The sequence below is a fragment of the Aegilops tauschii genome, chromosome 2 (genome assembly GCF_002575655.3).
Source record: "Aegilops tauschii subsp. strangulata cultivar AL8/78 chromosome 2, Aet v6.0, whole genome shotgun sequence".
Taxonomy (NCBI): domain Eukaryota; kingdom Viridiplantae; phylum Streptophyta; class Magnoliopsida; order Poales; family Poaceae; genus Aegilops; species Aegilops tauschii.
Window position 1 is genome coordinate 370,266,525 of NC_053036.3, and position 72,089 is coordinate 370,338,613.

At 46.0% G+C, this 72,089-nt stretch overlaps 1 protein-coding gene and 1 long non-coding RNA gene across 3 annotated transcripts; one reads left to right on the top strand and one right to left on the bottom strand.

Annotated features, from left to right (window-relative positions):
• Window positions 1-22,731: 22,731 nt before the first annotated feature.
• LOC120973444 (uncharacterized) lies at window positions 22,732-29,718 on the bottom strand. Of its 2 annotated transcripts, none has more exons than XM_073508590.1 (4): window positions 29,530-29,718; window positions 29,250-29,454; window positions 28,869-28,964; window positions 22,732-27,091 (listed from the first exon to the last, which is right to left on the bottom strand). In XM_073508590.1, the coding sequence occupies exon 4, from the start codon at window positions 24,517-24,519 to the stop codon at window positions 23,413-23,415; it is 1,107 nt and encodes a 368-aa protein (XP_073364691.1). In that variant the 5' UTR covers window positions 24,520-27,091; window positions 28,869-28,964; window positions 29,250-29,454; window positions 29,530-29,718; the 3' UTR covers window positions 22,732-23,412. The 2 variants fall into 2 exon arrangements, 1 of the variants encoding a protein (XP_073364691.1); XR_006670158.2 differs by lacking the exon at window positions 22,732-27,091 and adding an exon at window positions 27,145-27,617 and having other exon boundaries at window positions 29,530-29,702.
• A 16,512-nt stretch (window positions 29,719-46,230) lies between these two features.
• LOC141041687 (uncharacterized) lies at window positions 46,231-49,941 on the top strand. Its single transcript, XR_012202751.1, has 2 exons — window positions 46,231-46,630; window positions 49,655-49,941. It is a non-coding gene; the product is annotated as an uncharacterized lncRNA (long non-coding RNA).
• The last annotated feature ends 22,148 nt before the right edge of the window (window positions 49,942-72,089 follow it).

Sequence of the window (72,089 nt, forward strand, 5' to 3'; positions counted from 1 at the left end):
GCTAATCCTATCTTAGCCAGGTCAATAAACCTAGGTTAACCAAACCACCAGACCTTAACCTAATCCCGGCCAAGCTTCTCGCGTAAGATAGCCCCATAGTGACCCGGCGCCTTTCAGCAGACGGTGCCCAATCTATCAGCCTAGCCCATCGATCGCGCGCCAGAGACCGGCACCTAACACGTCTCAATCGCAAGCATGCGAAGGAAGACTCCGTCCCCTTTTCCTATAAAAAGGGCACGCTAGCCTCAACCCAGCACAGCACAGCCCCTTTCCCAAACCAAGCCACGATGCCTGGCCCCATTGTTCACAATGAGACCACAGCGACCAACCTTGGAGGTTTTGTGACCGTGCTCGCAAACCTCACCCGCCGTGCCTATCCTTTAGAAGAGCCTCCTGAATATGTTGTGTACCAAGGACCCATGTACGGTGAGAACCGTCAGTACTGGGCCACTGTGCACATCTATGGTAGGGGTCTGTCGCCAGAACGCCCCTACAGGTTCACTGGAAGGACAACTTCCTTTGAGCCACAAGCCATCCAACTGGCAGCCCGAGAAGCTATAGTCCAACTCCGGCACTTGTCACCCAGAGTTAACTGTCGCTCGTTCTACTACTACCCCAGTCGTGACGGGTATGGTAGGCCGCCCCAGGTTGCCAACGGAGATCACGAGACAGATCCTGCACTATTGCATCTGGTACGCTATGTAAGCACACTAGAGCAACTGTTCGATCAGGTCACCCTTGATCTGATCGCGGCTCGTGGAGAACTGGTTCGCCGAGCCCCGACGAGAGGAGAAACGGAGCCCGACGCCGACAACCCAGTCGTGCTGTTCGGACACCCGATCGATCCCTTGAGGTCTCCCCCAGCCATCAACCAGAGTGCTTTGGTGTCCCCAGAAGCGCTTCGTCGCCTTTTGGGAACCCGTTCCAACGGGATTGTGGCCAGCCACCCCCGCGATGGTCATCACCACTTCCCCGACCCTGTAGCCCCTCAACCTCAACCAGCAAATCCCGAAGGTGAAACCCGTGGAGAAACCTCGGCGCCCACCAGGCCAGCCCACTTGGACATTAACGAAGTAGACTAAGTCGCTCGAGTAGTATCAAGCCTTAGTTTTCCTACGCTTTGTAATGGTGTGATCGTGTATCCTCATTATTAAATGTTTCTGCTTGAGCGCCCCTATTTTTGGAGTAGTAGCTATGCATATGTACGTTGGCGTACAGTTGCAATTTTTAGAATTTCGGGCGCAGCTACCAAGACCAACCCCGACGGCACCCACAGTAATGCGTCACATTTATGTGATATGTATATCTGTGGCTTTGACCCAAGAACAGGATCGACAACCAGTTACCCTTCGCCTCGGTAGATAACCCAGCCCCAATGCTATATAAAGGCCACCTCGTGACCTTGCCAAGTACCCCTCACCTTGTGCACTACTCTCACAGCCATTTCTTTGCCATGCCGACCCCCAGTATTTACCTGAGAACCCCAGACGCAACCCCGGGTAGTTTTGTTAAATTATTGTGGGACTTTACCTGCAGTACCATGAGTGCCACCCATCCACCCCAGTACGAGTTGCTCAAATCGAGGATCACTCCATCCACCTCGAAGTATTGGGCAGTGGTGCACATCCCTCCTGCATACCCAAACCAAGACCCAATGGAAGTTTCCTTCGTGGGAAAATCCATGCCAACTCCGCATATGGCCATAGAAGCTGCTGCGTACGAGGCGCTCGCTCGTCTTCGATTCGCGGTACCCTATGCCAGCGAATGAGGATATTATTATTTTCCGAGTCGTGCAGCACCCGGAGAAGTTGCATCTTTTCCCGGTGGACGAATTGAGAGAGATCCAGTACTGGCCAACCTTGCCCAGTACGTTATCGCTCAGGAGCGTTTGACTCAGCGGGTGATGGGTTATCTCCAGAGCCTCGCTGATTTAAATCCTCGGATCGCTATTGGCAGACCACTAAGGCCTGACCAGGAGAGGCGCATCCATTGACTGGTCAACCCGCTTCCCCCGATAGAAGAGGAGTGTGCCCCCGTACCAGAGATGTTTTCTCAGGACCCCGTCCTTTTGCCGTTTTCGTTGTAAACGTCACCGCTGTGTTTATTATCCCAGTATTTATTTATGTGTTGAAATTTGTGCGACGGATCAGATTTTTGGTTTCATTTATGTGAGCAGTTTTACTGCTGTTAATTTTGATTTAACTAATTTATTTCCTCGCGGTAAATTTCATAATGAGTTTTCTTTCCCCGAGTTGCTGCAGCGTATATATCTTCTCGACATGGATTTTTATTCGCGCAGCACCGTAACAGCAGACTCACAACCTCAACCACTCGACCTCGTACGCTAATTCCAGATTCTCGTACACATTTTTTGCACCTAACTGATCACACCCGAGGACACCACAGTCTCAGTAAGAGAGATTTATGAGTAATCATTCGGGCGCGAGTTGCCCCAGCACACCGACAGCGGTCAGCACTCGACGCCGCACCTAATCCTCGTGATCGTCGCCACCGCGAAGAGCTAGAACTCGCGCGGCAGCATCACGACGATCATCCAGGATCATCGCGCACAAGAGCACGGATAACCCCAGCAGCACCGCCAAACCTCCACACACCAGGACCACGTACCAGTCCGGCATCGCCTCCGCCATTAGAGCCTCGTCTCGAGCTCCTGCTAACAGCAATGGAAGAGAAGGAAGGAGAAGTAGAAGCGAGGCCAGGTGTGAGGAAGAAGAGAGGAGCACCGCGATCGTTTTATAGCTCGAGATCGGTGTACGGTGGGTGAGGTCCACCAGCGCCACTCGTCGCCCGATCGCCGGTGTTCGGAGGCGAGTCCGTGAGCAGTGCCGACAATGCACTGGCCCGCGAGGTGAGTGCACGCTGCACCGGCAGCTAGCACGCCACGCACTACCGCAGTACGGCCTAGATGCCCTACGCGCTAGGCGTCGCCGGTGGAGGGAGCGCGGGAGAGCACGCGAGAGAGAGGAGAGAACCATAGGTAGAAGAAGAGGCCGACAGTGGACCCCGGGTCCACCTGTCAGCCAGAGAGAGCACTGTGCTCTCGGGTACGACCAACGTGTTTTAGTAATTTAGAATTTATTCTAAATTACTGTATCCGCGTAGAAATATCTCGTTTTCCCCGACCTTAGATTTTTCCACGCAACGCCAGTTTACCACACTGTGGTTTTGCACCACTTATTACCCTCTCACCGTAGCCACATTTTTTGTTGCACAGCAGAATGTTTTCTTTTGGTAAGAGCAATGTTTGTTCAAAACAGCTTTTAACAAATCTCGAGGACGAGATTTTTCTTAAGGGGGGTAGTGTTGTGACACCCCAAAATTTCGACCTTGTTTTATTGATTAAAATTTTGACAGGAAATTAAACTTTTCCATTTGTCTAGATTTTCCCCTTTTATTTTAAGGGTTTTTACCTCAAGCGAAACTTTCCAAAAATATTGTTGGACTTGCATGCTCTCTCTATAAAACAATTCTTATTCAGTGGATTTAATTGCAAGATTTGCCTTTCCCTGAGCTTTATTCTTTTAAAATGATTTTTCATGAAATTGGAGCCTGTTTTGCACTGCAACCATTTGACAACTACTTTTAAAAATTTCACCAAAATTTGGGGATGTCATGTGTGGTTTCCACATCACTTTTATGCAAAGATATCTTTTGGTTATTGGAGATTTTGAGCTCTACATCAACTTTTCAAATCTGGTCCAGTAGGCATTTTTGCACTACAACCTATTTAAAAATTCTTTTAAAAATTCTTCCAAGTGTTTGGAGATGTCAGTAGATGCATACAATTCATCTTCATGCAAAAACCCAGTGGTGTTCTTTGAAACATTTGAGTGTATCAACCTCTTTTTCATTCTGGTCCAATTTGATGATTTGTACTGCAACCCTATTTTATTTTGCTCTAGTGCCCATGAACTTTTTCCTGCTTGTAGCCCTCCCTACAAAACCCTTAAGTCCAGGAGAATGGACCCATTGGAGGATTTTAAGTGCATGCAATGAGACCTCTTTCTTTCTGTCCAAAACTGTAGTTTTGCAAAACTTGCACTAGCAAGTTTCTGGTCTTTCTCAAATGAGCTTGCCATCATCATCTACATCTAAAGAGACCTTGGTCTGAAGATTTTGGCCACTCCAAGAGTTGCCTAAATGCACTTGGCATTCGGTCGAACACTTGGTGTGCACAGTCAGTTTGGACATGAGTTTTTGTTTGCACTGTGATCTTGATCCACTGACCCAGCAACCATGTCCACTAAGCTCCTAGCCATCCCTAGCCTAGTCCTGTTAATTGCCAGCCTCACTCTCGCACTCTAAGCTGCCCTAGCATTTCGTCGAGCATGTCCCGTGCGTGCTCTGGGCGCGCCCAGAGCGCACGTTTTGCACGCGCGCGCACTGAGCCGCCGCGTCGCACTGCCGCCCTCGTCGCGTCCCGTCCCTGGCCCCTGCTCGCCTGCTGAACCACGCACTACACTCGCCCACTCTCCACGCCACCCCTGGCGCACTACTGCGCCGCTGGCAGAGCTTTTGGCGGCACGCCGGCGTCGGCAGCGAGCCCCTGCCATGGTCGGCGCCGCCCAAGCCACCCACGCGCGCCAGCTGCCCCTGTGGCCAGCTCAAGCTTATCCTGAAGCCCGTCGGCACGCGCTCGTCGCCGCCACGTCGCCCTGCAGCTATAGCACCGCGGTCGCCGGCGTTCTTATCCACAGCCGCCGCGGTCCAGCCTCGAGCACCTATTTAAGGGATCCCCGAACTCGTTCAAGACCTCAGGCGACCTCAGGCTTTCCCCCTAGTGCTCCCCTAGCCGGGGATTGGCCGGGAGAGGCCATCTTCCCCAACTCCGGCCGGTTCGGCCGCCGCTGCCTTCCGGTGCCATCCGTCGCAACCAGTCACTCCCTCGCCCATCCAGCGCCACCAATCGCTCCCCCTTGTTCTTGCGGAGCTGCCCAGCGTCTCAGCCTCGATCGGAGACCACCGGAGCCCAAAACTCACTTCACTCCCGTAGCCCTCTCCGCCGCGGAGCTCGCCGCCGGCGACTCCTCCCACCACCGTCGACCCAACGACCACCAAGAGGACCGCCCCGGTCTGGCCGGTCCATCCCTGCCCTCTGGTGCCCTCGAGGAGCCGCCGTTCGTCGACGACGATCGCCAGAGCCCCGCCCCGTTCGGGCAGAGAAGAGGAGGGAGAGGGAGGAATGGTCAAACCTGACCAGTGGGCCCCCTGGACCCACTGTCAGCGACCCAACCCCGCCGACGCGTGTTTTAAGTGGAAACGTGTTTCGCAAAATACGTTTTCGCTGAACAGAAAGCGTAAGCGCCCCGAAACATTTCCTTTTTCTGTTTTATTTAAAAACAGAACTTTGACCAAACTTTGACTGGCTATATCTTTTAAAATAAAACTCCAAATGAGTTGATTCTTTTTCCTACCTCCCTCAAATTTCATCTAGTTTATTTTAAGATTTATTTCAAAAATATTTGGGGCAACTTTTTGTACTGGTTTTGAGATATTTGTTATTTGAATATTTTTTTCAAAATAGGAAATGGAGAGAAGAGAAAGCTTTCAAAAAGTGCATCCTTTGCATACTCTTGAAGGCAAGCATTCTGAACTCTGGCATAATATTTTTGTGTGTGCTGTTTTGATACAGTTGCGACACCACTTCGGCCTGGAGCATGCGTTATTTCTATGTATCGATTCAGTCACACGCATAAGTGCGTTTTGGAGATGCTTTACTGTTGGTAATGGATATGCTGGTGATAGTAATCATCCTCGCGAGCTTTTCATGCATACCGGCAGGAAGACGGGAGAGTCGTGGTCTTGGGTAGACACGAGCTTGTCCCTAATTCCTCGTCGAGACGAGTGTGTCCGGTATGACATGATGAGGTTTGATGAGCAGTGATTCTGTCTGTTGAGTGGAAACATTTTTGGATATGCTAATCATTCGGAGAATACTTGGACCACCTGAGTCGGTCGTAGGTCGAGCCCTGATCAGTAACTCCCCTGATTGTTTTGTACTACCACTTGTCCCTGTCGCAGACAGGGTACGGTTCAGTAAGTTGTCAACCCCTTACCAAAGCACACACCGTACAGAGAGGCCATGGTGGAAGATACCGGAGGCCTCCGGTAGGCATGCCACCTGGTCCGGGGGCATGGGTGTTTCCGGTTGGGACCGAGAGGGGGGCACCCCTTAGAGCGCGCGTATATAAATTTGATCCCATGCTACGTCGAGGTTGTAGCCTCCCCACTTAGAGTTTGGCTTGACAGGTGTTGTGGGTGATTCCAGACACCGGTAAGTTAAGCTGGTGTGTGCAGGTCAGGCGTGTTTTCAATTAAAAGGCCATAGGCGGAATTAGTCCCGATGGACTAAATAAATCCGTTACTCATGGGAAAAGAGTACACCCTCTGCAGAGGTCATATCTTTTTGGATAGCCATGTTCATGGGTAAGGATTTCAGTCCGAGATGGATCTAGTGACGGTTTTCGGATGGAGACACGGTTAACTATATCTTAGTAACGGTATTCGGATGGAAAACGGCTAAACTGGATCATAGCAGCGGTCTTCGGATGGAGAAACGGCTAGACTAGATTTTGTTTATGACATGTGACATATGAGGATTATGTTTATTATTATTGTGGACTAACCAGTTACTATGTTTGAATTATTGAGTATCCCTGGGACGGTTCTACCTCCTGGATATTCACTGTGATTATTCTTTTATAAACCCTTTATGTGGTGTCGCTCAGACGCCCGACTGCGGCATGTTTGTTATTTATTTATCCTTTATAAGCCCTTTATGTGGTGTCGCTCAGACGCCCGACTGCGGCATGTTTGTTATTTATTTATCTTTTATAAGCCCTTTATGTGGTGTCGCTCAGACGCCCGATTGCGGCATGTTTGTTATTTATTTATCCTTTATAAGCCCTTTATGTGGTGTCGCTCAGACGCCCGACTGCGGCATTGTTATTTTATATGCAACTCTTCGAGGAGTCATTTCAGACACTCGGTCCGTGCATTCTATTTTTACTCCCGTATTGCATGTTCATATGTTTCCTGCATGCGTGCATCACAGAGTTTTGTTTAATTCGTGACAGACGTTATCATCATGAAATTTTTTCGTAGCATGATTATCTCTTATTACATTATACCCGTTTTCTTAATGTATGCGAGTACATTCAAACGTACTCATTGGCTTGTCCCTGGCTATTGTCTTGGCCAGGTTTCCTTGCTTGGAGATAAGCATTGCGATGACAGCCCCGGAACCTACGCTATGACGATAGCAGCCGCGCGAAGATAGGAGTTATCCTGGTCAGCTGTTCTTGTGGGAAATGGAGTCCCATAGACGTAGATGTACCACAAACCGCTTCCGCCATCAACCACTAGAAACCAAGTGTTGTACTCCTAGGCCACAATGATCTTGTACTACATATTTTGTACTTTGCTTGGAATTCTTGTATCAAGTTGGTGCCTCATGAGCTAACAGTAATCCTGGGGCTGGTGAGCACAAAGGCCGTTTTTCTGGGAAATTATTATCCCGAAAACCCGGTCGTGACAGGTTTAGTCAACGGATCTGCTACATTCAGGTTCGTATGTACTTTACAAATATCTATGTCTCCATTTTGAACACTTTCACGATTGAAGTTGAAGCGACGCTTGATATGCCTGGTCTTCCTATGAAACCTGGGCTCCTTGGCAAGGGCAATAGCTCCAGTGTTGTCACAGAAGAGAGTCATCGGACCCGACGCATTGGGAATCACCCCTAGGTCGGTAATGAACTCCTTCATCCAGATTGCTTCTTGCGCTGCCTCTGAGGCTGCCATGTACTCCGCTTCACATGTAGATCCTGCCACGACGCTTTGCTTGCAACTGCACCAGCTTACTGCTCCTCCATTCAAAATATACACGTATCCGGTTTGTGACTTCGAGTCATCCAGATCTGTGTCGAAGCTAGCGTCGACGTAACCCTTTACGACGAGCTCTTCGTCACCTCCATAAACGAGAAACATATCCTTAGTCCTCTTCAGGTACTTCAGTATATTCTTGACCGCTGTCCAGTGTTCCATGCTGGGATTACTTTGGTACCTTCCTACCAAACTTACGGCAAGGTTTACATCAGGTCTGGTACACAGCATGGCATACATAATAGACCCTATGGCCGAGGCATAGGGGATGACACTCATCTTTTCTCTATCTTCTGCCGTGGTCGGGCATTGAGCCGTGCTCAATTGCACACCTTGCAATACAGACAAGAACCCCTTCTTGGACTGATCCATATTGAACTTCTTCAATATCTTGTCAAGGTACGTACTCTGTGAAAGACCAATGAGGCGTCTTGATCTATCTCTATAGTCTTGATGCCTAATATATAAGCAGCTTCTCCAAGGTCCTTCATTGAAAAACACTTATTCAAATAGGCCTTTATACTTTCCAAGAATTCTATATCATCTCCCATCAATAGTATGTCATCCACATATAATAAGAGAAATGCTACAGAGCTCCCACTCACTTTCTTGTAAACACAGGCTTCTCCATAAGTCTGTGTAAACCCAAACGCTTTGATCATCTCATCAAAACGAATGTTCCAACTCCGAGATGCTTGCACCAGCCCATAGATGGAGCGCTGGAGCTTGCATACCTTGTTAGCATTCTTAGGATTGACAAAACCTTCTGGCTGCATCATATACAATTCTTCCTTAAGAAAGCCGTTAAGGAATGCCGTTTTGACGTCCATTTGCCATATCTCATAATCATAGAATGCGGCAATTGCTAACATGATTCGGACGGACTTCAGCTTCGCTACGGGTGAGAAAGTCTCATCGTAGTCAACCCCTTGAACTTGTCGATAACCCTTAGCGACAAGTCGAGCCTTATAGATGGTCACATTACCATCTGCGTCTGTCTTCTTCTTAAAGATCCATTTATTTTCTATGGCTCGCCGATCATCGGGCAAGTCAGTCAAAGTCCATACTTCGTTTTCATACATGGATCCTATCTCGGATTTCATGGCTTCTAGCCATTTGTCGGAATCCGGGCCCGCCATCGCTTCTTCATAGTTCGAAGGTTCACCGTTGTCTAACAACACGATTTCCAGGACAGGGTTGCCGTACCACTCTGGTGCGGAACGTGTCCTTGTGGACCTACGAAGTTCAGCAGTAACTTGATCTGAAGCTTCATGATCATCATCATTAACTTCCTCCCCAGTTGGTGTAGGCACCACAGGAACATCTTCCCGCGCTGCGCTACTTTCCGGTTCGGAAGGGGTGACTATCACCTCATCAAGTTCCACTTTCCTCCCACTTAATTCTTTCGAGAGAAACTCTTTCTCCAGAAAGGACCCGTTCTTGGCAACAAAGATCTTGCCTTCGGATCTGAGGTAGAAGGTATACCCAATGGTTTCCTTAGGGTATCCTATGAAGACGCATTTTTCCGACTTGGGTTCGAGCTTTTCAGGTTGAAGTTTCTTGACATAAGCATCGCATCCCCAAACTTTTAGAAACGACAGCTTAGGTTTCTTCCCAAACCATAATTCATACGGTGTCGTCTCAACGGATTTCGACGGAGCCCTATTTAAAGTGAATGCAGCAGTCTCTAAAGCATAGCCCAAAAATGAGAGCGGTAGATCGGTAAGAGACATCATAGATCGCACCATATCCAATAGAGTGCGATTACGACGTTCGGACACACCGTTTCGCTGAGGTGTTCCAGGCGGCGTGAGTTGTGAAACGATTCCACATTTCCTTAAGTGCGTACCAAATTCGTGACTTAAATATTCTCCACCATGATCTGATCGTAAGAACTTTATTTTCCTGTCACGTTGATTCTCAACCTCACTCTGAAATTCCTTAAACTTTTCAAAGGTTTCAGACTTGTGTTTCATTAGGTAGACATACCCATATCTACTTAAGTCATCAGTGAGAGTGAGAAGATAACGATATCCTCCGCGAGCCTCAACACTCATTGGACCGCACACATCGGTATGTATGATTTCCAATAAATTGGTTGCTCGCTCCATTGTTCCGGAGAACGGAGTCTCCAAAAGTCCATCTGCATGGAGCTTCTTCATGCGCTTGATACCAATGTGACCAAGGCGGCAGTGCCACAAGTATGTGGGACTATCGTTATCAACTTTACATCTTTTGGTATTCACACTATGAATATGTGTAACATCACGTTCGAGATTCATCAAGAAAAAACCATTGACCAGCGGGGCATGACCATAAAACATATCTCTCATATAAATAGAACAACCATTATTCTCGGATTTAAATAAGTAGCCATCTCGAATTAAACGAGATCCAGATACAATGTTCATGCTCAAAGCTGGCACTAAATAACAATTATTGAGGTTTAAAACTAATCCCGTAGGTAAATGTAGAGGCAGCGTGCCGACGGCGATCACATCGACCTTGGAACCATTCCCGACGCGCATCGTCACCTCGTCCTTTGCCAGTCTCCGCTTATTCCGCAGTTCCTGTTTTGAGTTACAAATATGAGCAACCGCACCGGTATCAAATACCCAGGAGCTACTACGAGTACTGGTAAGGTACACATCAATTACATGTATATCACATATACCTTTGGTGTTGCCGGCCTTCTTGTCCGCTAAGTATTTGGGGCAGTTCCGCTTCCAGTGACCACTTCCCTTGCAATAAAAGCACTCAGTCTCAGGCTTGGGTCCATTCTTCGACTTCTTCCCGGCAACTGGCTTACCGGGCGCGGCAACTCCCTTGCCGTCCTTCTTGAAGTTCTTCTTGCCCTTGCCTTTCTTGAACTTAGTGGTTTTATTCACCATCAACACTTGATGTTCCTTTCTGATCTCCACCTCCGCTGATTTCAGCATTGAATATACCTTAGGAATGGTCTTTTCCATTCCCTGCATATTGAAGTTCATCACAAAGCTCTTGTAGCTTGGTGGAAGCGACTGAAGGATTCTGTCAATGACCGCGTCATCCGGGAGATTAACTCCCAGCTGAGACAAGCGGTTGTGTAACCCAGACATTCTAAGTATGTGCTCACTAACAGAACTATTTTCCTCCATTTTACAGCTGAAGAACTTGTTGGAGACTTCATATCTCTCGACCCGGGCATGAGCTTGGAAAACCATTTTCAGCTATTCGAACATCTCATATGCTCCATGTTTCTCAAAAAGCTTTTGGAGACCCGGTTCTAAGCTGTAAAGCATGCCGCACTGAACGAGGGAGTAATCATCAGCACGTGATTGCCAAGCGTTCATAACGTATTGGTTCTCTGGGATTGGTGCTTCACCTAGCGGTGCTTCTAGGACATAATCTTTCTTGGCAGCTATGAGGATGATCCTCAGGTTCCGGACCCAGTCCGTATAGTTACTGCCATCATCTTTCAGCTTGGTTTTCTCTAGGAATGCGTTGAAGTTGAGGACAACGTGGGCCATTTGATCTACAAGACATATTGTAAAGATTTTAGACTAAGTTCATGATAATTAAGTTCATCTAATCAAATTACTCAATGAACTCCCACTCAGATAGACATCCCTCCAGTCATCTAAGTGAAAAACATGATCCGAGTTAACTAGGCCGTGTCCGATCATCACGTGAGACGGACTAGTCAAGATCGGTGAACATCTCCATGTTGATCGTATCTTCTATACAACTCATGCTCGACCTTTCGGTCCTCCGTGTTCCGAGGCCATGTCTGTACATGCTAGGCCCGTCAAGTCAACCTAAGTGTATTGCGTGTGTTCCGAGGCCATGTCTGTACAGGCTAGGCTCGTCAACACCCGTTGTATGCGAACGTTAGAATCTATCACACCCGATCATCATGTGGTGCTTCGAAACAACGAACCTTCGCAACGGTGCACAGTTAGGGGGAACACTTTCTTGAAATTATTATATGGGATCATCTTACTTACTACCGTCGTTCTAAGCAAATAAGATGCAAAACATGATAAACATCACATGCAATCAAATAGTGACATGATATGGCCAATATCATTCTGCTCCTTTGATCTCCATCTTCGGGGCGTCATGATCATCTTCGTCACCGGCATGACACCATGATCTCCATCATTGTGTCTTCATGAAGTTGTCACGCCAACGATTACTTCTACTTCTATGGCAACGCGTTTAGCAATAAAGTAAAGTAATTTACATGGCGTTATTCAATGACACGCAGGTCATACAAAAAATAAAGACAACTCCTATGGCTCCTGCCGGTTGTCATACTCATCGACATGCAAGTCGTGATTCCTATTACAAGAATATGATCAATATCATACATCACATATATCATTCATCACATCTTCTGGCCATATCACATCACAAGGCACATGCTGCAAAAACAAGTTAGACGTCCTCTAATTGTTGTTGCAAGTTTTTACGTGGCTTGTATAGGTTTCTAGCAAGAACGTTTCTTACCTACGTAAAACCACAACGTGATATGCCAATTTCTATTTACCCTTCATAAGGACCCTTTTCATCGAATCCGTTCCGACTAAAGTGGGAGAGACAGACACCCGCTAGCCACCTTATGCAACTAGTGCATGTCAGTCGGTGAAACCTGTCTCACGTAAGCGTACGTGTAAGGTCGGTCCGGGCCGCTTCATCCCACAATACCGCCGAAACAAGATAAGACTAGTAGCGGCAAGAAGAATTGGCAACATCTACGCCCACAACTGCTTTGTGTTCTACTCGTGCATAGTAACTACGCATAGGCCTGACTCATGATGCCACTGTTGGGGATCGTAGCAGAATTTTAAAATTTCCTACGCATCACCAAGATCCATCTATGGAGTATACTAGCAACGAGGGGAAAGGAGTGCATCTACATACCCTTGTAGATCGCGAGCGGAAGCATTCCAATGAACGGGGTTGATGGAGTCGTACTCGCCGTGATCCAAATCACCGATGACCGAGTGCCGAACGGACGGCACCTCCGCGTTCAACACACGTACGGAGCAGCGACGTCTCCTCCTTCTTGATCCAGCAAGGGGGAAGGAGAGGTTGATGGAGATCCAGCAGCACGACGGCGTGGTGGTGGAAGTAGCGGGATCTCGGCAGGGCTTCGCCAAGCTTCTGCGAGAGGGAGAGGTGTTGCAGGGGGAGAGGGAGGCGCCAAGGGCTGTGGTGCTGCTGCCCTCCCTCCCCCCCACTATATATAGGCCCCCTGGAGGGGGGGCGCCGGCCCTGGAACCCATCTACAAGGGGGGGCGGCGGCCAGGGGGGGGAACTTCCCCCCCAAGTCAAGTGGGGCGCCCCCACCCCTAGGGTTTCCAACCCTAGGCGCAGGGGGAGGCCCATGGGGGGCGCCCCAGCCCACTAAGGGCTGGTTCCCTTCCCACTTCAGCCCATGGGGCCCTCCGGGATAGGTGGCCCCACCCGGTGGACCCCCGGGACCCTTCCGGTGGTCCCGGTACAATACCGATAACCCCCGAAACTTTCCCGGTGGCCGAAACTGGACTTCCTATATATAATTCTTCACCTCCGGACCATTCCGGAACTCCTCGTGACGTCCGGGATATCATCCGGGACTCTGAACAACTTTCGGGTTTCCGCATACTAATATCTCTACAACCCTAGCGTCACCGAACCTTAAGTGTGTAGACCCTACGGGTTCGGGAGACATGCAGACATGACCGAGACGCCTCTCCGGTCAATAACCAACAGCGGGATCTGGATACCCATGTTAGCTCCCACATGTTCCACGATGATCTCATCGGATGAACCACGATGTCGAGGATTCAATCAATCCCGTATACAATTCCCTTTGTCAATCGGTACGTTACTTGCCCGAGATTCGATCGTCGGTATCCCAATACCTTGTTCAATCTCGTTACCGGCAAGTCACTTTACTCGTACCGTAATGCATGATCCCGTGGCTAACTCCTTAGTCACATTGAGCTCATTATGATGATGCATTACCGAGTGGGCCCAGAGATACCTCTCCGTCATACGGAGTGACAAATTCCAGTCTCGATCCGTGTCAACCCAACAGACACTTTCAGAGATACCCGTAGTGTACCTTTATAGTCACCCAGTTACGTTGTGACGTTGGGTACACCCAAAGCACTCCTACGGCATCCGGGAGTTACATGATCTCATGGTCTAAGGAAAATATACTTGACATTGGAAAAGCTCTAGCAAACGAACTACACGATCTTTTATGCTATGCTTAGGATTGGGTCTTGTCCATCACATCATTCTCCTAATGATGTGATCCCGTTATCAATGACATCCAATGTCCATAGTCAGGAAACCATGACTATCTGTTGATCAACGAGCTAGTCAACTAGAGGCTTACTAGGGACACGTTGTGGTCTATATATTCACACATGTATTACGATTTCCGGATAACACAATTGTAGCATGAACAATAGACAATTATCACGAACAAAGAAATATAATAATAACCATTTATTATTGCCTCTAGGGCATATTTCCAACACCATCAACCCCGTTCTCTTGAACGCTTCCGCGCGCGATCTACAAGGGTATGTAGATGCACTCCCCTCTCTCTCGTTGCTAGATGACTCCATAGATTGATCTTGGTGATACGTAGAAAATTTTAAATTTCTGCTACGTTCCCCAACAGTGGCATCATGAGCCAGGTTTATGCGTAGATTCTATGCACGAGTAGAACACAAAGTAGTTGTGGGCGACGATTTGTTCAATTTGCTTACCGTTACTAGTCTTATCTTGATTCGGCAGCATTGTGGGATGAAGCGGTCCGGACCGACCTTACACGTACTCTTACGTGAGACAGGTTCCACCGACTGACATGCACTTGATGCATAAGGTGGCTAGCGGGTGTCTGTCTCTCCCAGTTTAGTCGGATCGGATTCGATGAAAAGGGTCCTTATGAAGGGTAAATAGCAATTGGCATATCACCGTTGTGGCTTTTGCGTAGGTAAGAAACGTTCTTGCTAGAAACCCATAGCAGCCACGTAAAACATGCAAAAACAATTAGAGGACGTCTAACTTGTTTTTGCAGGGTATGATATGTGATGTGATATGGACAAAAGGATGTGATGAATTATATATGTGATGTATGATATTGATCATGTTCTTGTAATAGGAATCACGACTTGCATGTCGATGAGTATGCCAACCGGCAGGAGCCATAGGAGTTGTCTTAATTTATTGTATGACCTGCGTGTCAATGAAAAATGCCATGTAATTACTTTACTTTATGGCTAACCGTTAGCCATAGTAGTAGAAGTAATAGTTGGCGAGACAACTTCATGAAGACACGATGATGGAGATCATGATGATGGAGATCATGGTGTCATGCCGGTGATGAAGGTGATCATGCCGCGCCTCCAAGATGGAGATCAAAAGGCGCAAGATGATATTGGCCATATCATGTCACTTTATGATTTGCATGTGATGTTTGTCATGTTTACATCTTATTTTCTTAGAACGACGGTAGCATAAATAAGATGATCCCTCACTAAAATTTCAAGAGAGGTGTTCCCCCTAACTGTGCACCGTTGCGAAGGTTCGTTGTTTCGAAGCACCACGTGATGATCGGGTGTGATAGATTCTAACGTTCGCATACAACGGGTGTTGACGAGCCTAGCATGTACAGACATGGCCTCGGAACACAAGCAAAACACTTAGGTTGACTTGACGAGCCTAGCATGTACAGACATGGCCTCGGAACACAAGACACCGAAAGGTCGAACATGAGTCGTATAGTAGATACGATCAACATGGAGATGTTCACCGATGATGACTAGTCCGTCTCACGTGATGATCGGACACGGCCTAGTCGATTCGGATCATGTATCACTTAGATGACTAGAGGGATGTCTATCTAAGTGGGAGTTCATTAAATAATCAGATGAACTTAATTATCATGAACATAGTCAAAAGGTCTTTGCAAATAATGTCGTAGCTTACGCTTTAGTTCTACTAAGATATGTTCCTAGAGAAAATTTAGTTGAAAGTTGATAGTAGCAATTATGCGGACTGGGTCCGTAAACTGAGGATTGTCCTCATTGCTGCACAGAAGGCTTATGCCCTTAATGCACCGCTCGGTGTGCTGAACCTCGAGCGTCATCTGTAGATGTTACGAAACATCTGACATACACGTTTTGATGACTACATGATAGTTCAGTGTGTGATGCTAACGGTTTAAAATTGTGGCACCAAAGACGGTTTTGAAACGTCGCAGAACATATGAGATGTTCCAAAGACTGAAATTGGGATTTCAGACTAATGCCCATGTCAAGAGGTATGAGACCTCTGACAAGTTTCTTAAGCCTGCAAACTAAGGGAGAAAAGCTCAATCGTTGAGCATGTGCTCAGATTGTCTGAGTACTACAATCACTTGAATCGAGTGGGAGTTAATCTTCCAGATGAGATAGTGATGGTTCTCCATAGTCACTGCCACCAAGCTATTAGAGCTTCATGATGAACTATAACATATCAGGGATAGACATGATGATCCTTGAGCAACTCGCGATGTTTGACACCGCGAAAGTAGAAATCAAGAAGGAGCATCAATTGTTGATGGTTAGTAAAACCACTAGTTTCTAGAAGGGCAAGGGCAAGAAGGGATTCTTCATGAAACGGCAAATCAGTTGCTGCTCTAGTGAAGAAACCCAAGGTTGAACCCAAACCCGAGACTAAGTGCTTCTGAAATGAGGGGAACGGTCACTGAAGCAGAACTACCCTAGATACTTCGTAGATGAGAAGGCTGGCAAGGTCGACAGAAGTATATTGGATATACATTATATTAATGTGTACTTTACTAGTACTCCTAGTAGCACCAGGGTATTAGATACCGGTTCGGTTGCTAAGTGTTAGTAACTCGAAATAAAAGCTGCGGAATAAATGAAGACTAGCTAAAGGTGAGATGACGATATGTGTTGGAAGTGTTTCCAAGGTTGATGTGATCAAGCATCGCATGCTCCCTCTACCATCGAGATTGGGGTTAAACCTGAATAATAATTATTTGGTGTTTGCGTTGAGCATAGAAATGATTGGATTATGTTTATCGCAATACGGTTATTCATTAAAGGAGAATAATGGTTACTCTGTCTATTTGAATAATACCTTCAATGGTCTTGCACCTAAAATGAATGGTTTATTGAATCTCGGTCGTAGTGATACACATGTTCATGCCAAAAGATATAAGATAGTAATGATAGTACCACATACTTGTGGCACTGCCACTTGAGTCATATTGGTATAAACGCAGGAAGAAGCTCCATGTTGATGGATCTTTGGAATCACTCGTTTTTGAGAAGATTGAGACATGCGAACCATGTCTATTAGTATATATGCATGAAGAAGTCCCTACAGATGGATCATTTGGACTCACTTGATTTTGAATCACTTGAGACATGCAAATCATACCACATGGGCAAGATGACTGAAAGGCCTCGTTTTCAGTAAGATGGAACAAGAGAGCAACTTGTTGGAAGTAATACATTTGATGTGTGCAGTCCAATGAGTGCTGAGGCACGCAGTGGATATCGTTATGTTCTTACTTCACAGATGATTTGAGTAGATGCTGAGAATATTTACTTGATGAAACACAAGTCTGAATTATTGAAAGGTTCAAGTAATTTCAGAGTGAAGTTGAAGATCGTCGTGACAAGAGGATAAAATGTCTGTGATATGATCATAGAGATGAATATCTGAGTTACGAGTTTGGCACACAATTAAGAAATTGTGGAAATTGTTTCACGACTAATACCGCCTGGAACACCATAGTGTGATGGTGTGTCCGAACATCATAACTGCACCCTATTGGATATGGTGCATACCATGATGTCTCTTATCGAATTACAACTATCGTTTATGGGTTAGGCATTAGAGACAACCCCATTCACTTTAAATAGGGCACCACGCAATTCCGTTGAGACGACACCGTATGAACTATGGTTTAGAGAAACCTAAGCTGTCGTTTCTTAAAAGTTTGGGGCTGCGACGCTTATGTGAAAAAGTTTCAGGCTGATAAGCTCGAACCCAAAGCGGATAAATGCATCTTCATAGAATACCCAAAACAGTTGGGTATACCTCCTATTTCAGATCTGGAAGCAAAAGTGATTGTTTTTAGAAACGGGTCCTTTCTTGAGGAAAAGTTTCTCTCGAAAGAATTGAGTGGGAGGATGGTGGAGACTTGATGAGGTCATTGAACCGTCACTTCAACTAATGTGTAGCAGGGCACAGGAAGTTGTTCCTATGGCACCTACACCAATTGAAGTGGAAGCTTATGATAGTGATCATGAAACTTCAGATCAAGTCACCACCAAACCTTATAGGACGACGAGGATGCGTACTACTTCAGAGTGGTACGTAATCCTGTCTTGGAAGTCATGTTGCTAGACAACAATGAACCTACGAGCTATGGAGAAGCGATGGTGGGCCCGGATTCCGACGACTGGCTCGAGGCCATAAAATCCGAGAGGATCCATGTATGAAAACAAAGTATAGACTTTGAAAGAACTACTTGATGGTCGTAAGGCTGTTGGGTACAGATGAATTTTAAAGGGAAGACAGACAATGATGGTAAGTGTCACCATTAAGAAAGCTCGACTTGTCGTTAAGATGTTTTCCGGCAAGTTCAAGGAGTTGACTGCGATGAGACTTTCTCACTCGTAGCGATGCTAAGAGTCTGTTAGAATTATATTAGCAGTTACTGCATTATTTATGAAATCTTGCAGATAGGATGTCAAAACATTGTTTCCTCGACGATTTTCTTGAGGAAAGGTTGTATGTGATACAACCAGAAGGTTTTGTCAATCCTGAAAGATGCTAACAAGTATGCAAAGCTCCAGCAATCCTTCTAAGGATTGGAGTAAGCATCTCGGAGTTGGAATGAGCGCTTTGATGAGATGATCAAAGAATTTGGGTTTATACAAAGTTCATGAGAACCTTGTATTTCCAAACAAGTGAGTGGGAGCACTATAGAATTTTTGATGAGTATATGTTGTTAACATATTGTTGATCAGAAATGATGTAGAATTTCTGGAAAGCATTCAGGGTTATTTGAAAAGTGTTTTTAATGGAAAACCTGGATTAAGCTACTTGAACATTGAGCATCAAGATCTATAAGGATAGATCAAAAACGCTTAATAGTACTTTGAAATGAATACATATCGTGACAAGATTTTGAAGGAGTTCAAAATAGATCAGCAAAGAAGGAGTTCTTGGCTGTGTTACAAGGTGTGAGTATTGAGTAAGACTCAAGACCTGACCACGGCAGAAGAAAGAGAAAGGACGAAGGTCGTCCCCTATGCTTTAGACGTAGGCTCTACAATATGCTATGTTGTGTACCGCACCTGAAGTGTGCCTTGCCATGAGTTAGTCAAGGGGTACAATAGTGATCCAGGAAGGGATCACATGACAGCGGTCGAACTTATCCTTAGTATCTAGTGGACTAAGGAATTTTCTCGATTATGGAGGTGGAAAGGGGGTTCGTCGTAAAGGGTTACGTCGATGCAAACTTTGACACTAATCCGGATGACTCTGAGTAGTGAACCGGATTCGTATAGTAGAGCAGTTATTTGGAATAGCTCCAAGTAGCGCGTGGTAGCTGCATCTACAAGATGACATAGAGATTTGTAAAGCACACACGGATCTGAATGTTGCAGACCCGTTGACTAAAACCTCTCTCGTAAGCATAACATGATCAAACCCTAGAACTCATTGAGTGTTAATCACATGGTGATGTGAACTAGATTATTGACTCTAGTAAACTCTTGGGTATTAGTCACATGGCGATGTGAACTTTGAGTGTTAATCACATGATGATGTGAACTAGATTATTGACTCTACTGCAAGTGGGAGACTGTTGGAAATATGCCCTAGAGGCAATAATAAAATGGTTATTATTGTATTTCCTTGTTCATGCTATAATTGTATTAACTGGAAACCGTAATACATGTGTGAATACATAGACCACAACATGTCCCTAGTAAGCCTCTAGTTGACTAGCTCGTTGATCAATAAATGGTTATGGTTTCCTGACCATGGAGATTGGATGTCATTGATAACGGGATCACATCATTAGGAGAATGATGTGATGGACAAGACCCAATCCTAAGCATAGCACAAGATCGTGTAGTTCGTTTGCTAGAGCTTTTCTAATGTCAAGTATCATTTCCTTAGACCATGAGATTGTGCAACTCCCGGATACCGTAGGAATGCTTTGGGTGTACCAAACGTCACAACGTAACTGGGTGGCTATAAAGGTGCACTACAGGTATCTCCGAAAGTGTCTGTTGGGTTGGCACGAATCGAGACTGGGATTTGTCACTCCGTATGACGGAGAGGTATCTCTGGGCCCACTCGGTAATGCATCATCATAATGAGCTCAATGTGACTAAGGAGTTAGCCACGGGATCATGCGTTACGGTACGAGTAAAGTGACTTGCCGGTAACGAGATTGAACAAGGTATTGGGATACCGACGATCGAATCTCGGGCAAGTAACGTACCGATTGATAAAGGGAATTGTATACGGGATTGATTGAATCCTCGACATCGTGGTTCATCCGATGAGATCATCGTGGAACATGTGGGAGCCAACATGGGTATCCAGATCCCGCTGTTGGTTATTGACCGGAGAGTCGTCTTGGTCATGTCTGCATGTCTCCCGAACCCGTAGGGTCTACACACTTAAGGTTCGGTGACGCTAGAGTTGTAGAGATATTAGTATGCGGTTAACCGAAAGTTGTTCGGAGTCCCGGATGAGATCCCGGATGTTACGAGGAGTTCTGGAATGGTCCGGAGGTAAAGATTTATATATGAGAAGTCCTATTTTGGCCACCGGAAAATGTTCGGGATTTTTCGGTATTGTACCGGGAAGGTTCTAGAAGGTTCCGAAGTGGGGCCCACCTGCATGGGGGGCCCACATGAACGTGGGTAGTGGGGGCAAGGCCCCACACCCCTGGTCAAGGCGCACCAAGATCCCACCTTAGAAGGAATAAGATCATATCCCGAAGGGATAAGATCAAGATCCCTAAAAAGGGGATAATAATCGGTGGGGAAGGGAAATGATGGGATTTCTTTCCCCCACCTTTGCCAACGCCCCAATGGACTTGGAGGGCAAGAAACCAGCCCCCTCCACCCTTATATATAGGGAGCAGCACCCCAAGCCCTGGCGCCTCCCTCCCTCCCGTGACACCTCTTCCTTCCCGCTTGCGCTTGGCGAAGCCCTGCCGGGATCCCGCTACTTCCACCACCACGCCGTCATGCTGCTGGATCTCCATCAACTTCTCCTCCCCTTTGCTGGATCAAGAAGGAGGAGACGTCCCCACTCCGTACGTGTGTTGAACGCGGAGGTGCCGTCCGTTCGGCGCTAGGATCATCGGTGATTTGGATCACGACGAGTACGACTCCATCAACCCCGTTCTCTTGAACGCTTCCGCGCGCGATTTACAAGGGTATGTAGATGCACTCCCCTCTCTCTCGTTGCTAGATGACTCCATAGATTGATCTTGGTGATACGTAGAAAATTTTAAATTTCTGCTACGTTCCCCAACATTATCAGCGGGCTATAGATTATGACATGGGAGGAAATGGGGGAATTGATGCTGCAGCTAGGGATTTGGTTGGGCAGCTAGGGACCACGTAACATAAATATGGAAGACCATGGGGGGTTTTCTACAAAAATACCAGCAAACGGGTGCGTGCCACATTCGACGTGGCATGCCAAGTGTCGCATCTCGAGCAATTTGTATGAAACTAAATCTTCAATTTGTATGAAACTAAATCTTCATTATAGTCAATGGGCCAATTTAGTGGGGTTTTAAGTTCTTGTATGACTCCATTTCCACGAGGACTATTTGTGTACTAACTATGGTATTAACTCTTTCGTTTTTAGAACATTCCTAAATATTCTTTCTTGCGTCACAGAGCCGAAGTTGTCAGAAGACGTAATTGTATTAGATATAAAGTATGTAAGATGACACATAAACAATCAAAATAACAAAGATCGCTTATTGATACATCCATTTTGCATGATGTTTTTCCACTATTATTTATAGTGTTTTTAGTTAAAATTTCACTTTATGTTGCAATTCTAATGCATTTCCTCTCTTAATATGCAAGATCTACATGAAGAGGGAAACTGCCGACAGTTGGAATTCTGGACCCAAAAGAGGCACAACAGAGATAACTATTCTCTCGAGCTCCAAATGACCTGGAATTTCACGGAGAATTATTTTGAAATATATAAAAATACTGGAAGCAGGAAGTACTAGAGGGGAGTAGCCATGGCCCACAAGGCAACAGGGCATGCCCTGATGTCTTGTGGGGCCCATAGAGGCCCTCCGGTGCTCTTCTTCTGCTATATGAGGCCATTTGCCCTAGAAAAAAAGAACACTTTCGGGATGAAGCACCGTCGTCTCGAGGTGGAACCTGGGTAGGAGCACTTTTGCTCTCTGGTGGAGCGATTTCGCCGGGGATACTTCCCTCCGGGAGGGGAAATTGAAGCCATCGTTATCATCAACAATCCTCTCATCGTGGGAGGACTCATCTCCATCAACATCTTCACCAGCACCATCTCATCTCAAACCCTAGATCATCTCTTGTATACAATATTTGTCCCAAAACCTCAGATTGATACATGTGGGTTGCTAGTAGTGTTGACTACATCTCGTAGTTGATGCTAGTTGGTTTAATTGGTGGAAGATCATATATTCAGATCCTTCATCATATATTATACTCCTCTGATTTTGAACATGAATATGATTTGTGAGTAGCTTCGTTTGTTCTTGAGGACATTAGAGAAGTCTTGTTATAAGTAATTATATAAAGTTGGTATTCATTAAATATTTGATGATATGTATGTTGTTCTTCCTTTAGTGGTGTCGTGTGAACATCGACTACATGACATTTTACCATGTTTGGGCATAGGGGAAGGAATTGGGGAGTATGATGAAATACCGACTAGCGAGATGCTAAATCGTGCGAGTCGTGGCCCGATCTTTCACAATACTATTGTCGTAAACGATCAAGGTAGAAAGAGATTCGGCCCTTGCTATTATTTAACAAGAACAGAAACTAATCTGTAGCAAGATTGACAAAGATCAAACTCAACACATTAGCATACGATCCATCACAAAGGGTCGCAGAAAACGCAGCAACTTGATGTCCCGGACCTAGAACCTTTTTCTCTGTCTATTAACACTTGATAAAAAAATTAATCTCAAAACAACCACCTCTGTACACGGCTGTAGCCGGCCTTTTATATAGGCGATGCGTACATAGCAAACCGACTTGCGTACCAGACCTATCTAATTTGGACTCTCTCTCTTTCCTATCCCAACAAATCAAGGAATTAAACAATAAATTATCTGGCACGCCGATCACCTATAGTAACTAACTTTGAACTCCTAAGAAAACTAGTACGTAACTAGTATTAGATCAAACGACTTGACCCTCTCGTATCAATTGACTGACACAGGCCCTGCAATAATTTATGTAGCACATGGAGTTCTGAAGGTGGGCTTAACTTCATCCTTCTTCGGTTCAATTGGTGGAACTTCAAAGTTAAAAGAACCAACTTGTAAAACATTCCAAAGATTATCTCTTGCACTAGCGGCCACATCATCCCCTCCTCCTTGAAACGAAGCCGTCCGCGGTTTCATGGTATCTTTGGAGACCCTCTTTTGAACTGAAAAAATATCATCTTTAATAGCATTGGCAAACATTGGCCGCAATATACATCGCCTTCCAGCATCCCAAAAAGAATAAGTATTGGACCTCCCATCATGTGTGGCATGATGATCATATTGCCATGACCTCCCCAATAACAAGTGGCATGCATTCATTGGTAAGACATCACAAATTACTGTGTCTTTGTAGTCACCAATTGAAAAATTCACACGCACCTTGTGAGTAACTTTGAGTTTGCCAGACTGATATAACCACTCGATGCAATGTGGTTGCGGGTGTTTCCACATAGGTAACACTAAAGCATGCACCAATTCCTTGCTGATAGCATTAGTGTAGCTTCCACCATCTATGATCAACTTACAATTGGTGTTGTTGACCTTGCACTGAGTTTGAAAAATATTCCAACGTTGCCCCTTATCTTCAATGCGATCCTCTTGCACACGTTGCACCACTAAGGACGGATATGATTCAACAACTTCAAAACTAGCAGTCACCTTCTCAGCATCTTCCAAATTTTCACTAGAAGTGTTAGAAACTGCCTCTTCATCACTCGCGGATGCATAGCCATCTTTTGTGAGCAATACTCTCTTCTCATTAGGACATTCACCCTTCATATGTCCCCTTCCTCCACACTTGAAACACTCTATGTCACTGAAACGATTGGTCGACTGTGCAGTAGAATCAACCCTCGACGGTCCTGATTTTAAAGCGTTCTTTTGCACGGAACCATGAAGGCGATTTGATGTTGCCATCCTGGAGCTAGGACCGGTATCCTCACTCTGATGCTGCGAGTGTCGCCATGTGTTCAAAGTGGTACTGGGAGCTGTGTTGACTTGGCGTCGCTTAATCTGTTGTTCCGCACGCACAGCTTGGTGCACAAGATCTTGTATGTTGTAATAGACCACCATCTCAACACGATCCTGCACCTCGATATAGCCCGTTAAAGAAACGTGCCATGGTCGCCTCCGGATCCTCCGTTGTCCCTGTACGTATCATGAGCAATTCCATCTCCTTGTAATATTCGTCAACACTCATATTACCTTGAAAGAGCCGTTGCAATTTGTTGTACAGGAACAAAACGTCACCTCATGAATTCTTTCATCCCTCGCCAAGTCGTCAGGCGATGTCTTGAACGACAAATTTGATTCCACCAAATTAGCGTGTAACCGGTGAACTCAATTCCAGTAAGTTGAACTTTCTTCTCCTCGCTATAATGATGGGCATCAAAAATTTGATCAACACGCATCTCCCACTCCAAATAGCTTCTGGTTCGCACTTGCCGGAGAACGAAGGGATTGAAATTTTTATGCACCCAATTCCATCATCCAAAGGCACACGCACAGCTTGACCAACTCGGTCATGCACTCCACCATGAACGGAAGTTTCAGGACGAGGCTCATAGTGTCGTGGCCGTGGAGCGTACCCTGTTGCCTGGTCAACGTCGTCATCAAGACCATCATCTCCAACATGAGGTTGTGCCGCCAAACGGTGATCATGTACGCCGGCATGTCCGTCGCGAGCCGGTGGTGCATAACGCAGTGGAGCAGCCGAAGCAGTATGTGGTGGTGCAGAATTCGTTGTCGGCATATTGATGATGTCTGCCAAACCATCGAACCGAGTGATCAGGACATCTATCCTTTTGCCGAGCGCATCATGACATTGCTTGATGTAGTTGCATGTGTGGTCAAAACCATCCCGAATATTTTGCGGAATATCATCCGCATACACTGGACGTACTATTTCCTCAGAATCGGTAGCAACCCACTGGTACGCGTCGGTGCTATACAAACGGTTTTTAACCCCTTTCCACGACAGCATTTGGGACCGTCGCCAAGTGAGTGGGCGATACGGTGTCCTTCCTACACAACCCAGAAACCGTCGGGGATATGGAGCAGTGATCCAGAGGCCTTCCAAAATGTAATCGTGTGCGATGCAGCACACACTAAATTCTTTCGCACGTGTGGTATCGGTGATTAAACGTTTCTAATGACGCAGTGAAACCATACGGTTTGTCGTAATGAACCGTTTGAGAAACAGTATGTAAGGCACACGGGCCAACACGGCGCACCATCATCCCGGCTCCTTCTCTCCCGACGCCCCTCCCATCGAATACAGCGTGAGCTCTGCCCTGTTGGTGTCCGATCCAGCGCCGCCGGTGGCTCCATGGAGTGCCTGGGGTTCTATCCTAGGTCGCTCGCTGGTCACGAGCTCTCCCTGCCCTGTGCGACTCCTCCGCAGCGTGGTCCTCCTCCAGCACGAGCGCGGGTGTGTGCCGCCGTCGTCGAGATGAACCGGCGCCGCCTTCGGTCGCTGGTGCGTTCCCCCGCTAATAAGGTTGATGGCTTTCTCCCCCTGCCTCTTTCCTACTCATCTACCAATTTTTTCCTTTCCTTGCAGCCGCAGCAGGTAGCGGCAGCAGGGACGCATTAGGAGCGGGCGCCTCTTTTTACCACGGGAATCAAATGCTGCTGGCCCCTGATCTAGATGACCAGACCTGCAGCCAACTCTTGATATGGAAGCATGAAACCACCGTGGGAAGGGAGTTATTTACCCAAAACCACCACATTATGGGCTAGGATAACAAATCGGTACCACATTTGAGGCAGGGCACAAAAAACCACCAACAATAGGGCTAATCTGTAACGCGGAGCACTGATTGTCTCATTTACTCGCGAAAACAGCGAAACCGACAGGTCGGACCCACCGGTCAGGCTGACGTGGCAAAGACCAAGCACAAAAAAAAACAGTAAACAGCTGAGTTGGCAAATGATATGCGGACCCCGCATGTCAGTGACTACATTATCATCTTCTTCCTATCTGCCTTTCTATGGGGCATTACATCGAGCAGCTTGCGGGCAGCCGGACTCCAGCGACCAGAGGCACCGGCGATTCAGCGGCGAGCACCATGGTGGTGGTGGGGGTGGGGGGCGCCGTGAGTCATCGAAGGCCGATGTTGCTCCCGTCGGCATGGATGCCCAAGTCATCTGCATCCATGCGAGCCGAGAGCTCCATGACCACCGTTGCCATGGCAGCCGTGCCCCTGCTCGAGCTAGCCCCTGACAGCCTCGCCCTGTAGCCCGCACGCCTAGCCGTCGCGAGTCACGCACGCATCCAGACGCGCCGGCGAGATTCGGCAGCCGCTCGTCCCGCTCACGTCCGAGGTCGTCGGCCATGGCACACACACGCAGATGCAATCGCAACAGGGAGTAGCTCGAGCGGAGCCATGGTGTTCTTCTGCGGTTGTGGAGGCGCGCGACAAACGCGTTGGCGGCACACGACCGGAGCAATGGCGAGACGAGGGGTGGTCTGTGCGGCGGCCGTGGGCTCGTCCGGCGACTGGCGGAGCAGTTCGGGGCGACGTCGTCTGCAGAGCTTCGGGAGGATAAGGTGGGCGGCGGGCTGCCTTGGCCTACGGTGGCCCAGGCGGAGCTCCTCGACGAGCCGGTGCGCGAAGGCCTCGGGTCGTCGGCGATGGCGACCCTGGTGGGATAGGATGGGGAGAGAGAGATAAGATGAGGAGGAAGAAAAAGAAAACAAGGGAAAAAATATATGAGGCTGACATGTGGGACATCCCTCCAACTCAGCATATTGTCCACACAAGCACGCCACATCAGCCCGACAGGTGGGCCTAACTTATCAGTTTCGCTGTTTTCTCGACCAAATCTGAGCATCAGTGCTCCGCGTTACAGATTAGCCCCATTGTCGATGGTTTTTGTGCCCTGCCTCAAATGTGGTACCGATCTGTTACCTTAGCCCATAATGTGATGGTTTTGGGTAAATAACTCGTGGGAAGGTGAAAGCACAAATAGAAGCTGCTCTTTCTTCCTCGCCGAGTATGGATCAAGCGTCTCGGTCATTGGCTTGGCAGCGATGCAACATGCCGTCTCGCCAGCACAACTTCTCCCCATCAGCACAGGTTCAGCGACGCCCCCCTTTCCATGTCCTCTCGATGGCGGGATTACCTCCGTCTCTGGTGCAGCGGTGGCGTTCTGGTTCTTCTTTCTCGCTTGCAAAAGATAAGCTTTCTAAGCACAAGACTCTTCAGCTTACTGAAAACTTTCTTACCCACAAAACTTCTTGCTGATATCTAAAAACGAACTGATAGGACAACTTCATAATCTTACACGTTTATAACTCAGGACCTGCTATTTGTCTCACTTCATTCGTCTGCATGCGAGTTGCATTTAGGCCTCCTGAGAGCCAATTAATGAATGCATAGGCTTTCATTTCGATTCCCACTGACTAATGTTTCTTGGCCTGTGTTTCTTTTCTCATGTTGGCTGGTTGCATGACAATTGGTCTTAGTGACTTTCTTTAGTTTAAGTTTGATTTAGTATTTGTAGGGATAGATCTGTATGAGGAGTTTCATCATTAATTGCTGGTTTGGTTCAGAAAAAAATATGACAAGTGTGCATGCGACAATGGGTGGACTATGCAGGATTTTTTTGTTTTGTTTTGTTTTATTTATTGCCAATGAGGACTGTTGATTGCTGCTACTGATCCGGGTGGTGACAACACTCATGCATGGTTGTGAGCTATGCAGTAGTATATGTGTATTCTCAGTGTATGTAAGCAGCTGCATGTTGAACACTCGGTCTGTAGTCGGAGCAGCTAATTTCTAAATGTAAAAAAAATGCAGTGTCATTTTTTCTAAGAGTAAATGAGTACTTTGTGACAATGCCACTAGACTCCCTTGAACTATGGGTGATCTGTTCTGTTCTGTTGAACTAGAGTAAATATTTTTGATTTAAGAGTAACGCTGCTCTGTTCCAGTTATTACTGAATTTAGGAACTTTTGGTTTAAGAGTACAGAGTGACGCTGATATGTTTCAGTTATTACTGAATTTAGGAACAATTTTGTATGTCCCTGTTGTTCATAAAAGAAGGCCTGGTATAGTGGAATGTTTCAATATATTCCAATATTTTACATGGTGCTCTTGTACTATTGGTGCAAGATACTGATGATAATTTCAGGCTTATGCGTCGCTATATTTTCTTTTGACGTCGTGGACTGAAGAAAAATTGATGAACTTTCTATAGCCAAGAGTATACTTGCTTCAGGACTAAAATTTATTGGATTGTATCCTTTTTCCTTTGCACTCAAGGACCAAGACACAGGGTCTGAGTGCTAACATGGGAGCAAACGTGCTAACTGAAGCACATGTATGCAATACCAATCTGTATTTGTATATGACAAGCATTGACATGAAGCAGGCACCTAACAAAACACAGACTACTATTATTGCTCCTCTATTACCTTTTGGGCTGCTCAAATGTAGTTGGTTTTCACTGATCTCAATTTCAACTGCGAAGATGGAAGTAGTGTGCAATGTGCACTGTATCCACTTAACACCTGCAACGAATCAATCCATTGATCATAGAACTGTATGGGCCAAAAAGTACCTCAGTAAACAAGTACAGTAAACAAGTGCTCCCTCCGTCCGAAAATACTTGTCATCAAAATGAATAAAAAGAGATGCATCTAGTTGTCCGTCCGAAAATACTTGTCATCAAAATGGATAAAAAGAGATGCATCTTCAACTAGATACATCCTCTTTTATTCATTTTGATGACAAGAATTTCCGGACGGGAGGGAGTAAAAAATTTCTTCAACCGGCTTCTCCTCGAAGTTCTCCACCTTTTTCCTCGGGTACGGCTCCATGTCTTGAGAAAAACAGCAGAATCGACACAATAACTTCGATCTGGAAGATGGAATGTGTTTGCTCAGATCGATGGAGGATCCTGATCTTTCTGAGACACAGGACGGTTGCCTTGGTACAATAGCTCCTTCACCGAACTCCCTTGCTCCATGGTCAGAGGCACCGGGACTGGGTCGCCACGAGCTGATTCAGGGCAAGCCATTGGTTAGCTCGGGCTACAAACTCACGGCGCGCGGGAGGGGGATGGGGCTAGCTGACCTCGGTTTCGCGGCGGCGGTTGAGCAGAACCTGGCGGTACTCCGACTTGAGGTCTCCGGCGGCAGCCATTGGGGCTCCGGTGGTGGATTTTTAAGTCTGGAGGAGTGGCAGCCGAGCCCCACACTCACGAGGCGTTTCTTTGAGTGGCCGCTCAATGGGGCACGCGGCCAGCAGCGGAGGCGCGCCTGTGGCTGGAGCGGCGGTGGGGGCCACGAGGCACGCAGTGCTTTTTCATCGATTAATCACAGCTTCGTGATTGTTCTTGCCTACACATAATGTGATTACGTGTATGCGTTGCAACGTTGCCTCGTAATCCATTGTTTCTCGATCATGTCGCTCTAGAGATTGTGAGTTTTGTAACTAAAACTATGGATAATTTTTTTTCCCTCAAAAACACAAGTATGTGTGTTTGGCATCCTTGTTTACTGGTTTGGCATAACAAGTGTTTAACTCTGTTATAGTTTTCCTATAGAATATTACTATTATGTTGTGTGTGGTATATATATTTCTCAGTGAAGTCTCTAAAAAAATAGGATGGGTTTTATAAAATTAAATTAAATTATAATAGCTCATTGGCAATTGAATTGGTAGTTGTGCATGTATGAAAGGAGGGATTTTTGCACCGTTGTGCTGGTCTGTGTGATTAGATGCATGTATGGTCTGTGCGACTAGATGCATGTATGAAAGGAGGGATTTTTGCACTGTTGGGCTGGTTTGTGCTATTAGATATTGGACGCGTAGTATTTCAGCTGTATTTTACTCGTGCACATGTAAAAGTAATTTTGCATGGATGCATCAATTTATCAAAGTGGACATTCTTTGTTAGTAAAATCCATAGTGATCCCTCCATTAGCTATATCTGGAGTATATTTTTCTGCAGGCCAATGAGACCCCAACCAAGTAAAGCTCTCTCGCGAGAAAACCAAGAAACAACAGGAAGAAATATGTTGTCACACAACATTATGGAAAGTCTCGCCTTGACAAACAGGAACCTATAGTTAATGTAAAATCCAGTGAAATATCATAGTACAAGTTTTGGTAGCTTTAAAGAGTGATCAACTTGATGAGGTAAATCTCGCTTCACCACCAAAACGGCTAAACCTCTACGGGATCACGAATCATGATGCGCTCAACACGATGACCAACAATTGTTTCATGTCCTAGGAGTGGCATACAAGATGTGGTAGTCCAAGATGGACCACCAACATGCTCTCTCCCTCCAGAAATACAAGGGTCCTAAGAAAGACCTACCTGCAGTATTCTAATTTCATTCCGCCATGAGCTAGGAAGCGTCTACCCTAACCTGACAAGGCGTCAACCGTAATTACCTTGATCATCTACGCTTGAAACATGCCCGCGAAAGACAAAAGGAATTGGCCTCTACTCCGCCACTACATCCCTGAGACCAGTTCTATGTATCGCAATATAAAGACTCTATCTAGATATAACTATAGCAGAACTATTCTCCCACTCACTATAAAGATACGCACATACACAATGTACAACGAGTTCTGAAAAACTCAACAAAACCATATCACACACGAATCAATAGGGCGCGGCGTGCCGCCGCGCACTACCTGCTAATATGAACTGTGTGCGATTTATGCCCCATCGCACACGAGCTTTCTGCGTAGCCCGTCTGCCATGCAAGACTCCATCGCACACGTTTCCCAACAATTACCGTCTGCGATAATGTTTTATCACAAATGGTTCAGGAGCCCCTTCACACACATACAAGTGCTGCAGACCGTTTGTGATTTGTTGGGTATCACCGACGGTTGTCGCAAGAGTGATGTGTGCTTTTCGTTTGGGATCCCGCATGTTTCCTAAAAAAATTACGACTGGGATTCTATTTTACATTGGGCACGGTTTACTCCGAGCTCTCGTGTGCGATAACGCGATATCACAAACGGTTCCGGAGACCCTACGCGCACGTAGTAGCGCTACAAATCGTTTGCGATCTGCTGTGTATCACCGACGGTTCCGCTACGATTGACGTATGCTTTCCGATGTGGATTGCACACACTCATTTAGTTGAACCGTGTGCAGAGCAATTGCCAGGTTAAAACAAAAATATACCATTTTGAATCGACATGCAAAAGGCAAATTCGCCACAATATTCAATTGAACAAATAAACAAAAATATCACATTTTGAATCGGCACGCAAAAAGAAAATTCGCCACAATATTCAATTGAACAAATAAAGAAAAATATCCCATTTTGAATTGGCACGCAAAAAGCAAATTCGCCAGAGTATTCAATTGAACAAATAGTGTCCACAGGAAGAACATTCATCAGATTTCGCAATAATTGCAATTGAACATATGTTAGCTAAATTCTAATGATTTGTCGACACATATATGCATTACATAATTAATCATAGTGTACGAAATACGAAGACCTCATCAGATGGAAAACAATGGATCCATGTGTATATGTTTAGCGGCTAACTCTTACTCAATGTTTTAGGAGAAGGCATGCTGAAATCTTCATTATCACCAGTGGGATTGATGTAGTGATCCAGGAAGAAGTCGCTGATAAATCTCCGAACCATCAGCAATTCATCAGCCGGGAGCGATTCAGGGGTCCTCGGTTTTAAGATGAGCTGCAGTATTTTTAAGATCAAAATGTGCCATATGAGTGGAGTAGAAGATACTAATTAAGATAGACTTACTGGTACTAATTCGCGAGGATCGTCACAACTATCAGCAGATTTGCAGATGGAGATCATGTGTCTGCAAACATAGTATCCACAAAGGTTGGTCCCTGCTTCTTGCTGAGGACACTGAAATTTTTTGTACATAATTACTCATGTATTTGTCCTGTTAGGAACAACCAAACCGGTGTTAGATGTATTATTTTTTCTTTGGAAAAAATAGAAAGAGGTTTATTTAGAAGCTTGAACATTTGACTAGCGTAAGGAAAGGTATTTGCAGATTGTTGGATAAATTTCCTGAAAATAACGGATTTTGGTGTGTTACCGGAGAAACGATCTCGTGCTGCAGAGGAAGTTCCCTCTTGAACAGGTTCCCTGGTTTAGTTTTCCACAATGCGAGCACACTACAAATGATGATGAATTTTGACAACATCAATTATTGAACCAGATATGAATGCAAATTAATTTCAATATCATAGAATTCAATACCTATCCATGAATTGTTGAAGATGCGTCAGATCCTGAGCGTTTGTTGACTCTCTGAGAGAATCGATGTAGTAAACTGTGTTCTTGTTTGGAACAATGAATACTAATATCCGGTGATTGGTACATATTAAGAAAGTCATGAACTTACGAATTATGTCGAAATCTGAAAGACAATAAGTGTATGTGTGGTTGTTTACTTGACTTACCGTTCATGATATGGCCAGAGAAATGATTCCGCATGGGACGTGTTTTCGAAGGGAAGGACGACCGTGTTAACGGCCCAGTCCCGTAGGTCCTTACCATGTATTGTTGTGCCATTTGCTAATTCAGGATCTATGAAATACACACTCTCCCTTTTTCTTCTCTGTGCGTTCAATCCCCTGAGAGGAATAAAATGCAGTTAGTTGTTTATCATTTACAACCTTGTATGGAGAAGTTGATCAGAGTTTGTTAAGTACTTACAAAATCGGGCATCTAACAAGAGTGGCATCGAGCACATTGAAGTTGAAGAAGAGATGTAAGTCCTCGAAACTCACATCGATGGAACCAGCATCGTGTCGGAAATGATCTCTGTTGTAGTGGACTAGCAAACCATGATGACCTGATGACATTAGATCCATGCAATATTCATGTAACTCGCGGCAACTAGAGATGCACTCATCAAAGTATTCGCCAACAAGAAATGGCTGGTCATGGATGTAATAGCGTGCTTGAAGTACGTCTGCTTTAATTTTAGCAAGCAACAAATGTACTTCTTCGTCATCCATGGCGTCAGAAATAATATTACTCCCCGATTCGAACAAGCTGCTGTCAATTTGGTTCTGGGCGATGAGTGCTATAAGTAAGAGGCAATCGTTCTCTTTCCTCTTCACTTTCCCACGCGCTTCCTCGGGAGTGTAGCCTTTTTGGCCACTTCCTTCTTGGTACTTGAAGCATTTCTGGCAGAACGTCTGGTTGCCTGCAAGGTAGACTGCCGAGCAGACGGTGAAGCTTGGACAGACTGCTTACTAGACGGTGAAAGGACCGATATAGTTGACTAGAGGGGGGGGGGGGTGAATAGGCAACTAACAATTTTTAGCTTTTCTTTACCAAATTAAACTTTGCATCAAAGTAGGTTATCTAGATATGCAACTAGGTGAGCAACCTATATGATGCGACAACAACAAGCACACAAGCAAGCAAGGGATATAACACAAATAAGCTTGCACAAGTAAGGCACGAGATAACCAAGAGTGGAGCCGGTGAAGACGAGGATGTGTTACCGAAGTTCCTTCCTTTTGAGGGGAACTACGTCTCCGTTGGAGCGGTGTGGAGGCACAATGCTCCCCAAGAAGCCACTAGGGCCACCGTATTCTCCTCACGCCCTCACACAATGCGAGATGCCGTGATTCCACTATTGGTGCCCTTGGAGGCGGCTACCGGACCTTTACAAACAAGGTTGGGGCAATCTCCACAACTTAATTGGAGGCTCCCAACGACACCACGAAGCTTCACCACAATGGACTATGGCTCCGCGGTGACCTCAACCGTCTAGGGTGCTCAAACACCCAAGAGTAACAAGATCCGCAAGGGATTAGTGGGGGGAATCAAAAATCTCTTGGTGGAAGTGTAGATCGGAGCCTTCTCAACCAATCCCTAAAAAATCAACAAGTTTGATTGGCTAGGGAGAGAGATCGGGCGAAAATGGAGCTAGGAGCAACAATGGAGCTTAGGGTTGGAAGAGGTAGTCCACACGGAGAAGAAGACACCCCTTATATAGTGGAGAGACAAATCCAACCATTATCCACTTAACCAGCCCGCGACCTGCGGTACTACTGCACCAAACAAGCGGTACTACCGCAGAGGCTCACGGTACTACCGCGGCGACCCGCGGTACTACCGCAGCCATGGAAGGAGCTAGCCCAGGCCTGTAGCACAGAAGCTGAGAGCGGTACTGCCGCTGGCGCGGTACTACCGCTCTCCCTTGCGGTACTACCGCAAGGCAGGATTGGACTAGCCTGGGAAGGGCGCGGACAAATAAAAATATATCCGTGCCAACTTACGCTGAGTTTCAAACAATGCAAAAATCCGACACGGTACTACCGCACTTGGCACGCGGTACTACCACGCAGGGAGTGGATGTAAAAAAAATTACATCCGCCCCTACTTCCGCTCATGTTGCTGTGCCAGACCAGGACTCACGGTACTACCGCGCGCATGGGGCGGTACTACCGCGTAGGGCGCGTATGTAAAAAATTACATTCGCCCCTACAGCCGCACGAGCGGCTGAGCCTGACCGGAGGCCACTGTACTACCCCTCCTGAGGAGCGGTACTACCGTGAGCACCTGCGGTACTACCGCAAGGACCTGTGGTACTACCGCAGGGGCCTGCGGTAGTACCGCTCCCAAGAGCAGTACTACCGCATGCCCTCAGAACAGCAACACTAGGAATTCTTCTTTTTGCATAATCATGAAGAAACGGATGATGCTCCAAAGTGCTAAGGGAAAGGCGGTGCAAAAGAAGTAAACGTGTACGTGATGATTCCACCCAAGCCTTTCCAAAGCGGACCCCCTCTTAATAGTACGGCCTTCCTACGACTCAAATCCACCGAAAAGAAATGTAGAGAAACGCCATCTTCAAAAGTCTTCGAGGGGCACCAAACCATCTTGTGCCTAGTGATGAAAAGTCTGAAATACTAAGGCACACGATTAGTCCGCAAAAGCATTGTCATCAATCACCAAAACACCTTAGGGATAAATATGCCCTTACAATCTCCCCCTTTTTTGGTGGATTGATGACAATACAGGATTTGCACAAGGGAGAAAATTTAGAGCAAGAGCAAACCCCACATCTCTAAAATACAGACGGGCTCCCCCTAGATGTGTGCAATCTAGATAAGTGCTTTGGACTGCACGGCACACAAACTAGGATCAACACTCCCCCTATATTTTATAGACAAGGCATATCTTGCAACACAAAGGCTAACACTAAGCAAGATAGTAAACAAGAGCATAATATAAGTAGCACAAGATATGATAAGCTCAATAAGGTACGATAGAGTGCATATGTCTTACACCATATGATAGAAAGGTCTCACAAGCGCAAACCAAACCAAAGCAAACAAGGTTCAACGGAAACAAAGGCAAGCAAAGCACGACACACGACTCGCAAATCCCTAAACTCTCTCCCTCTTTGGCATCGAGACGCCAAAAAGGCAGAGAGGACACCTATAACACAAGTGGTGGCTCAAGCGGAGTAATCACTCGCACGCTCCTCGTCAGACTCGGCAGCAGGGATGGCCTCCTCCTCAGAATCAGTCCACTTGTAGCCTTGTTTTGCCATCCACTCAGCCTCTGGAGTGATGTGCTCCTCGGAACCGCTAGACACTTCCTCTCCAAAAACCCTCATAATCTTCTTGTCGCGGCAACGACTCTCCTTGGAGGCAACATGAGTCCTGTACTGCCCCTTTGCCTGCATGCAGAACAAGGCCTTCATCTTGGCCTTCAGCTTCTTAGCCCATGAGGGCTCAGAAGAGGGAGGGGCAAACCCAGCAGAGCGGTCCTCATCTACATCCTCCTCCTCACTCTCCTCCCCATCAACAGCCATCTTAGCAGCTGCCGCCTCGGCACGAGTAGTAGTGTTAGTCCACTGGGGCTTGATGCAGAGTCTGATGTGGTCATGACGGATCCAGTCAGGGGCCAAAAACTCATCCTGAGGGAATAGCTTCTCCCACGTCTTCGAGATCAAAAGAAACAAGTAAGGTCCATAGATGGGGACCTTACGGTTGAACACCGCAAACCGAAGCTCGCACCACATGATGTGAGAGACGTCCAAAGGCTGAGACTGAGAGAGACGCGCCTCCTCACAGAGAAGCAGCATGTCCACAAGATAAGCATGCACCTTGTCCTTGCCCCCAATGCGTGGGAAAAGAGAGTTGTGGAAGATCTGGTGCATGATGTCAAGGAAAGGGTTCAGAACCCACGCCTTATTGCCACTGGGAAGGAGCTTCTCAACATAATATTGCATGAGCTTGTTCTTGTTGGCAGACTCGGAGTTGGCGTGAGGGCGAACTCCAACAGGCGAGTTGAGCCCCTCATCAGGTATACGGAGCAAATCCATGAACTCCTTCCATGTAGCAGTCAGCTGACGTCCATTAGTCATCTAGGTCATCCTCCGTTCCTCCCTAGTGTGAAAGTGTACCGAAGCAAAGAACCGGGCCACAAGCTCGGGATCAAAGTCCAGGTGAAAGGAGATCACATCCTCAATGGCAAACTGCTCCACGAGATCCAAGGCCTCACCAAAGTAGGCACGGTGCTTCTCCTCCCTCATGTGAATCATATCAATCCAGTGCACGTCCACATAAGTGTTCTGCTTGCCCTTGATCACATCCAAATAGATGAGATTCTGCTGCTTGGTCGAGAATAGATCATTGCCTCTAATGTTGGCACGAGGATTCACATAAGGATTGATCTTCCTTCGAGAGATAAACTCAGCCAGTGGGATCTCATCCATGCCCATGGTGGGCTCCTTCTGCTTGGTGGCGGTGGTCTTGGTCCTGCGTTGGGGGGCATTGGAGCCCTCTGGAGCTTCATCTTGGTTGCCCAGACGCTTGGAACCCGTGTCACGGCTGGGATTGGAACAACGAGCGGGTGCACCGGAGCCACCACCTAAGACACAAAACACAAACACACACGAAAATCGAGAAGGATCAATGCAAAGACCACAGCAAAACAGGTGAAACAAGTAGAATTAGCACGTGATAATTGCCACATGAGGGATTTGAGGCAACGGTAGTACCGCAGTGCTGCGCGGTACTAAATTTTTAGTGCTGCTCCTAGTCACGGTAGTACCGCGCCAGGGAGGCACGGTAGTACCGTGTCTTGGAGCGGCAGTAAAATTTTAGTGCCGTACCTCACGCGGTAGTACCGCTCCTGAGGAGCGGTAGTACCGCACCGGAGATGCGGTAGTACCGCATGGTTGCAAATCCGAAACCACAACATAGATCTGAGCACAACCGTGACATCAACGCGGTACTATGGTCGATCAAATCCACCACGGGGCAACATAGCAAGTACCATCTCTACGCATTACTACTCTCCTACATCCTACTCTTGCAAAGATTTAGCCTAAACTCTCAAGAACAACATGCATCTCCCCAAAACCTAGAAGCAAAAGAACAAACCAAAGAGAGAGGGATTTGGGGAGAGACCTTGTTCCATGGCAAGAGGAAGTGGTGGGGAACGATTCCACCGGTCGGAATCCGAGGAGAGCGGCCAGAGACGGAGATCCGGCGAGGGCCTCCGGCGCCGTTCTTGGGCAGGAGAGAGAGAGGCGGCGTGGGGGAGGAAGAGTGAATGGGTATGGGGGAGTTGGAACTTCCCCTGCCCGCTCATAACCCCCACGCGCTCGCTTCAATGCGGTAGTACCGCATGTCATTGCGGTAGTACCGCGCCGTGGGCGGTAGTACGGCTCTACCAGCGGTAGTAAAAAATTACTGCCGTGCTGGTTGCGGTAGTACCGTGGTTGGCCACGGTAGTACCGTGATCCCAAGAAAATGTAATTTCAAAAAGAGAAGAAAGGGGCCTTGGTAAGCAACCTTCAAGCGAACGAACACACCAACGAGCTAACAAACGAGACACCACAAGCGCAAGCTCGGCACGAAGAAAGAAAGGCAAGAGACAACAAGGACCAAACACGAGACACAACCTCTCCAAGGAGAGGGCGGTGGCCGGAGCCACCTATGTTTGAGTCTATTGGTATGGCACCGCGAAGAATTATCCTTGGGCCCATGACCAAAACTCGTCTTTGAAGCACAAGTACCATCAACAATGGCTAATGTGAAAGAGTTGATCAATTTATGCATAATGGGGGGGAGGAAGAGTTCATTGAGAGAACAGTACTCCCCCTATGTCCATGCCTACACCTAAACAAGATAACAAGTTGAGTATGGTGAGGTGTGCAAGGGTTCAAGCAACATTGCTCGAATCAATGATATTTAGCTCATGCCTTAACTCACGAAATCTTGCTTCATCCAAGGGCTTCGTGAAAATATCTGCAAGGTTATCATGAGTGTTGACATAGTTGAGCTCGATCTCCCCTCGCCTAATGTGATCCCGGATGAAGTGATACCGAATCTCAATATTCTTCGTCTTGAAGTGTTGCACCGGGTTGAGAGAAATCTTGATGGCGCTTTCATTGTCACACCAAAGAGGCACTTTGTCACAAATGACACCGTAATCCTTTAAAGTTTGCCTCATCCATAGGAGTTGTGCACAACAACTACCAGCCGCCACATACTCCGCTTCGGTGGACGAGAGAGACACACAACTTTGCTTCTTAGAAGACCAACTTACCAAAGAGCAACCAAGGAATTGGCACCCTCCGAAAGTGGACTTCCTATCCACTTTGTCTCCCGCCCAATCTGAGTCCGAATAACCTACAAGCTTGAAGTTTGCTCCTCTTGGGTACCATAGGCCAAAGTTTGGGGTATGAGCCAAATATCGAAAGATTCGCTTGACCGCCACAAAGTGGCTTTCCTTAGGTGTGGCTTGAAACCATGCACAAATTCCCACACTCAACATGATATCCGATCTAGATGCACAAAGGTAAAGCAAGGAGCCAATCATGGAGCGATATACCTTTTGATCCACCGCTTTACAATTGGGATCAATGTCAAGTTGGCACTTGGTGGGCATTGGAGTGGAAGCCGGCTTGACATCACTTAGCTTGAATCTCTTTAGCATGTCTTGAGTGTATTTGGCTTGGTTGATGAAGGTTCGTTCTCTTCTTTGCTTCACTTCGAACCCGAGAAAGAACTTCAACTCTCCCATGGAAGACATCTTGAACTTTGAGGTCATGAGAGCGGCAAATTCCTCATTGAAAGCTTTGTTAGGGGAACCAAAGATAATATCATCAACATATAGTTGGCACACAAACAACTCCCCTTTGACCTTCTTAGTAAAAAGAGTGGGGTCGATTTGCCCAACTTCAAATCCACGGTCTTGCAATAACTCGGAAGGTGGTCATACCACGCACGTGGGGCTTGTTTAAGGCCATAGAGTGCCTTATCGAGTTGATACACATGATCGGGGAAGTAGGGATCCTCGAACCCAGGGGGTTGCTTGACATGTACCAACTCATTAATAGGACCATTAAGAAAAGCACTCTTCACATCCATTTGTTGCAACTTAAAGTTGTGATGAGAAGCATAAGCAATCAACAAACGAATGGATTCAAGGCGAGCAATGGGAGCAAAGGTTTCACCGTAGTCGATACCCTTGACTTGGGAGTAGCCTTGTGCTACCAATCTTGCCTTGTTGCGAACGATGGTCCCATGAGCATCTTGCTTGTTCTTGAATATCCACTTGGTTCCGATGACATTGTGGTTCCCCGTTGGCCTTAGCACCAATATCCACACCTTGTTGTATTCGAAGTTGTTGAGTTCTTCATGCATGGCATTAAGCCAATCCGGATCTTCGAGCGCCTCATAGACCTTTTGGGGTTCTACATAAGAGACAAACGTGTGATGTTCACAATAGTTTGCCAATTGTCTACGAGTGCTTACCCCCTTTTGAATGCTTCCAAGCACATTCTTCATGAGATGACCCTTGGTGGAGAGCTTGGAAGCAATCTTGGCGGCACGACACTCCAATTCCTCCTCGGGGGTGAGTCGAGGAGCGGTCACTTGATCATCTTGAGCGCCGTCTTGGGCTTGTTCTTGATCTTGAACTTGCTCGGAGGAGAGAACTTGACCTTGGGCATCATTCGGTGTTTCAACACCGTCTTGAGCTTGTTCTTGCCCTTGGTCTTGTTCATGAGGTTGAGGGCCTTCACTTTGTTCTTCGGAAGCGTGTGGGCCTTGGGTTGGTGATGGCTCCACTTGAGTGGAGCATTGTCCTTCTCCTTCGGCCACAAGGGGTTCCTCAATGGGTAGGATAAAACCAACTCCCATTCTTCTTATGGCTTGAGGAGGAATTTCATCACCTACATCACAAGTGCCACTTTGCTCCACTTGGAAGTCATTATTCTCATCAAACTCCATGTTACACGTCCCCTCAATAAGTCCCGTGGACTTATTGAGGACACGGTAAGCATGAGAGTTTGTAGCATAACCAACAAATATGCCCTCATAAGCTCTAGCCTCAAATTTAGACAAACGAACACCTTTCTTGAGAATGAAACACTTACACCCGAACACCCGAAAGTACTTGAGGTTGGGCTTGTTACCGGTGAGTATCTCATAAGGAGTCTTGTTCAAGCCCTTGTGGAGGTAGAGCCGATTGGATGCATGACAAGCGGTGTTGATGGCTTCGGCCGAAAAGTTGTATGGAGACTTGAACTCCGCCATCATGGTCCTTGCCGCATCCATCAACGTTCGGTTCTTCCTCTCCGCTACACCATTTTGTTGAGGGGTGTATGGTGCGGAATATTGATGCTTGATCCCCTCATCACTAAGAAACTCATCCAAGGTGTAGTTCTTGAACTCGGTGCCGTTGTCACTTCTTATTGTCAAGATCTTTGCATTGTGTTGACGTTGGGCTTCATTTGCAAAGTCAATGACGGTTTGTTGGGTCTCGCTCTTCCTCTTGAAGAAATATACCCAAGGGTATCTTGAATAGTCATCCACAATCACCAAGCAATACTTTCTACCTCCAAGACTATCAAAGGATGGAGGCCGAAAGAGATCCAAATGAAGGAGCTCCAAAGGCCTCTTCGAGTAGATGATAGTCGTGGGAGGGTGAGTCTTTTCATGTAGCTTTCCTTCGATACAAGCACTGCAAGCACGATCTTTAGCAAAACTAACATTTGTTAGTCCACGAATATGGTCCCCCTTGAGAAGATTTTGCAAAGATCTCATATTGACATGGGCTAGACGGCGATGCCAAAGCCATCCCACGTCAACTTTAGCCATTAGGCATGTCGCGGTCTTAGTGGGTCGCTCCGAAAAGTTAATCACATAGAGACCGTTCTCGACATGCCCAACAAAGGCTACTTTAAGAGTCTTGCTCCACAAGAGGGACACGGTATCAATATCAAAGAAAGTGGCAAAGCCCATGAGTGCAAGTTGACGAACGGAAAGTAAATTGTATGCAAGGGACTCAATAAGCATGACATTCTCGATCATGAGATCATGAGAAATGACAACCTTGCCAAGCCCCAATACCTTAGAGGACGAGGCATCACCCCACTCGACATTGGTGGGCATAGATGGAATCTTGTGAACGTCCACCACCAAGTCCTTGCTTCCGGTCATATGATTAGTGGCTCCACTATCGAGCAACCATGATCCCCCACCGGAAGCAAACACCTACAAGAGATCAATGCTTGGTTTTAGGTACCCATTTTGTAATGGGTCCTTTGATGTTAGTGACAAGGGTCTTAGGAACCCAAATAGATCATTCAATGTACTCATAAGGAGAACCAACAAATTTGGCATAAACGTGCCCATCACTAGCACGACACAACACATAGGAAGGGTTAAAGTCACCGGCTTTGTTGGAAGGGGTGACATTGCTTTTCTTGGCACCACCACCCTTCACATAGTTTTTCTTCTCCTTGGAAGCACCCTCTCCCTCCTTCACAAAGGTTTGCTTGAGAGGGGGAGGTCGTTTGGTCTTGTCATTCTTCTTCTTGTTCTTGGGCATGGGTGCGAACCCAATCCCTTCCTTGGCCACAACTTCCTTTTGATTGCTCAAGGTCGTTGAGGTTCTTCTCACCTTGTATGCACGACACAAGGCTTTTCTCAAGTTGCTCCTTCAACTTAGCATTCTCCTCAACAAGATGCACATGCTCACAACAAGGGTTAGTAGCATTTGCATTATCAATTAACACCATATGAGGAAAGGTAGCTTTCTCCTTGGTTAGCTTTACTTGAAGTTGGTCATGAGACTCTTTGAGATTAGCATGAATACCCTTCAAGGCCTTGTGAGCCTTGTCAAGTATATCAAACTCCTCCTTGAGTCTAGCAAGATCAACCCCAAGTTTGGCCTTCTCGGAGGTTAGCACACGAGAGACAACAAGAGCATGATCAAGATCTTTCTTTAATTTAGCATGATCATCGTTGTGTGACTCCTCAAGAGCCAAACGAAGACCACGTTCTTCCTCAAGAGCATTGTAAAGATTCTAAATCTCATTGGCATAGTCACGACTATGCCCCTCCATCTTAGAGATGGTATCTTCGTGAGCCTCGATCATGTCATTGGCTTCACCAAGTTGTTCCAAGAGAGCAACGAAGTGCTTCTTGGATTTACCCTTGAGTTTACTCATAAAAGACTCAAACTCATTTTCCTCCACATTAGAGCCCTCATGTTCATTAATGCAATCCGTCAAAGAAGGATTATTAATGATGGTAGTTTTGATGTTGGGGGTTACCTTGTTGGTGGCTTTAGCCATGAGGCACTTGGCGGTGATGCTCTCATTGGGTGAGTCGAAGAGAGACACCCGTGGAGTTGTCGCAATGGCAACGGAGGGCATGGCAACTGACTCACCATCTTCATCATCATCATCATCATCCTCATTATATTCTTTGTACCACCAACGCCTTGGGAGGAGTCTTCTTGGTGAAGTTGCTCTTGTTGGGGAAAGACTTGGCCTTGTATTTTCGGATGAGCTTGCCACCATTGTCCTCCCTCTTCTCGTAAGGACATTCCGCAACAAAATGGCTCACATTGCCACAATTATAGCAAGTCCTCACTCGTTGCTTAACCTTCGCGCCACTTGAGTTGCTCTTGTTGAAGTTGGGCCTTGTGTTCTTCTTGCTCCAAAATTGCCTTGAAGCAAGAGCCATGTGTTCATGATAGGCATACTTTGTATCTTCGGGGTTGCTTTCCTCTTCTTCCTCTTCTTATTCTTCTTCAACACTAACCTTGGCCTTCAATGCAAGGTTGGGCTTCTTTGCCCTTTGAGAGCGTAGCACCGCATTGTCGGCGGTCTTGTCCAAGATGCTCATAGCCGCAAACTCATCCAACACTTCACTTGAGGACAAGGTGTGGAAGTCCGACCTTTGACGAATGACGGAGGACATGGCCTTGTGGTAAGGCATCATTTCCTTGAGAAATTTGCGCTTGATCCAATTGTCATCCGTGTCCTTGCTCCCATGATCTCGGAGTGAGACAGCGAGTTTGGTTACTCTCCGATAAAGCTCACGAGGTTCTTCATCTTCTTTCATTGCAAACTCATCGGCTTCATATTGCACCACTTCATAGTTGGAGCGTTGAATGCTTGCGCTTCCCCGGTAGAGGGAGACAACACAATGCCATGCATCTTTGGCCATGGCGAAGGGCCGAAGATGAGGGAGATCTTCGGGTGGAATTGCATCTTGGATGATGAAGAGAGCATTCTCATTGAATTGATTATCCGCGGCTTCTCTAGGGGTGAAGTTGCTTCGGTCATGCGGATAGAAACCTTCTTCAATGATTCTCCAAAGATTAGTATTCAAATGATTTAAATGACGCTTAAAGCGATAAACCCAAGAATCAAAGTCCTCATTTTTCACAATCTTAGGGGGAGGACCGACATGATTCAAATGAGTAGACGGAATCGGTCCACCATAAACAAGTGGAGGTTCCACGTGGGCAAAGATGTCGGTGACATTCTTACCACTAGAAGAAGGAGCTTTTTCACTAGTAGCTTCCCCCTTATCGGAGTTAGCATCCGTCACCTTTTTAGTGGGATTACCCACTTTCAACGGTGCGGTGGATAGTTTAAGCTCTTCAATGAATTTATTAAACATGCTTTCAACCTCGGTCGTCATGGAGGTTTTCAATGTGTCCAAAGCCACATTGAATTCCTCACGAGAGACCGCGGGTCCCCCATCGCCCGTAAACGAGACCGGATTCGCACCGGAGTGCTCCTCCACACTGTCTACGGTGTCAACCATACTCTTCGGACGGCAAAGTCCTTAATAAAGAGACGAGGCTCTGATACCAATTGAAAGGATCGATATAGTTGACTAGAGGGGGGGGGGGTGAATAGGCAACTAACAATTTTTAGCTTTTCTTTACCAAATTAAACTTTGCATCAAAGTAGGTTATCTAGATATGCAACTAGGTGAGCAACCTATATGATGCGACAACAACAAGCACACAAGCAAGCAAGGGATATAACACAAATAAGCTTGCACAAGTAAGGCACGAGATAACCAAGAGTGGAGCCGGTGAAGACGAGGATGTGTTACCGAAGTTCCTTCCTTTTGAGGGGAACTACGTCTCCGTTGGAGCGGTGTGGAGGCACAATGCTCCCCAAGAAGCCACTAGGGCCACCGTATTCTCCTCACGCCCTCACACAATGCGAGATGCCGTGATTCCACTATTGGTGCCCTTGGAGGCGGCTACCGGACCTTTACAAACAAGGTTGGGGCAATCTCCACAACTTAATTGGAGGCTCCCAACGACACCACGAAGCTTCACCACAATGGACTATGGCTCCGCGGTGACCTCAACCGTCTAGGGTGCTCAAACACCCAAGAGTAACAAGATCCGCAAGGGATTAGTGGGGGGAATCAAAAATCTCTTGGTGGAAGTGTAGATCGGAGCCTTCTCAACCAATCCCTAAAAAATCAACAAGTTTGATTGGCTAGGGAGAGAGATCGGGCGAAAATGGAGCTAGGAGCAACAATGGAGCTTAGGGTTGGAAGAGGTAGTCCACACGGAGAAGAAGACACCCCTTATATAGTGGAGAGACAAATCCAACCGTTATCCACTTAACCAGCCCGCGACCTGCGGTACTACCGCACCAAACAAGCGGTACTACCGCAGAGGCTCACGGTACTACCGTGGCGACCCGCGGTACTACCGCAGCAACGGCAGGAGCTAGCCCAGGCCTGTAGCACAGAAGCTGAGAGCGGTACTGCCGCTGGCGCGGTACTACCGCTCTCCCTTGCGGTACTACCGCAAGGCAGGATTGGACTAGCTTGGGAAGGGCGCGGACAAATAAAAATATATCCGTGCCAACTTCCGCTGAGTTTCAAACAATGCAAAAATCCGACACGGTACTACCACACTTGGCACGCGGTACTACCTGTGACGCCCGGATAATTAAGCTACAGTAATCCCCTGCTAATGATGCCAAGTCATCATATTACGGTTGCTAATCCTCGCTTGATCCAAATCTTAGTTCAAACTCAAATTCAAATTAAAGCCCAGGATTCAAATTTCTCAAACGTAAAATAAAATGTTCAAAGTGTGGCCAATATTCCATATCTAATTATGGTGGTGGCCCAACACTTTTGTAAAGTATTTTAATGCTCTTTTGTGAATATAACATTGGCTAAAAATTATTATTAAATGCTTTTCGAATTATAAAAATACTAGACTATTTTATTTGAACCTCAAACTAAATGTGGCAGTGGTATAATTAGTAAAACCAATTTAGGTGTTGTTCCTATATTTTATAAAGCTAATTGCTATTCAAAAACAAAAGAAAACTAAAACTGTAATTGATAAAATAAAATAAAAGGGGAAAGGCCCCTCTCCTCCCCCTGGGCCACTTGGCCCAGTTGGCCGGCTGAACCGGCAGCCCACCTCCACCCCTCCTGCTACCTCGCTACAGTGAAGGCAGAGGGCGTGGAGGCCATCCGCCGGCCGACCGTCGCCGTGGAGGCCATCCGCGACCTCCCGCTCGCCTATATCTCCCTCCCTCTCCAACCCTAGGACGCCCCTCTACTTTCCCCTTCCCCTCACTCGCCCCCATCCCTCTCTGGCCTTGCTCCCCCCAGATCCCCTTCTCTGCCCGCTCACCGAAAGGCCTCACCGCTGTAACCGACGCGGCCACCATCGTCCTCCCGCCATTCCAAGGAGTCCGGTGGCCTCCCTACGCTCACCCTCATCGACCTCGCCTTTGGATCGAGCCGCTGGAGCACCAACGACGTCGCCTCGGCCTCTTCTTCCTCGGCGTCGTCCGCCACTGCCGCCTTCGATTCGGTCAGCTCCGGCTCCGGCTAGCCGTCCCCGAGCCCACTGTGCACCCCTACGGGATCACTGTGAGCCCCGCTCCTCCTTCCCCCTCTCTCCCCTGCCGCCCGTAGCCCGATCCCCACGTCGCACCACCATTACCGGAGCTCAGCTCCGCCGCCGTGCTCCCTGTCGTCGCTGCCGTCGTGGTCGTGGCCACCTAAGCACAGGAACGTGCTCATGCCACTCCTTTGGTGCGGCCAAAGCCGTTCATTCGCCCGCACACGCGTCGTAGCACCGTCCCCGTCGACACCCAACTCCGGCCGCCGCCTCTGCTAGATGCCGTCGTCGTTGTACGCAACCTGCGCCGCCGCTGCTTGCTTCGTTAGATGCACGCCGTTGGGCCTGTTCGTCCGTCGTCCGTTTGGTCGCCGGAGATGCCCGTTCGATCCTCCCGCGCCGCCCGTGACGAACGCGCCTGCCACTCCCGCGCTCACCTCCTGCGCTGCTGCAGCCCGCCGCCACTTGCTGCCGTTGCCCTGCACTGCTGCCACTACGCCGCTGCCGCCCTCGTCGTAGCCGCCCGGCCATGCCCGCCGTCGCTAGCCGGCGCCGTCCGCGCGCGCGACGCCGCACCCGGCGCTGCTCGCTGCTCCCCGCGCTGATGCTTTGCTTGCTGTCGCACTCGCGCTGCTTCTTTCCTTGTCAGCGCTGCTCTACCTATACTACTGCTAGTACTGTAGCAGCGCTAGCTAGCCTTTTAATTTCTACATCAAGTAACCCCCTGGACTGCCCCTAAACTGCGGCTAAACAACTACTAACAGGGCAAAAGAAAATATGAGTAGAAAGTATACTTGACAAACTCCATTTTATCCCACTGGACCAAACCCTTTTGATGCATAGATTAAATCCTATGAAAATCGCAAAAGGCTATGTTCTGTTAACAGAAAAACTGAAAACAGCTTTATTTCCGTAGCTACTTTAGAGCTGTTGATGATCAAGCTAATGAACCCTAACATGGATGTAATTGGTACTAACATGTAGATCACAGCAAAATGCTTAAAATTGATATAAGGCACAAAATCATAGGAGGTAGAGATCCATAGTTGTAGCCTTTTGAAAATAGCCAAGTGATGTTTAAAACTGTCAAATTCTTAGACTTAGCAAAATTTCAGGGATTTTCAGAATATTGCTAAAACTTTGATAAATCATAGAAAATAATCCGCAACTCGGATAAAAAAGTTTTATACATGAAAGTTGCTCAGAACGACGAGACGAATCCGAATACGCGGTCCCTTCGTATGTCGCATGCCCCTAGCATAGCGAACATGCAACCTTTCCACTCCGTTTCATTTGTCCGAAAATGCCAGACTTCGGGAAAACTTTCCCGGATGCTAACCCCTTCGCCGATATCGTGTAGTACCGCGTTAGGACACATCTAGCGCCGCGTTTCGTCATGTCATGCATAGTATTGCATCTGTGTGCCTTATATTTACTGTTTCTTCCCCCTCTTCTTCTCTCTGATGCTGCCCCAATGATCGACTACGTCGACGACGACCCTTCTTCCCTTTCAGCGGAGCTTCCAGGCAAGCCCCCCCTTTGATCATCCCGATATCGCACATTCCATTCTCTCATGCTTGTATTAGATTTTGCTACTGTTATTGATTGCTCCTATTCTGATGCATAGCCTGCTTTTGTAACCTGCTCATTGTACCTTACCTGCTTATCCTAACCTGCTTAGTATAGGTTGGTTAGAGATCCATCAGTGACCCCCACCTTGTCCTTGTTGCCCCTGCTTCATCATTGATGACTCGATCAACGTGATCGACGACCAGAGCCCGACACCTCGCATCACATCACGCCCCTTTAGTTGCTCGACTCTGCAGAGCTACTATCGAGTGCCGAGGGTGATCCCTCATAACGCACTCCTGATGATAATTCTGTAGTGTAGCTATTCAGTTGTGGTCATCGAGGGTGATTTCCTCCTTAAGCACTTCCGATACGGCTCTGTCGTGCAACATCTCAAGTGTGAACCTCAAGGGTGGTTCCTCTTACGTTCACCTTGATGATTACATCGAGTGGAATCCACTGGGGGTGATTCCTTGGGTTTTCCCCTTGATGTCTGGACACACGGTTACCTTGACTTTACTTGAGACCTTTGGGAAAGTCGGGCGGGCCCGGAGAGCACCCGCAAGATAGTTACGAGGCACGGCCGGGCCGGCAGGCCGCCCCCGAGTGGGCTGGGCTAGCCCTTGCCGTATTTCCTCGAGACGGGGCGACGGGGTCACATTAACGTGAGTCTCTGCTCGTCTCCGCAAACTAATAATACACTATGGTTTGGGTATTTGTTCTGAATTGGCCTTTGGCCTTTACGCACCAACCACCACGCGAGAATAGTTATGGGCCTCAACGTCGCAGTATCAGCCGAAGCTTTGTCAGACGTCCAGTTCAGCATTGCGGCACGGCTGGGCCGGCACCATCCTGTAGTGGTGGAGCCTGGACCCGCCCTACACGTAACGACCCGGAGTGCAACGGGCGATGTGCCCAGACCCCGAAGTGCTTAGGATGTAGACCGGGGGGACCTCTCCACTGGCCTAGGTAGGGTTACGACGTGTTGATCTTCCGAGGCCGGGCATTGACCCAGAAAAGTGTGTCCGGTCAGAGTAATCAAGCGTGTTGGAAAACGTGGTGCACCCCTGCAGGGAAGATTATCTATTAATAGCCGTGTCCACGGTAACGGACGTTCGGACTTATATTTACAACTACAAATGGATACTTTGGATATGTGGCTCCGGGATTGCTTTCTCGCAGGGAGTCGAGGAAGGATCTTTGGGCATTAATGTTACAACATGCTTGTTAATTAAACTGCTATTCTTTACTCTTCTACATGCTGCAAGATGCTTCGAGCGGCTTGAAGATGCTAGTCTCCGATAGGCTAGGCCTTCCCCTCTATTCTCGCATTCTGCAGTTCAGTCCACAGATACAGCCCTTCCATTTGATACCAATGCATACTTAGTATAGATCTGATGCTTGCGAGTACTTTGGATGAGTACTCACGGTTGCTTTGCTACCCCTTTTCCCCTTTCTTCCTTATTTCCGGTTGTTGCAACCAGATGGTGGATCCTTGGAGCCAGATGCCACCGCCGATGGATACTACTACATGGAGGCCGCCGAAGATCAGGAGTAGTTAGGAGGTCCCAGGCAGGAGGCCTTGCCTATTCGATCGTTGCTTCTTTTGTGCTTGCCTTCTTAAGGCAGTCTTGTCTAACTTATGTCTGTACTCAGATATTGTTGCTTCCCTGACTCTTGTGTATCGAGCTTGTATTCGAGCCCTCGGGGCCCCTGGCTTGTAATATGAAGCTTGTATTATTTTACTTGTGTCTAGAGTTGTGTTGTGATATCTTCCCATGAGTCCCTGATCTTGATCGTACACATTTGCGTGTATGATTAGTGTACGGTTGAATCGGGGGCGTCACACTACCGCGCAGGGAGCGGATGTAAAAAAAATTACATCCGTCCCTACTTTCGCTCATGTTGCTGTGCCAGACCAGGACTCACGGTACTACCGCGCGCATGGGGCGGTACTACCGCGTAGGGCGCGGATGTAAAAAATTACATCCACCCCTGCAGCCGCACGAGCAGTTGAGCCTGACCGGAGGCCACGGTACTACCCCTCCTGAGGAGGGGTACTACCGTGAGCACCTGCGGTACTACCGCTCCCAAGAGCAGCTACCGCATGCCCTCAGAACAACAACACTAGGAATTCTTCTTTTTGCATAATCATGAAGAAACGGATGATGCTCCAAAGTGCTAAGGGAAAGGCGGTGCAAAAGAAGTAAACGTGTACGTGATGATTCCACCCAAGCCTTTTCAAAGCGGACCCCCTCTTAATAGTACGGCCTTCCTATGACTCAAATCCATCGAAAAGAAACGTAGAGAAACGCCGTCTTCAAAAGTCTTCGAGGGGCACCAAACCGTCTTGTGCCTAGTGATGAAAAGTCTGAAATACTAAGGCACACGATTAGTTCGCAAAAGCATTTTCATCAATCACCAAAACACCTTAGGGATAAATATGCCCTTACAAACGGTTTATCTATGCCGGACCGCTGAGCTGGCGGTGCTGTTGTGACGGACTGCTGGGCTGTAGGAGCAGAGGCAGCGGACTACTGACCATGCGTTGAAGCTATGTCGGGTTTCTGCGCAGGTGGTGCCAACTTGGCGGTGTGCTGAGGAGGCCGTGCCAACGCGTTGGTTTGCTGAGCAGGAAGTGCTGACGCATTGGTATGCTAATCACGCGACTGTGGACCGACAGACTGATGAGCAGTCGGTTCTGGACCTACAGATTTCTTAGCAGGCGGTTCCGAAGCATCAGACTGCTTAGCAGTCCGTTCCACTAGGTTGGTCTGTTGAGCATGTGCTGCAGCTGGGTCTCCCCCCGCTGCTTCAGCGGTCGGCATCTGAACAGGTGGTGCGTCTTCAGCAGTTGTAGGCCTTTCCACTGGCTGCTTTGGGGCGGAGGATGACATGGCCTGTACGCCACAATGTCGGGCCGGCTGATCATATGTTGATGCATTAGCCCGCGAGAGCTGCTGTGGCAAGGAGAGCATCACCGGTTGAGGGGCGACAGTGGTTGCTCTTGGCGGGGCTTCAGGGATCTCATCGATGAACTCTATTTCCTTTCGTGGCCACTGGATGTGATGTAACAGTGTTTCTCCCAAGGTCCTTTGCTCATCGAAGTCTCCTAGGACATTCTTCAGGGCAAATTCATTGAATCCAGGCTTTACTTCAGTCACGTAACACTTCACACAGCCCAGCTTTAATGGCACATTGTTCAACAAGAGGCCATCTTCCAAGAAGGGTGGGCAAACCCAGGTTGTTGCACATTTTAATGTACCTTCATAATGTGTAAGCACGCACTTCAGTCTGTCTTTCATTCCAGATAGATCAGATATAGCATCATCACGAGCAGGTGCAGTCTCAGTGTCGCTGGGGTCAGCTGATGCACAACTACTCTTGTGCAGTGTTGTCGCGCAATAAGAAGCATCCTCCATGCCCGCCTTCCCTCCCATCTGCTGGCTATCTGTCAGTGTTAGAGTCTTCTACATCATCATCGACTCCTCAACATCCTTTCGAACAGCCGGATAAATCTCCTTCCTCAACCTTTCATACAATGCATTCTGCTTCATTTCACGCCTCGCTTTTTCATGCTAAGTCTCTTCTTTGCTGAGTGTGAAAGCCCTCTTGTGCGGGACATTAACACCTATACCCCTTGCACGGCTAGGCGGCTCTTTTGTTTCCAGAGCAACGGACCGAATGTCACATGGCCCTGAGTTCCTGTAGAACCTTCCAGGGATCTTGGAAGCCTCTAACATCACTTGATACAGTTCGGCGTCACGTGAGTTTTCAAAGTAACAAGTTCCGTCATCATGCCTCTTTGCATGTGGCCGCAAGTAGTCTCTGGCGCGTTCGCCCCTGATTTCACTAAAGGCCGGATTCCCACCCACCGCTACTGCTTCTTTGTCCTCATGGTCCCATATCAGTTTCATGCCATAGTATCCTGCCACACCCATATGGTGGGGGTGTATGTTCTTCTTCTGAAGTTCCGATTGCTTGTAACTCTTCTCAGCAAACTCTTTAGTTGCCCTGACCCTTTTGAATTCTGCCCAGTCTGCCTTTGTAATTTGGGGGTATGCGGGGATTGGGTCCTTGCCTTCACTCAAGTACTTCTTGTACAGCACGTGCTTCCAGTTTCTCCAAGCATCCCTAGCCTTCTTCAGTGCAGCGTGCTCCACCTGCATTCTCCACTGCTGTAGAACGTTGAAGTGATCCATGATCTCCCGGACTATCCTTCGCCGTGTTTCTGTGTCAGCCTTCCTACACCCCGGCAGATTAATGTTGAGCCTTGCCCTGCCAACAAATCCACACACACTCCTGAACCTCGTGCGTGCTTTATCTGGTTTAGTTGGAGCCCAAGACTTTAAATCAATCTCGGTTACTTCATATACACCTTTAGGCTGGTGTGTGGGCTTCCTTGGAGCGTTCCTCCGTCTCCTGGCCGGAAGGGTAATTTCTGCAGATCTATCCCCTTCAAGATTACTTGATCCCTCACAATCTGCTGAAGACCTAGGGTTGTCCGAATCAGATGAAGATACATCGCCTGAAGCATGAGTGTTGTCGCTGCTACTCGGCATCTACAGAGAACACATGCGAAACTCAGGAAAGGAGGATAAGCATAAAACTAACAACTTGGTATCAAGCTTTCTAAACATGTCATGCAATAATAAAAAAATGTACGGCTAATTTGTTAAGTTTGTGTGACTCGGGCACCCGCGATCTGTAAATAGGCAGTAACTTATTGGAACAAATACAGCTTATATGTAGTAAGGAAGGTAGATAATGAACATATATACGCTCTCCATTATTTTATAGCCAATTTGGGAACATACAAAACGAAATTGGAAGAGGGATTGCGAGGAAATATGCCTCACCGCGATGGAGAGCAGTAACTAACAGGCTTCTTAATGCAAATCTGGCCTGGCCACAGGAGAGGCGAGGGTTACTTCATCGATATGCTCGAGGGTGGCTGGCGAGCAAACGAAGACAGCGAGGCGCGGGCCGCCGCGTGTTGGGAACGGCAGTGGAGGTAGGCTTGACGCCGAAGAGCGGGCACATGGCCGGGGTGAGCACGGCGGCGTCGGAGAGGGTTCTGTTGTGGATCTGGGGGAGGGGGTGCTACCTCTTGAGCATGCGTTGGTTTTTCCTTCAAGAGGAAAGGGTATCAAGAGGAAAGTAGCGTAAGTATTTCCCTCAGTTTTTGAGAACCAAGGTATCAATCCAGTAGGAGACTACATGCAAATCCCTAGTACCTGCACAAACAATTAAGAACCTTGCAACCAACGCGATAAAGGGGTTGTCAATCCCTTCATGGCCACTTGCAAAAGTGAGATCTGATAAAGATAATAAGATAAATATTTTTGGTATTTTGTTGTATAGATTGAAAAGTAAAGATTGCAAAATAAACGGCGACAGAATAAAACGTTGGTGGGAGATTAATATGATGGAAAATAGACCCGGGGGCCATAGGTTTCACTAGTGGCTTCTCTCATGATAGCATATTCTACGGTAGGTGAACAAATTACTGTCGAGCAATTGATAGAAAAGCGCATAGTTATGAGAATATCTAGGCATGATCATGAATATAGACATCATGTCCGTGTCAAGTACACCGAAACGATTCTGCATCTACTACTATTACTCCACACATCGACCGCTATCCAGCATGAATCTATTAAGTTCATAAGAACAGAGTAACGCATTAAGCAAGATGACATGATGTAGAGGGATAAACTCAAGCAATATGATATAAACCCCATCTATTTATCCTCGATGGCAACAATGCAATACGTGCCTTGCTGCCCCTGCTATCACTGGGAAAGGACACCGCAAGATTGAACCCAAAGCGAAGCACTTCTCCCATTGCAAGAAAGATCAATCTAGTAGGCCAAACTAAACTGATAATCCGAAGAGACTTGCAAAGATACCAAATCATGCATATAAGAATTCAGAGAAGAATCAAATATTGTTCATAGATAATCTTGATCATAAACCCACAATTCATCGGATCTCGACAAACACACCGCAAAAAGTATTACATCGAATAGATCACCAAGAGAATCGAGGAGAACTTTTTATTGAGATCCAAAGAGAGAGAAGAAGCCATCTAGCTAATAACTATGGACCCGAAGGTCTGTGGTAAACTACTCACACATCATTGGAGAGGCTATGGTGTTGATGTAGAAGCCCTCCGTGATCGATTCCCCCTCCGGTGGAGCATCGGAAAAGGCCCCAAGATGAGATCTCACAGGTACAGAAGGTTGTGGCAGTGGAAAAAGTGTTTCGTGGCTCCCCTGGGTGTTTTCAGGGTATAAGAGTATATATAGGCGAAAGAAGTAGGTCGATGGAGCTACGAGGGGCCCACGAGGATGGGGGGCGCGCCTCCCTGCCTCGTGGCCGCCTCGTTGCTTCCTTGACGTCCACTCCAAGTCTCCTGGATTGCGTTTGTTCCAAAAAGATCCTCGCGAAGGTTTCATTCCGTTTGGATTCCGTTTGATATTCCTTTTCTACGAAACACTGAAATAGGCAAAAAACAGCAATTTGCACTGGGCCTTCGGTTAATAGGTTAGTCCCAAAAATAATATAAAAGGTATATTAAAGCCCATTAAACATCCAAAACAGATAATATAATAGCATGGAACAATAAAAAATTATAGATACGTTGGAGACGTATCAAGCATCCCCAAGCTTAATTACTGCTCGTCCTCGAGTAGGTAAATGATAAAAACAGAATTTTTGATGTGGAATGCTACCTAACATAATTTTCAATGTAATTCTCTTTATTATGGCATGAATGTTCAGATCCAAAGGATTCTAGATAAAGTTTTGTTATTGACATAAAAATAGTAATACTTGAAGCGTACTAACCAAGCAATTATGTCTTATCAAAATAACATAGCCAAAGAAAGCTTATCCCTACAAAATTATATAGTTTGGCCATGCTTCATTTTCATCACACAAAATGCTCCCATCATGCACAACCCCGATGACAAGCCGAGCAATTGGTTCATACTTTTTAACGCGCTTCAGCCTTTTCAACCCTCACACAATACATGAGCGCAAGGCATGGATATAGCACTATGTGTGGAGTAGAGTATGATGATAGGGGTTATGTGAGAAGACAAAAAAGGACAAAGTCTCACATTGACGCGGCTAATCAACGGGCTATGGAGATGCCCATCAATTGATGTCAATGCGAGGGGTAGGGATTACCATGCAATGGATGCACTAGAGCTATGTATGAAAGCTCATCAAAAAGAAACTAAGTGGGTGTGCATCCAACTTGCTTGCTCACGAAGACCTAGGGCATTTTGAGGAAGCCCATCATTGGAATATAGAAGCCAAGTTCTATGATGAAAAATTCCCACTAGTATATGAAAGTGACAAAATAAGAAACTCTCTATCATGAAGATCATGGTGCTATTTTGAAGCACAAGTGTGAAAAAGGATAGTAATATTGTCCCTTCTCTCTTTTTCTCTCATCATTTTCATTTTTTTTCATTTGGGCTTCTTTGGCCTCTCTTTTTTCGTCCAGAGTCTCTTCCCGACTTGTGGGGGAATCATAGTCTCCATCATCCTTTCCTCACATGGGACAATGCTCTAATAATGAAAATCATCACACTTCTATTTACTTACAACTCAAGAATTACAACTCGATACTTAGAACAAAATATGACTCTATGTGAATGCCTCCGGCGGTGTACCGGGATATGCAATGAATCAAGAGCGACATGTATGAAAGAATTATGAAGGTGGCTTTGCCACACAAATACGATGTCAACTACATGATCATGCAAAGCAATATGACAATGATGGAGCGTGTCATAATAAACGGAACGGTGGAAAGTTGCATGGCAATATATCTCGGAATGGCTATGGAAATGCCATAATAGGTAGGTATGGTGGCTGTTTTGAGGAAGATATAAGGAGGCTTATGTGTGATAGAGCGTATCATATCATGGGGTTTGGATGCACCGGCGAAGTTTGCACCAACTGTCAAGGTGAGAAAGGGCAATGCACGGTACCGTAGAGGCTAGCAAATTGCGGAAAGGTAAGAGCGCGTATAATCCATGGACTCACATTAGTCATAAAGAACTCATATACTTATTGCAAAAGTTTATTAGCCCTCGAAGCAAAGTACTACTACGCATGCCTTTAGGGGGATAGATTGGTAGGAAAAGACCATCACTCGTCCCCAACCGCCACTCATAAGGAAAGCAATCAAAGAACACCCCATGATTCAAATTTGTCACACAACGTTCACCATACGTGCATGCTACGGGACTTGCCAACCTCAACACAAGTATTTCTCAATTTCATAATTACCCAACTAGCATGACTCTAACATTACCACCTTTATATCTCAAAACAATTATCAAGTATCAAATTTATCATATTATTTAATGCACTCTATATGAAAGTTTTTATTATACCCATCTTGGATGCCTATCATATTAGGACTAATTTTATAGCCAAAGCAAATTACCATGCTGTTCTAAAAGACTCTCAAAATAATATAAGTGAAGCATGAGAGACCAATAATTTCTATAAAATAAAACCATCACCGTGCTCTAAAAGATATAAGCGAAGCATTAGAGCAAAATTATCTAGCTCAAAAGATATAAGTGAAGCACATGGAATATTCTAATAAATTCTGATTCATGTGTGTCTCTCCAAAAGGTGTGTACAGAAAGGATGATTGTGGTAAACTAAAAAAAAGCAAAGACTCAAATCGTACAAGACACTCCAAGCAAAACACATATCATGTGGTGAATAAAAATATAGCATCGAGTAAAGTTACCGATAGACGAAGACGAAAGAGGGGATGCCTTCCGGGGCATCCCCAAACTTAGGCTTTTGGTTGTCCTTGAATTTTAACTTGGGGTGCCTTGGGCATCCCCAAGCTTAGGCTCTTGCCACTCCTTGTTCCAAAATCCATCAAATCTTTACCCAAAAACTTGAAAACTTCACAACACAAAACTCAACAGAAAATCTCATGAGCTCCGTTAGTGTAAGAAAACAAACCACCACTTTAAGGTACTGTGATGAACTCATTCTTTATTTATATTGGTGTTAAGACTACTGTATTCCAACTTCTCTATGGTTCATACCCCCCGATACTAGCCATAGATTCATCAAAATAAGAAAACAAGACACGAAAAACAGAATCTGTCAAAAACAGAACAGCCTGTAGTAATCTGTATCAAACGAAAACTTCTGTAACTCATAAAAATCTGAAACAATAGGACGACCTAGATAATTTGGTTATTGATCTACTGCAATTGGAATATTAGTATTTTATCACTTCCTGGTGATTTTTAACAATTGTTTCCGTGAGCAGAAAGTTTCTGTCTTTTTCAGCAAGATACAATAATTATCACCCAAGAAGGTCCTATAGGTTTTACTTGGCACAAACACTAATTAAAACATAAAACCACATCTAACCAGAGGCTAAATAAAATATTTATTACCAAACAGGAACAAAAAGAAAGGAACGAAAATAAAATTGGGTTGCCTCCCAACAAGCGCTATCGTTTAACGCCCCTAGCTAGGCATAAGATTTCAACGATGCTCACACGAAAGATAATAATTGAAACACAAAGAGAGCGTCATGAAACATGTGACAAACACATTTATGTCTAACATACTTCCTATGCATAGGCATTTTATAAGCAAACAAATTATCAAGGCAAGCAAAAACTACCATATGCAAGGAAGAAGAGAGAAACAATAGCAATCTCAACATAACGAGAGGTAATTTAGTAACATGAAAATTTCTACAACCATATTTTCCTCTCTCATGAAAATTACATGTAGAATCATAAGCAAACTCAACAATATAGCTATCAAAAACATATTCTTAACACTATCCACATGTATGCAAAGTTGACACTCTTCCAAAATAGTGGGATTAACATTAACTAAAGTCATGACCTCTCCAAACCCACTTTTATCAAAAACTTCATAAGATTGAACATTCTCCAAATATGTGGGATCTAAAGTTGACACTCTTACAAACCCACTTTAAATATTATTTCAAACATTATTATCAATCTCATATTCATCATGGGGCTTAACTAAATTTTCAAGATCATAAGAAGAATCACCCCAATCATGATCATTGCAACAAGTAGTAGACATAGCAAAACTAGCATCCCCAAGCTTAGGGTTTTGCATATTATTAACACAATTGACATCAAGAGAATTTATAGTAAAATCATTGCAATCATGATTTTTATTCAAGGAGCTATCGTGAATCTCTTCATAAATTTCTTCATCACAATTTTCAGATTCACGAATATCAAGCAAAAACCCATAAAGATAATCTAGTGCACTCAAATCACTAGAAATTGGTTCATCATAATTGGATCTCTTAAAAAGATTATCAAGGGGATGAGAATCCATAAAACTTTTAGCAAGCGAAGATGCAAGAAAAAAGAAGGCACATGATAACACAAGCAAACAATAGATCTGGCGAGAAAAAGGCAAACGAAAAAGAAAGTGATTAAAACGGCAAAGGTGAAGTGGGGGAGAGGAAAACGAGAGGCAAATGGCAAATAATGTAATGCAAGGGATAAGAGTTTGTGATGGGTACTTGGTATGTTGACTTGTGCGTAGATCTCCCCGGCAACGGCACCAGAAATCCTTCTTGCTACCTCTTGAGCATGCGTTGGTTTTCCCTTGAAGAGGAAAGGGTGATGCAGCAAAGTAGCGTAAGTATTTCCCTTAGTTTTTGAGAACCAAGGTATCAATCCAGTAGGAGACTACACGCAAATCCCTAGTACCTGCACAAACAATTAAGAACCTTGCAACCAATGCGATAAAGGGGTTGTCAATCCCTTCACGGCCACTTGCAAAAGTGAGATCTGATAAAGATAATAAGATAAATATTTTTGCTATTTTTGTTGTATAGATTGAAAAGTAAAGATTGCAAAATAAACGGCGACAGAAATAACACGTTGGCGGGAGATTAATATGATGGAAAATAGACCCCGGGGCCATAGGTTTCACTAGTGGCTTCTCTCATGATAGCATATTCTACGGTGGGTGAACAAATTACTGTCGAGCAATTGATAGAAAAGCGCATAGTTATGAGAATATCTAGGCATGATCATGAATATTGGCATCACGTCCATGTCAAGTAGACCGAAGCAATTCTGCATCTACTACTATTACTCCACACATCGATCGCTATCCAGCATGCATCTAGAGTATTAAGTTTATAAGAACAGAGTAACGCATTAAGCAAGATGACATGATGTAGAGGGATAAACTCAAGCAATATGATATAAACCCCATCTTTTTATCCTTGATGGCAACAATACAATACTTGCCTTGCTGCCCCTGCTGTCACTGGGAAAGGACACCGCAAGATTGAACCCAAAGCTAAGCACTTCTCCCATTGCAAGAAAGATCAATCTAGTAGGCCAAACTAAACCGATAATTTGAAGAGACTTGCAAAGATATCAAATAATGCATATAAGAATTCAGAGAAGAATCAAATATTGTTCATAGATAATCTTGATCATAAACCCACAATTCATCGGATCTCGACAAACACACCGCAAAAAGTATTGCATCGAATAGATCTCCAAGAAAATCGAGGAGAACTTTGTATTGAGATCCAAAGAGAGAGAAGAAGCCATCTAGCTAATAACTATGGAGCCGAAGGTCTGTGGTAAACTACTCACACATCATCGGAGAGGCTATGGTGTTGATGTAGAAGCCCTCCATGATCGATTCCCCCTCCGGCGGAGCGCCGGAAAAGGCCCCAAGATGGGATCTCGCGGGTACAGAAGATTGCGGCGGTGGAAAAAGTGTTTCGTGGCTCCCCTGGATGTTTCCAGGGTATAATAGTATATATAGGCGAAAGAAGTAGGTCGGTGGACCTACGAGGGGCCCACGAGGGTGGGGGGCACGCCTACCCCCGTGGGCTCGCCTCCCTGCCTCGTGGCCGCCTCGTTGCTTCCTTGACGTCGACTCCAAGTCTCCTGGATTGCGTTTGTTCCAAAAACGATCCTCGCGAAGGTTTCATTCCGTTTGGATTCCGTTTGATATTCCTTTTCTGCAAAACACTGAAATAGGCAAAAAAACAACAATGTGCGTTCGGCCTTCGGTTAATAGGTTAGTCCCAAAAATAATATAAAAAGGTATATTAAAGCCCATTAAACATCCAAAACAGATAATATAATAGCATGGAACAATCAAAAATTATAGATACGTTGGAGACGTATGAGGGGGAGCTGGCGATGGAGATTGGGTGGACTAGTTGAGTGAAACGCGGGCGGACGGTGGGGGGGGGGGTGTTGGCGGCCTAGGTGAAAAGGGTGGAAAATATCCCCGGTCGCCGCGCGCGTGGAAAGTCCTATGCAAACGGTTGCCTCTAAGCGCTCGTGTGCACGAACAGAATAATTTCGTTTGAAATGAAGATGTACGAATTTTGAAATGAAGACGTGACTTCATCGTTTCGCCTCTAAATTTTTCCCACGTAAAGAAATCACAATTATACCACGGGTTTGATTTGTTGGCGCATTTCAGGTCTCGTGTGCTATATCTAAGACTTTTTTGCCATTTACCATGCATTTTGGCATATAAATCAATTCCTAGCCGGACTGCATTTCATGTCGAAAGGGATGAGGATTGTCGTTCGATCTGGGAGCATCCAATGGTGCAGATGTACGATCCTTGGGGTTTGGGTTCTGGCCAATCAGAACGCCCGACTCAGATCACGCGCACAGCAAAGGGGGGGCATCGGCCACGGTTTGGTAGGCACACAATTTTTGTGAGTGAACCATGTGCTATTTGAAAACATTTTTTGGGAGGGACTATTTGAAAACATTTACATGTGCTGTCGAAAGGGATGAGGAGTGTCGTTCGATCAAGGAGAATCTAACAATGCAGACATACGATCCGTGGGGTTTGGGTTCTGGCCAATCAGAACGCATGACTCAGATAGCGCGCGTGGCAGAGGGGGGGCATCAGCCACGGTTTAGTGGACACACGGCTTTCGTGAGTGAACCGTGTGCTATTTGAAAATATTTACATTACCTAACATCATATTTTTGTTCGAATGAAAACATGAGTTCATCATTTCGCCTCTAATTTTTTTCCACGGTAAGAAATCACGATTGTACCCTACGGTTTGATTTTCTGGTACATTTTACCAGGCAGCAGGCCTCGCTAGCAATCTCAAACTTTGAATATGCAAAAAAAAGATATCGTTTGTATGTATATATTATATATATAGTCGCAACTACACGTGCGTGTTAGCAACATCATTTGTGTGTCGCTTTGCGAGTTTTCATTCATTGTGCGAGAAACGGGAAAAACCTTCAAACAGTTCGGCTGCAGGGTGCGGCCAGAGGCGTAGGCCTTGTTGGTATTTTAATTTCAGGAAATGCATATAGAGTCCAAAAATAATGAAAATCATTGTGTCATTGTCGCGTGCTCTCACGATCGCATGGAAAAATTTTGGTAAAGTTTGGCACAAGTTTTGGTGCTCGGACCTTCCATACCGGAGCATCTCACAAGAAGGATCATAGTTTCCAAAAGGAGATGCAGTACTTCGGACTACAAATCGTCTGTTACTAGCTACATCGTTCCGGCCCATTTCAGGTCGTCTACTATGTTTAAGTCATTCTTTGCACTTACCTTGCATTGCATTTTAGTGCATATAATTAATTAAAGTCAAAAACCCTACTACAACTACATGTGGGTATTTTAGTTAGGCTATATATACTTTGGCTACTCATAGTGGAGAGTGTCATATACTAGTATCATGCATATATATATGATACTAGTGTATGATACTACCTTTCATTAATTATAGCGCATAGTATAATACATAGAGTATAGTATCATAGATCATATTTATTGTCATGCATGCCACAAATTAGCATCGCATTTAACATGATACGGCATCTACCTATGTTACTCTAACCCTCTCTATATATATTTAATTCTTTGCCACATCAGCATACTTGCTATTTCCGAGTGCATGACATCGTCGGCTATGATACCACCACTATGGCCAGCCTTATATAGTGGGGAGTATCATATACTATATATAGTATCATGCATATGATAATAGTGTATGATACTACGTACGTACCTTCATAGTGCATATATAGTACCATAGAGTAGTATATATCATAGATGACCGTATTTATGGCCATGCATGACACAAAGTAGTATACTCCCTCCCTCCCGGTTTATAGGGCTTATCTCAAAATTTTAGTTTTTTCATTTTATAAGGCTCAATTTGGTTGTTCCCCATCACATGTTCAGATTATAGGTGCATTAAATCATTGCATGCAAGTATTAAGAGAAAATTGACCAATGCATGTACTTTATGCATGCATGCATTGCAATTAATACATTGGTAAACATCTTTTTTTGAGGAAAACAAGAGCATTAATTGGGTGCTTTTGCAAAGTACAAAAAGTATTCCACCACTCACCATCTACCTTGGTTGGTGAGATTTTTGCATTCAGCCATATATATGTTACGACATCTGCCTATGTTACTGCTTCTTTGCCACATCATCATGTTTGCTATTCCTGAGTGCATGATACCGGCTATAATACCCCCACTATGGCCACCCTAAGGCTGGTCGTAATATGGGAGTATCAAGCGGTATCATGCATGCCAATTAGACTTTTTGGATGATGTAGCACACAGTTAAATAAGGAAAGAGAGCGTGTGGTATCATATCATGATACCGTATCATATTAAATGTTGTACTACTTTGTGTCATGCATGGCAATTAATAAGGCAACCTAAGATACTAACTTAGGCTAGTCATAGTGGGAGTAACTTAGCTAGTAAAATAGCGCACTTCGAGAAAATTCTGCTTATGTGGCAAGTAATTAATGAGAGGTGGTAACATAATATGTTACTGTAACATAGTGCTTTCCAAGACAAAATGAGTCTACGAGCTAATAAATGAAGCCATATATGATACTACTATTATGTTACTTTGCATCATGAAGGTAGTAACTTAGACTAGTGTCATATGCATGACACTAGTCTAAGTTACTCCCCACTATGACCAGCCTTATGATACTATGCATGCACGCATTACGGAGGTATTACAGATCATATACTAGTATCATGCATAAATACTCCCTCCTTTCCGGTTTATAGGCTTATCTCAAAATTTTAGTTTTTCCATTTTATAAGGCTCAATTTGGTTGTTCCCCATCACATGTTCAGATTCTAAGGTGCATTAAATCATTGCATGCAAGTATTAAGAGAAAATTGACCAAGGCATGTACATTATGCATGCATGTATTGAAATTAATACATTGGTAAAATTTTTTTTTGAGGAAAACAAAAGCATTAATTGGGTATTTTTGCAAACTAGAAAAAACATTCCACCAGTCACCATCTACCTTGGTTGGTGAGATTTTTGAACTGAGCCCTATAAACCGGAAAGGAGGGAGTATGATACTAGCTAGTCTATATATGATATACTAGCTACCTCACTAAGAGCATGGTTAATAATACAGCCAACGGTCGGCTATAAGAAGTTGCCATGTCATATACAGCCAACCTCTTAGCCGGCATGTACAATAACAAGTTTTAAATACATACTAGTTTATCAATAGTTGGACCACCTTACATCCTCACAAAGTGTCTTGGGTCTCGTGTTGCAGCTGGCTCTACTAACCAACAACCCGTTTCTCTTCTCTCTCCTCTTCTCTTTCCTCCAACTAATAAGCACATATATATTATTCTATTCCTTATATCCTGCTTATGTCACTCTATTGTACTTGCTCTAAGGCTAGTGAAAGTGCTAGTTATTGACTAGAGGGGGGTGAATAGTCGATTTTTATGTAAGTCTTCAAAACACGGGGGCTTTGAAGACAAACACTACAAATGAACCTATGGATATGCAGCGGAAGGCAGACTACACTAGACAAGCCATAGTCAAGTAAGTAATGAAGTGAAAGCACGAAGGCTATTAGCAGTTAGGTAGTATGGATCAGGATGGAAGATAGTATGAAGCCAAACAACAACAGTCTTCACACAGTGAAGCCAATCAGATCAAGCAAGCAAGCAATCACTTCACGAAGGCATACTGTAAGTAAGGAGAGGTAAAGGATAGAACCAGTTGCTTGGTGAGGACAAGGATTTGTTGGACCAGTTCCAGTTGCTGTGACAACTGTACATCTGGTTAGGGAGGCTGAGATTGAACTCGGAAGACCGCGTCTTCACCTTATCCCCCTTGAGCTAAGAACACTTAGTACTCGCCCAATCACTCTGGTAAGTCTTCAAGGTAGACTTCCAAACCTTCACAGACTTTGTTCACCGGCAATCCACAATGACTCTTGGATGCTCAGAACGCGACACCTAACCGGCTGGAGGATTCACAGTCCTCAAGTGTAACAAGTCTTCAGGTCACGCGGACAGAAAGACTTCAGTGATGCCTAACACTCTTTGGCTCTGGGTGTTTTGGGCTTTGTCCTCGCAAGGATCTCTCTCTCAAATGTTTCGGAGGTGGGTTGCTCTCAAACGACAAAATCCGTGCACTAACTCTGAGCAGCCACCAATTTATGGTGTAGGGGGTGGGCTATTTATAGCCAGGAGGCAACCCGACCTGATTTGTCCAAAATGACCCTGGGTCACTAAGGAACTGACACGTGTCCAACGGTCAGATTTCAAACACACGCGGCAGCTTGACTTGGACTACAAGTAAAGCTGACTCATCCAGCTCTGGATAAGATTTGATCTCATTGTCTTCGCTCAAAAACATAGGATTTGGTTGAGCATCACTTCAGTCACTCTGACTTTGTTCACTTGGACCCCACTTAATAGTACGGTGGTTCCTATGACTCAACAAAGAAGAAAAGGAAACTACAAAACAACTATGTCTTCGCACTCCATAGTCTTCACGTGAATGTCTTCTCAAGTCATAATCTTCGTTGTGAATATCTTCACAGACCACCATTGTCTTCAATGTCTTCACACATTTTTAGGGGTCATCTCTGGTAGGTAAACCAAATCAATGTGGGACTACTACATGTGTTATCTTGCAATTCTCACAAACACATTAGTCCCTCAACCAAGTTTGTTGTCAATACTCCAAAACCAACTAGGGGTGGCACTAGATGCACTTACAATCTCCCCCTTTTTGGTGATTGATGACAAACTGGTTGAAGTTTCAACGGGGATAAAAGTATGTGAAAGTGTAAGGATTAAGGCATTGTCTTCATAAGTAGCAAAAGGCTCCCCCTGAAGATGTGCATCTAAGTAGTTTGCTTTTGAATGCAAATGCACATGGCAGGTTTTACTTACAATTCATCATGCATATAAAGATATAACGAAGATAATGACATGCATAATGAAAAATGGACGTCTGCGGAATGACTTCATGCGGAATTTATCATCGCATCACAGAACAGCTGACAAAGTAGCGGACGACCATCAAGTTTAAGTGTTACAACCGAAAGAACCAAATGTATCAAAAACGAGAGTTGTAACCACTTGGCAAAAATATAGCAACCACCCATATGGACCCGCTTGAAGACTATCAACTCATATGCTTCTCCCCCTTTTGTCAGTAAGGACCAAAAAGGTTTGAAGACATAGAGCATCTACTCGTTCCCATCAGGAGTAGAAGAAGGTGCAGGGTCGACGTTGGAGTTCGGTGGTGCAGAAGGGCCTGGTGCAGTGTCGAGATGCAGTGAAGCCATAGTTGGTGAAGTGGCGTCGTCTTCTTCATCAACGACTCTTGCAACAACAGTTGCAGCCGAAGATGAATACTCAGAATCTTCTATTGATGGAGTGCGGCGCCACCTTGCATTGCGGGGAGGTCTGGAGTCAAATTTGAAACCCTCATTGAAGCCATCTTCGCGAAGATCTTCTTCAGGGCATAACAGTGTCAGACTCTTCCAAGACCGCTGACAGGCTTCATGGGCTACGAACGAGTTCTTGGTGGCCAAGTTTCTGATGTGATTGACGTCCACCATGATACTCTGCATCTGACGCTTTAGCCAGTCATGATGCTTATCCTGCTTCTGATGTAAGGCAACGAGAAGCTCTCGGTCATTGAGAATGCGAGATCGCTTCCGCGGCCTTTGAGCGATTGTACTGGCAGTGGCTTCAGTGTTGGCACGATGTGGCTCACGCACATTGCCAGCCAGCGGATAAGCAGGAGTAGCAGCATTTGGAACATGAATCCCTTCAAGTGGTTGCGTGAAGCTTTGACGATCAACATTGTGAAGATATAGAGGTTCTTTGTCAGGCTCTGGTAGATGGCTTCAAGTGACAAATCAACCTTAGGCATAAATATAAGATGGTTGCGCGCTGAGGGCTGATAGTCAACACATGAATGGTGTTTGATCAGGCGCATCACCCATGGAGCATAAAACTTCAAGCCGAATAGATCAATTCCTGATGCAACAAGTTGTCTGATGAAGAAATCCTGGGTATTGAAGCTAATGTCATTAAGAATATAGAACACAAAGTCTTCATGGTGCCTTCAAGTTTGGCTTCAGAAGAATATCCCTTGACTGGCCATAGAGTATGCCTCACAATGTGATAAATTGTACGAGGGGGGGGGGTACTCGAGGTCCTTGATGAAAAATTCCTTGGGATATTCAACATCTGCGGCAATGGCTTCATCATGCTGAGCATCTGACTCATATTGGGCTCTGGCTTCTGAAATATACTCTACAGCGCATTCCTATGTAGCTGACAACCAGGTTCATAGAGCTCACCTGGAGTGGGCTGGGAAGTAAGCTCAATGATATCTTGAGCTTTAGCTTCATGATGCACATCACCTGTCATCCACTCAAGGACCCAAGTCTTCGGATCCCTGTTGTAGCCACGAATGTGAAGAGTGGCATAGAACTGCAGCAGAAGCTCTTCATTCCAGTGCAATTTGTTAGTGACGAATTGCAAAAGACCAGCATCTCTAAAACAGTCCAGAGCTTCTTCAAGGCAGGCCAGACTAGCAATGGCTTCATAATCCAGACGCATGTGAGGAAAGATTCGCTCTTGATTGTATAAGACACATGAATAATAGTTGTGCTGCTGATAGCTCCAGAAGCGATCAGAAGAGATCTTTGGCTTCGCGTAGGGATTCTTGGCACTGTCAAAGAATGTGTTGTGTGCCCTGAAGCTATTCAGACTGAACGATCCTGGCGATGTTGCAGCACCTGGAAACCTTAGCAGTCTGGGCTTTGGCTTCTAGACCTGAGGCCTTTGCTCCACATGGTAATCATACTGTGGTCCAAGAGCTGCAGGAGGAATCAAAAGGGGCCAACGTACAGTGACAGGTTGGCCGCGATCATAGGCCTGTTCAATAGTGTGAGGCCTTGGGGGTGGAACATTGGCTTCAGCATTGACTGTGGCTTTAGGTTGCACATTTGCTTCAGGCTCCACATTGTCTTCAGTGGTGACAACGTCATTGGCGTCAGCAGTGTTGTTTGTGGCAGCCTCGGTATTTTCAACCTCCGTTTCAGTAGCAGGAGGGTCGGGCATAGTCACATTCTCCTCGAGAATGACTTCATCAGTGGCAGGTGGTGTGGCAACTCTCTCTTCTGCTTTTCTTGGTTCTTGATTTTCTTCGGCTGATGCAGCCGGAATGTCTTCAGCTGTCTTCGCTTCAGACTCGGAGACATTTGTAGAAGGGGTGGCTTCAGGAAACACTTGACGTGCTACTGAGCTTTGTTGCGCTTCCCCTTCCGGAATGCTCGACATGGTGACATGTGGCCTTGGGCCTTTGCGAAGCCTGCGGAATGCGGGCGACGCCTTTGGTGATGGAGTGGTCTGCACCATGTAATTGTCGTCGTCAAGTCCCGGAGTGGTGACTTGAGGTGGTGGAGTTTGGGGTGACTCATCTTGAATGGGGGTGTCTTGTTGAGGGCAATCAGCCCACGAATCATCCTGAGCAATTGGCGTCAAAGGACGACCAATGCTGATGAGTTCGTTGTTCGTAAGAACAGGCGATGATACCAGTTGGTGCTCGAGTTGAGGAAGGACTTCATCATCTTCTACATTGTCATCACGACCAATGTCTTCAGCTGTGATGGGGTCGACAGCTGGAACTTCTTCATCTTCAGGAGCCTCTGTGTAAGCAGGCTCGTGAATCACAAGGCAACGTTCTTGGTTGGTGAAGGCTGGATGGGCAACAGAAATGGGCTCAACAACAAGGGGCTCAGAGGCCGCAGCACGCTCTTTCTTTGAAGACTTCTTCAATTTCTTCTTTGATGGTGCATCATCAGAAGCATTCTTGTGCTTGCGCTTCTTGGCTTCGGCTTCAGCTGCCCTTGTCTTCTTCAGTTTTGAAGCTGCTGAGGGGACCTTAGGCTTCGAGCCAGTCATGCTGGCAGGGAAGACAATGCAAGGGGCTTCCTGCCTTGACGCTTCAGCTTGGACCACAGCATGCTTCTTCTTTTGTTTGGCAGCCATCTTGGGGTCAATGGCAGGACGCCCAAGAGCCTTGCGCTTCTCAGCCTCATTGTGTGCTTGAACACATTTCTGCGCGAAGTACTTCATGTGCTCTCTTGAACCTTTTGTTTCTTCACGCTTCTTGTGAAACTCTTCCTTGATGTCATGCAGCATCTTCTTGAAAATCTGAACATCTGCCACGCTGAGCTTGGCCATGTTCTTCTCGAAGTGAGCCTTTTCATAACCAATTTTGTTCTTGAGCTCGACTATTTTCTGAGCCAAGGCCAACTCATTAGCAATGGCTCCGTGGAATGTGACACTGATGTCCACAGGAAGCTGAAGATCATCAATACTGATAGTCTGGTCATCAAACCACTCGTCGATGAAGTTGTTTAGAATGCCCACATCAAAGAGGGGCAGATCGTTGAAGATCTCCGCCACTTGCTTGCTCGTGATCAGTTATTCAAGGGCATCATCACCAAGATCTTCATCGCTGGACAGATCAATGGTTCCATCTTCTTTCCGTAGAATGGCAGCTGGAGTAAGTTCATGCCCAGAAATCTTCATGGGCTTCTTCTTCTTCTTGGACTTCTCGGTCTTCTTGGAGACACGAGATAAGTCTTCAGATTTCACACTGGCTTCAGGAGGTGCAGTGGCCAATGGCTTCACAACGGAAGCTCTTGGTGCGGCAGAGGGCTTCGAAGCCTTTGTCTTCTTCATTTTTTGAGACTTTGGTGGTGCTGGCGCTTCTTCAGAGTCAGCGTCGTCAGCAGATTGATCCACTGTGGCCCTCTGAGCAGCGATATGAGAGAGGAGGCCATAAAAGTTGTCGAAGGGGTCGATGACATTGGGATTGGCATCGTGTGTGCCATCAGCCCTTGGAGCAGACGGCCCAGGGTTGAAGTTGAGGCCCAGATCCTTCTTGTTCTTCACAGCAGAATCTCTTGCAAACTGATAATTGCACTTGAACAGATTGTCTTCACGACACCATAACATAGATGATGGGTCGGCATTCTCTGGCTTCGGTCCTCGGACCATGCATGGGTAGAAGCCCTAAGCAATGGCTTCAGACTTGGTCTTGGGCTGAAGATTTATGTATAGAATATCTCCCCATGGGCGCTTGATTGCATTCTTCTCTGCGTATTCAGGGGTCACAAATCTGTATTTGAACCACTCCTCTGCCCAATATCTTCGAATCCATTGGAGTCGAGTCTTGCGCTGGCCATGGCTCTCTTCAGGGTTTGTCTTGTACATTTTAAACAGATCTGGAGGCAGATCCTTAGCTGTATCTCCAGGGCGCTGCCTGCCGCCCTTTCTAGCTGACTTGTCAGTTGCCATAATATTCGGACTGAATGGCTTCAATACAGTGAATGGCTTCCTTTTGCTGGTCAGACAGGAACTGGCTTCTGGTGAGTGAATATGACGCTGTAGGAACTCTGCAAACTGAATGCAGACTATGAGAACCAAGGGATTCTCCCACGGACATGTACCTGTGATAGCATTAGAGATGCGAGGGAAGGGGAAGAGGTTATATGCATTCTCAGAAGATTTTGAAGATAAATCAGTTTGAAGACATTGACCTCATAGCGTGAAGAAATTCACTTATTTGATGAGAGTTGGTTCCATATTTGTACGAATCCATGAATGAGTACAAGTGAGGAATCTAACTAGTTGTGAAGCATAAGTGAATATTCTTAGCAAGATATGAGATGCATAAGAAGACAGATCCAGATTTGGGAGTTAAGAAACCACTTTTGGGTGAAGTGGATGGATCTGATGGATCAAAAAGGCAGTAAAAAGTAAGTTTTAATTACCGCACGACGAACTGCTAGACGAGGTTGAGAGGGAGGCCGAGCAGTTCAATCTCCCGCGCCGTAACTCGGCGGCGGAAGACACCTACGGCGGTGGCGGAGAGGACAAGGTCCGCGGCCAGCGTGAGGATGGCGTCGAAGAAGTCACGGCAGCTAAGCGCTTTGTCTCCGGCGTCGACGCGAGCTAGCGGAGGCGCTAGGGTTTGTGCGAGGTGGCGAGGTGGAAGAAGAGATAATGACCGCGGAGAGTTGTGTATATATAAGGAAAGGGACAGCACAGCGTAATTACGTAGGTGCCCCTGGCGGTTCACATCTGAAGGACACGTGGCATGCATGCAACACGTTGGAAGTTGTTCCATGTTCCCACGCACGCGTGGATTGTCGGGTGGTCGTTCCAGCTTCTCCGGGTTTCAGGCAATAAGGATACAACATTAATACAGATTTAACTTTTGTCTCTATGTCTTCTGTTGACAAGGACTCAGAGAAGACAATTGACAGTTTCAATAGAATGCATATGACTTGGATAGATAGAATCTGAGGTAGAAGCATAGAAGGGGTTAGGGTCCGATCACATTCACTTAGATCAAAAAGATTCAAACATGAAGACATAGCTATAAGTGAATGTTGTAGAGGACAGAACACAAATATATGTATATATCAGTATAAGACCAAATCAACATCATGAAGATAAACATGAAGTCAAATCAATGTCGAAGATAAATCAAATGTGAAGACTTTGACGCCAATTGAAACACTTCAAACAAGAATTTGGTGGTGGCGTTACCCACCGTATAGGAAGTATTAGACCCAGACACGGCGCACAATTATCGTGGCGCTCCGAAGTCAAATTCCACATTAATGTATTCACACTTAGAGAGTATGTCTTCATTGATTGAAGATATACTTTACTTTGTGTGTTGCACATCTAAGTCATCAACATGCATAAGCGTTAGGATGTGTGTCCAATCACATGACATTTGAGGATTCCAAGATATTTAGCTCACACCGCAACTTGCAAAACCTTTTCTCATCCAAGGGCTTTGTGAAGACATCTGCCAATTGCTCTTCAGTGTTGACGTGAATGATATCAATATCTTCCTTCATGACATGATCTCTAAGAAAGTGATGACGGATCTGAATGTGCTTTGTCTTCGAGTGCTGAACTGGGTTGTTGGCAATCTTGATGGCGCTTTCATTGTCGAAGTAGAGTGGCACTTTCTTCAGATGGATGCCATAGTCCTTGAGAGTTTGCTTCATCCATAGAAGCTGAGCGCAGCAAGATCCAGTAGCAATGTATTCAGATTCAGCAGTGGAGAGAGATACACAGTTCCACTTCTTCGAAGACCAATAGACAAGAGATCGTCAAAGAAAATGACATGTGCCTGATGTGGACTTACGATCAACCTTGTCACTAGCATAATCAGCATCTGAGAATCCAAATAGATCAAACTCTGAGCCCTTTGGATACCATAATCCTAGTGTTGGGGTGTAAGCCAAATATCGAAGAATTCGCTTCACAGCTAAGTGATGCGATTCCTTTGGTGCCGCTTGGAATCGGGCACACATGCAAACGCTAAGCATGATATTTGGCCTAGATGCACATAAATAGAGTAAGGAACCAACCATGGAGCGGTATACCTTTTGATCGAACTCTTTACCATTGTCGTCGGGACCCAATTGACCTTTGGTTGGCATTGGCGTCGTGTATCCTTTGCAGTCTTGCATT

Coding starts and splice junctions, on each gene's coding strand:
- LOC120973444 (XM_073508590.1), bottom strand. CDS start 24,519: ATGGTGGTCTATTACAACATACAAGATCTTGTGCACCAAGCTGTGCGT.